The 72089-nt window shown below is 37.9% G+C and overlaps 6 protein-coding genes and 1 long non-coding RNA gene across 7 annotated transcripts in view; 4 read left to right on the top strand and 3 right to left on the bottom strand.

The window, feature by feature from the left end:
• Positions 1-7930: 7930 nt before the first annotated feature.
• Positions 7931-10416, bottom strand: LOC104611130 (small ribosomal subunit protein uS7-like). Its single transcript, XM_010278060.3, has 4 exons — positions 10259-10416; positions 8796-9067; positions 8505-8708; positions 7931-8223 (listed from the first exon to the last, which is right to left on the bottom strand). The coding sequence occupies exons 1-4, from the start codon at positions 10319-10321 to the stop codon at positions 8169-8171; spliced, it is 594 nt and encodes a 197-aa protein (XP_010276362.1). The 5' UTR covers positions 10322-10416; the 3' UTR covers positions 7931-8168.
• Positions 10417-17123: 6707 nt separating this feature from the next.
• Positions 17124-23247, top strand: HEXO2 (beta-hexosaminidase 2). The gene is made up of 2 exons (XM_010278058.3): positions 17124-17976; positions 22102-23247. The coding sequence occupies exons 1-2, from the start codon at positions 17124-17126 to the stop codon at positions 23067-23069; spliced, it is 1821 nt and encodes a 606-aa protein (XP_010276360.2). The 3' UTR covers positions 23070-23247.
• Positions 23248-24306: 1059 nt separating this feature from the next.
• On the top strand, positions 24307-34890 carry LOC148802628 (uncharacterized). Its single transcript, XR_016082601.1, has 2 exons — positions 24307-30781; positions 34222-34890. It is a non-coding gene; the product is annotated as an uncharacterized LOC148802628 (long non-coding RNA).
• Positions 34891-40728: 5838 nt separating this feature from the next.
• LOC104611127 (hypothetical protein At1g04090-like) lies at positions 40729-42845 on the top strand. The gene is made up of 2 exons (XM_010278057.3): positions 40729-40959; positions 41084-42845. Exons 1-2 carry the CDS (start codon positions 40866-40868, stop codon positions 42625-42627), a joined length of 1638 nt encoding a protein of 545 aa, XP_010276359.1. The 5' UTR covers positions 40729-40865; the 3' UTR covers positions 42628-42845.
• Positions 42846-48654: 5809 nt separating this feature from the next.
• On the top strand, positions 48655-50543 carry LOC104611126 (BURP domain-containing protein 6-like). Its single transcript, XM_010278056.3, has 3 exons — positions 48655-49014; positions 49176-49284; positions 49366-50543. Exons 1-3 carry the CDS (start codon positions 48976-48978, stop codon positions 50304-50306), a joined length of 1089 nt encoding a protein of 362 aa, XP_010276358.1. The 5' UTR covers positions 48655-48975; the 3' UTR covers positions 50307-50543.
• Positions 50544-54594: 4051 nt separating this feature from the next.
• Positions 54595-56889, bottom strand: SUB1 (calcium ion binding protein). The gene is made up of 2 exons (XM_010278055.3): positions 56701-56889; positions 54595-56585 (listed from the first exon to the last, which is right to left on the bottom strand). Exon 2 carries the CDS (start codon positions 56538-56540, stop codon positions 54879-54881), a length of 1662 nt encoding a protein of 553 aa, XP_010276357.1. The 5' UTR covers positions 56541-56585; positions 56701-56889; the 3' UTR covers positions 54595-54878.
• A 14580-nt stretch (positions 56890-71469) lies between these two features.
• Positions 71470-72089, bottom strand: part of LOC104611124 (G-type lectin S-receptor-like serine/threonine-protein kinase SD3-1) — a 3379-nt gene continuing 2759 nt past the window's right edge. Inside the window, exon 1 of the mRNA XM_010278054.3 lies at positions 71470-72089. This exon is cut by the window's right edge and continues 2759 nt beyond it. Within this exon, the coding sequence (XP_010276356.2) occupies positions 71949-72089 (141 nt within the window). The 3' untranslated portion in view covers positions 71470-71948.

Below are 72089 nucleotides of genomic sequence, written 5' to 3' on the forward strand. Positions count from 1 at the left end.
TATTTATGATTAACTGTGTATATCATTCATAAAATGTATATGAGATACATAGAATAAAAAAAGTGTGTTATAGTTCACACAATTTATCCACAGTTCAAAACAGTTGTGGACTATGGTGTAGTGTGAATTGATCCCTGCCACAAGGTGTGGTGTGAACCAGTCCACACCCACCAATTTATCATCCACACTTCAAAACATGCAATTAGTCTCTGTTGTTTTTTATCTCCTTCCCCTATTGTTGATGACCCAATAGCTGAGATTGTCACTTGGCGTTCCTTTGTATATGGAGGCTCGGGATCAAACCAGGTAACTACAGGTTCTTCGTGGTAAGGTCAATTGACCTCATATGCACTTTGCTTTGACTCCTTCCCTACCAAAAGAAGTCATTTCCCTACCTTTTCTAACATGTATGTTAAGTGTTTAATTACAAGGTTTTGGCTTTCAGAAGATTCCATTTCCTAATTAATTAAGAAAAGTTTTATTTCTTTATTTATTTTTTGCTTCATGGGGCTACGAACTTACCAATTGAGCAACCATCATTGGTAATGAAAGTTATTTTCATTTTTATTTTCCTTCCATTCCTTCAACTCCTTGACAAACTATAATAAAAATCTTTTTGTTTTAGATTTTCTTGTGATCTCCCTTCCCCTCCTCCCCCAACCAAATGCAGCACAAGTGTAATTGCATCAATGATAAGAAGACATGTAGCCTCCTTGCAGTAGAAACCTATCAATGGGGTGCATTAAAATACTTGTGAGTTGTAAGTGCCCACAACTTCTTCTTTTACAGAAAGAAAAAAAAAATTGAAAGAAACCATTTTTGAGTGTCTTCTCCTAAATTTGATATTCCATTTTGTCCTAGCACTGTAAATCCCTTCATGTACAAGGTATGTAGAGGAACCCTTTTCTCCTTTTATTCTTTGAAATTTTATATCCTAGATTAGAGTAAACTGTACACTATGGTTGACCTCTCTCTTTCTCTCTCTGTGTCAAACCAGTAAAATACATCCACCAAACATTCTAATTAGTAGAAATTGTAATTATTTTATTCAATGCGAATTAATTGCTTCTTGAAAAATCAAACAGTGGATAGGAAAAAAAAGGTAGAGTACAAAATCTTGTATTTTGTATTATTTTGTGCTTTATTGGAATTTATGTTTGTATCCATTATCGCTAAAAGTCTGTTTGGTAAGAAGATAAATTTTTCAGGACAAAACTAACCCAATTTTACAATTTATATAAACCATTTTACATTCTACGTATTTGCATTAACACTTATTTGCATCGTTTCCAAACACAACCTAAATAACAATGTTGAAAGGATGGACAAAAGCAAATAGCACGTGACACTCTCTCATTTATAACATCTTTCAATTTCAAATTAAATTGGGTACTCTTCCAATTTAAAAAATTCATCATCATCCTAGTCTCTGAGCTTATTATAATTGTATGGGATCAACTATGTAAATCCTGTTTTGCCACTCATTCTACCATATCCATTTTTTAAATCCTCCATTTAAAAAAAATATTATTCAAAATTTCTAGGCTAATGAGCTAAAGAAAGTTAACAGCCCTCCCGAATGAAGACCCCTAACCCTGAAGAGGGCAGGATTGGTCCCAGATCCCCACTAAAATCAGCAGGAGACTTTACCAGCAAGCCAGCCTATTTGACCAAGTGGTTTAGTGTTTGATCTTTGTTATCCCCATTATAATTTAATTAATATGGGTAACGAGGATTAAAGACCGGATCACATAATCAAATAGGCTCTAATGTCATCTCAAGAAACCATTCAGCCTAAAACCTTAAGCCATTAGGTGAAGTTTCAAACAGGTTTTTATTTCCTAACACACCCCTCATGCAAAAGCCCATCGGGTTTGAACTTTGAAGTGTGAATAAGCACAGGTCCACTCATACCTTGTGCTGAAATTTAATTAAGTATAATGGGAGCGATGAAGATGGAAGACTAGACCATTTGATCAAACAGTACCATCTCAATTAACCGTTCAAACCTAAAAGCTTAAAGAGTTAGGTGGGGTCTCCGAACAGGTTTTTATTCTCTTACAGTCACTGATGACTAATAAAATTAACAAACTTCAAATCTTCCAAACTAACTGCAAAATTTAAAACAACTTCCCATCTATCAAATGATGAATGATGGATCATTCCATTAGATAACTCTCATTTACTAGATAAATCTCACTAGTTCAACTTGTTGAATGATGTATCAAATCTTTTCCTCCTCCTCTTCTCTTTGCAGTGTTTGGTTGCACAAGGAGGACAAGAAATAATTTTCATGGAAAAATATCACTGAATAAGAAAACATTAATTCAAGTAGTGGCAGGTTAGGTAAGCAACCATCCAATCCCTAAACCCAATGCAAACAACAGATCAACGTTGGTTTGTTTATGCTTGGACGCATTAGTTAGTGGGTCATTGAAGCAACAAAACCATCTACCTCAATTGAATTTATGGTTAAAAATGTTAAGTCAATGACATAAACATGAAGTATGCATGTCTAGCTCCAGTTTGAAGGAAGGTCTGGAGCTGAGAAATTGCAAGTTGGAATGGAACCTACCATTCCATGGTCTAACCTACAAAAATCATTTTTCAGTTTTTTTCATGGTTTCAACAGTCAGGTTCCTATGGGCCCTCAAGACTTAAATATGCTTGCTGTTCAAAGTTCAATGACATAAAAAACAAGCATTTTCTACAGCCTACAGGCTTTTGTTTTTTGGGAATTTAACATAGGCACTAGTAGAAAATATACGACTAGTAAGTAATAACACACTTGATCATATGTCAACCATGTTATAATTGTGTTCTAATCTGGTAGATCCATACCCCAGAACTCTGATGAGCACTTGGCAGGGCGCATATAAGAACAGAGTTGAGAGGGGTGAAGTTGGATCCTGATCCTTCATCCTTCCAGCATCCAAGAGTATCAGTAATCAACACTACCTCTGTAAATTTTCCTGTAGCTGATTATGATAGCTAATAAAGGTCAGACCGTTCGGACTGGAAACCGTCCAAACCAATTCTCTTTCACCCTTAATTTGTTCTTTGGCTAAAAACTGTTGATTTGGTCAGCGATTCGCTGTGGTTGAACTATTCAACCCAGACCAGATGGTCAAACTGCTGACCCAGAAATCAGTGGCCAAAAGGTTTCAGTTCTGGGTTGATTTTTAAAATATTGACTAAAACTAGAGGAGTGCTCCACATATGGTACAAAATATAGACTCAGTTTGAAAAGAGTACAAATGCAAATATGTAGAATGCAAAGCCTTATATTTTGTATGTATTTGCACTGTACATATTTGCATTTGTACTCCTTCCAAACTAAGTAAGGACAAAATTGTAACATTTTAGGAGTATATTTCTTTTCAGCTCGCCTCCTTTTTGGGTTTTATGTGAAACCAAGAAAAATAAATGACCTTCACAGTTTGGATCCCCAAGGCGTGCTAAGTTGTACAATAACCAATGAGAATTTAACAAAATTCATGGGATGGTTTTGATTAGAGAGATTCTCAAAACGTAAGATCTTCCAATATCATAACCACCCACTATCACAGTCCTGATCTCCAATATCATAACCCCCCAGTCCGGCGTCCTTGTACTATGACCATGAGATAAAAACCCGCTTTCGTTAAAATCCGCAGTTACAATATTTTTTAATTCCCATATTACCTTTATAGACAATTGGGAGAAAAATACTGTTCATCTTCCTCAACCTCACGATACAACAGCGACAGGTAATCCACAATTTTCTCTCTCACCGATCTCTCTCTCCCCCCGATCTCTCTTCTTCCTCTTTCATTTCCCCTTACTTCATCTTGTTTTCCTTTTTCTTTTCGCTGGAATTGGGAGATAGACTGTGGTGTAGGTGATGGGGCAGCAGTGATTTGGTTTTGGGAGAGTACTTTCTAAACGAAATTGGTCTAAAAAAATTTCAAACAATAATTTACTTGTTTGATCTGAAATTTTCTCTAAACGAAAACAATATATTAATCACTATACAAGCTGCACATGCACCATATGTACGCATTCTATAAATTCAAACCTTCTTTTGCTCTGTGTTGTCATTTCTGGTTCTGAATCATCACCAAGTTTTGAAGATGACGTCTCTCTGCAGCAACACCTGTTCAGTACTCTCTCTTTCCATCTCTATCTCCTCTTAGTTTCATCTTCTCTCCCATCTCTCACCCTCTTCTCTTCTGTTCATTGCAATCCGCATGATAAAAGGTCCTTCTGAGGATCAAGAAATCTATAAACAATTCCAACGCCCTTGTCTCCTGGGATCCCGAAATCGATTCCTGTGATTGGGACTACGTCATCTGCAACCCTCAAACCTACCGAGTTACCCAACTCGCCTTCTTCCGAGCCTACATCCCCAGTCAAATTCCATCCGCCATCAGTGACCTTCCCTATCTTGAAACCCTCTCCTTCGATGAAGTCACCCAGCTCAACGGTTCCATCCCCTACTCCATCACCAAACTTCGGAACCTCAATTTGTTTCGTCTCAACCGGATTCCGTTCTCCGGCCCCATCCCTTAATTCCTCGGCCAACTCAAGAACCTGGACTACCTTGATTTGGGTTACAACCATTTCTTTGGTCCAATCCCAGCTTCCCTCGGTGATCTCCCAAAACTAGAAAATCTTTACCTCAACCGAAAAAACCTCACAGGAAAAATACCAGATTATGTAGAATCTGCTACATTTGGGTTTTGGAGAGGAAGAAATGTGGATTACCGCCGCTGCTGTTTGTGGATCTGAGGTAGGGGAAGATGAACTGTGTTTTTTGGAAGGGTAGTGTGGGGATTAAAAAATATTGCAAGATTTTTATCTCATGACAGGGGGTTTTGTCGCAAAACAAAGTACAGGGGGTTTTTGTAATTTACCCAAGAAAAACCCTAGATGCTATGTTATACACAAATCTCACTTTTGAAAGTCTAAGCAATCCAATGTTCAAGGTAACAATATGATATGCGTCATATCGTGTTTAAGGGTAGGGCTAAGGTTTAAAATTTTGATATGATATGCTCAATACGGGATGTATTATATCGTATCTTTTAAAAACCGATATAGGATATGCATGGAAATCGGACATCTCATCTTTTTTTCATGCGTATCGGGGGTGTATCATGGGTGTATCGAGGCATATTTGGGCGTATCGGGGGTGTATCAGGGCGTATCGGTAGCATATCAACGAAAAAAATATGACCAAAAACTAAAAAAAAATTAAAGGGGGAAAGCAAGTTTCTTTTCCCCGAAAAAAGCCTTCTTTCACCCCCAAATGATTCTAAAACTCCAAACTTCATTCTTAGAGTGATAAATTTGCAAAATTTTGCAAGAAACAAAGTGTGAATCGTTATTTTTTTTAAAGATTTTTCAAATTTTGAAAAAATATGGCAAAAATAGGTAAAATTTTCAATCTTTTATAATATCTTGTGATTTTGTTTTTCTTAAATGTTTAAATTTGTATTGATTTACATTTTTTACATTCAAAATCACAATTTTTTTGTACTATCAGTAGATTTATGGAAATTTCATGAAGATATTTGGGGAAAATATAAATTAACAAAAAAATTAAAAATATAAGTTTTTTCTTTGCCTATAAAGACTAAATATATTTTAGATCTATGGATTTATCTATCATATCCATAGAGCAATTGAAATTTCTTCTTTAATATATGTTTTTTATTTTTTATATTTTTAGAATTTAAAAAATTAATAATATTTAATTATATTTTATCATTTAATCATAACAATTGAATATAATTATACAGATGATCTATTATATCCATAGACCAATTGAAATCTCTTATTTTAGTAATTATTTTTTATTTTTTTTAGAATTAAAAAATAAATAAATAAATAACTATATTTTATCATTGATCACAATGATTGAATATATTATAATTCTATAGATGATCTATTATCCACAATTGAAATTTTTTAATAACTATTTTTTGAATATATCATATAATGTTTATTTATTTTTTATAATTTTTGAAAATGAATAATAAATAATAATTATTTAAATAACAAATAATTATTGATTATACTTTCACATAGAAGTTGTGCCAATGCATGTTTTATGGTTGGATAAGAGAATTGGGTTTTTCTCATCCCATAAAACATTAAAAATTAAGAATTATAATTTATAAATTATAGTTAAGCATAGGATTTGTAATGAAATTATAATTAGCTATAATATATTTCTTCATAAAACCATTAAAATATATTAATTTAATGTATATACACCTAATTGAGGTCTTATATTTAGTGTTATTGATGTATTTTTATAATTTATTAAAGTATTTATATTATTTCCAAGCGTATCTATGTATATCTTAGCTTTTCTCCGATACATATGCGTATCCAAAGCGTATCCTGATACATATCTTAAAATTGTCTTTCCGATACACTTGGCGTTTCCGATACTTTGAATCTTGCCCTTATCTAAGAGTCACCAATATGGATACATTTATATGATGATACCGGGGGATTTGAATATTTTAAAGCATTAAAGCACGATGTGGTAAGACCGCAAAAATGCCAGACTAAAAAGTTAAAAGAAAAATAATAATGATAATTTGGATAAAACTGAAACTTCCATATACACACAACTTGTGTATTGAGTAGCGATACTTTAAACCATGGACCAATCAAAACCACCCTCGAGAATTTTGATGACATCTCATTTGTTATTGCGCAACTTAACACAAAGCCTGAGTAGGATATTTGGACTCTAAAACTTGCCACCTGGATGTTGCATGTAAAATTGCTGTGAAAAATGAAAGTTCTCAAAAAAGCATGAAGTTGGTCCTCACCTTGCAAAGCTTGATATTTCTCTTTACCATAGATACATGGTCCAACCCATTCTGACAAAAAAATTAAAAATTAAAAAACAGTCAAAATCATTCGAACGGTTTGAATAATTAGTCAACCGATTCAGTGGTTTACTGACCAAAATCAACAGTTTTAGAGGAAAACGGAACCGATCACCTCTGACCATCCAGTCCGATCAAATTTTGAAAACCATGCTTTCAACATTGAGGCTTATAATAATTAGAAAGGCTGAAATCAACCCATAATACTGAAGCTACAAAGACTTTTAAGCTGGAAAGTGTGGATCGTGATTAACCATATAAGCTTGAACCCATGACTACTCGTTGCAAGGGATGCCTTAAGACCAACACGAGTACGAGTAAATACGTAGATGATGAGATTAATTAAGAATGACAATAGATAAACTGGTTTTGTATTGACAAGATAGTAACATATCTTTTATTAAATCAACCAACTAGGAGCAGAAACATCGATTAAAAGCATTACTATAAGTTGGTTGCTGCAATTTGTTTTGTATCATTTGATACAATACAAACTATTATCATTACACTTGTGAAAACAAAATTTATGTGCACTCCCCCCCCCAAGTTAGATATCCCTGATGTTTTCCAAACGTATTCCGACAACTCTCTAGAATGGTGACTTTCATTCTTGGTCTGTTATGGCACCACCGATGATTCAGGAGCAGCTGAATCAAGGTAAAGCCTCCATTTTCCTCATCAGAGGTTAGGGATGAAGGAATTCCAAATTTTCCATACAAGTTAAGACAAAGCACACCGCATACCAAATACAAGTAAACAAGTACCTACATAGGCAGGGAAATGAACACAATTGATTCACCGAAGAAAAACTTGAGCAGGGAAAAGAATGGGCTTTAGCTGTTGGTTCTCCGTTTTCGGCTAGCTGCAGTATACAAAAGAAAGCAGGAGGAGGCATCGCTTAGGTCGACATTTGGAACTTTGGATGGTCTTGAAACAAATAGCCTTATCAATATAATTGATTCGCCGGAAATCAATTACAGCTTTCTAGTAGTTGTAGCAGTTGATAATAGAGAGAAAGAAAACAAAGGGAAAAGACAACATTTTACCAAAGGGGGATAAAACTAATTGTTAAATGTTCAATAATTTCTACCAAAAAAAACAAAGGGAAAGGACAACATTTTACCAAAGAAAAATAATTAACAAAACTGGAAATGGTCCATTGTCTTGTATACTGAGCAAACTTGACCTTTGAAAGCTAAAAGGAAAGATGTGAGGAAAACAAACGAAAGGCAACTCTCTTCCATATAGGTCCTTGTTAACGCCCATTGAACTTCTCTCCTAACGGTTGGCCTTGGCAACACGTTCAATCTCATCTTTCTTCTTGATGGCATAGCTGCAAAACAGAGGCAAAACAAAGGTAAACAAAAAGAGCAAAAACGAACAAGATACTTCTGGCCTGTCTGCTTAATGTCAATATGAAAAAAGGGGGGAAAAGAAATACAATTACAAAGGAAAGAAGGAAATTAGCAAACAAGTCCTTAAATCATAAATGTCAATACCCACATAACACCGTGTAATTTGAGCAAAATCCACCGTTTCTTTTTTGTCCTAGGATTTCACAGTATGGTTAAGGTAAGGTTCGGGGTGCAAACAGGGCTTAAAAAAGATCAATACCTGTTGGATGACCCCTTGGCAGCATTTATAAGTTCATCTGCCAAGCATTCAGCTATGGTCTTGATGTTCCTGAAAGCACTCTCTCGGGCACCAGTTGTAAGAAGGTATATTGCTTGGTTAACACGCCTCAAAGGAGAGATATCAACAGCTTGACGCCTCACAACACCAGCAGAACCAATACGAGTTGCATCTTCTCTTGGCCCACTATATTATTAACCGAAAGAAAAGCAATGAGATGTAACAAAAAAAAAATTATATTAATAGAAACAAAGAGATTTCTTGCTTGTGTACCTGTTGATTATAGCATCAACAATCACTTGAATAGGGTTTTGATCTGTGAGGAGATGGATTATTTCCATAGCATGCTTGACGATGCGGACAGCCATGAGCTTCTTCCCATTGTTCCGCCCGTGCATCATCAGGGAATTGGTCAATCTCTCTACAATGGGGCACTGAGCTTTCCTGAACCTCTTGACAGAGTACCTCCCTGCTGTGTGTGGGACATAAGTTGCATGCTTGTTGGGAGATATACCAATGTAATCCACCAAAGATATGTCACCAACCTGCATGAAACCACAAGTTTATAATTGTTGCAAAGAATTTTTTCAAAACAAATTGTTGTAACAATTGAAAAGAATACTTGCGACAACTGAAGGTGTAGATCACAATATGTCATCGCAAATATGACAATATTCTCTATATTGAACAGTAAAAGAATATGCCAAGTATACTATAGTATGATACACAACAAAACCACACTGCATGGACCAGCCAAGAATGCATATTTCCAATCAAAGATTCATTGTAGGAATTGTGTTTGATCATTACCAAACTAGGAAACTTGTAGTAAAATCGTGAGTAGGGTAAGTACGATAGAAACAAAGATATATTTTCATTGGAGTATATTCTCAGACACAAGGATCGCCTACCCCATATACACGCAAATCCCTTCAGTCTACACAGAAAATGCATCCCCTCAAAATACTCCAACAAAGAAACTTCACTGAAGGATCAAAGTGGAAACATTGACATACCATCTGTCTTCTTGAAAGAAGATAACTTCCAATTAAATCATGGAAAAGGAAGAACCAATGGGTCATCAAAAGCAAATAGCCATCCAGAGCCTACTTCTACTTCTGACAACATTATCACCAAGCTATGTAAAACCCTTCTCCAACTTCCCACAAAACTAAAAACAAATTAGTACCAGCCCTAGACTACGCATCACAAGATCGTCTTTTATCTAATCCAATTTATTGACTCTATTACAACATGACCGGGTTAAAAAAAAATAACAAAATCGTTTGTTCTTTCCTGAAAACAAAAAAATATGCAAACATTTTTGGATTGTTTATGACGACATTAAAAGCTGAACTCCTTACACATGCATAATAATTACTACATAATTTCTAAAGAACTCTGAACTCAAGAATACTATCTAATGAAACATATGCATTATCATCATCAATAACTGCAATTGGAGAAAAAGGGGAAATAGATATTGAAAATATTAAACTAGTTTTATGATAAACAAATCTATAAACTTGCGAGACGGTCTTCCGGGAATAAACCCAATTTCCCCCAACGACTACAACTCCTGATCCAGCCGAATCTTAGCGTTGACAGAGTAGGCATCGCTTATAGACATTAGGTCGTCCACGACAACAGATCAACGATTGAAATAATGAAAAGGCAAGCGACATTGATGGCAATCCCAACAACAGTAGTAGTAACTTGAGGATAAAAGAACAGACCTGAACATCATCGAAGGACCATCTGTTGAAGAGTTTCACCTCTGGTTGAGCGACGATCGCCATGGCTGCAGAGTGCAGATGCGGAGCTTCTCTCGAGTCTTGAGTTCTCTAAAACCCTAAAAGCGCCCGCTTAGAGAGTAGAGACGATGGAAAACGGAAGCTCGACTTTTATATTGTGAGGGACAAACTAATATCGCGATGTCGCCAGCCCTCTGATGATGTACTCCTAACGATCCAGAAATCGCGAGCCCTCTGATGATTAAATCTGCTATCGTAAATCGTTCTAAAATAAGTCTCATCCGAGGGATCAAGCCGTTCAAATCTGATGGTCTATTTGATGCGATATAGCTATGATGTACACGATATGCTTAACCGAAACCCTAGTCTCTTAGGAGTAATGACTATCCGACTATGAGAACATCGCGAGGCTGGGATGGGCTGGGCCGGGCCGGGCCTAGTATTTTTTGCTTTGCAGTTACCCTGCATTGAATGAATTAGTGGCAGGCCCATTATTATGTACAAGTGGTGTTGGCGTGGATGCGTATGTGTCTGTGTTGATGGCTAATATGTACTTTAGTAGTGCAGGAAAAGTGTAGATTTTGCTTTGTTTTTACGGGTTTTATTTTACTTTGTTTCAAGTTTTACTTCAATTGCAGTTCAAACAAACAACACGAAAATACGAAATGGTGAAACCTAAAACAATAGTTTGCACTCACATGCTTTTGCACCAGCGCAAATCAAATTGCAGTCGCAACAAACCAAGTTCAGTTTATAAATTTTAGGCTAAGTTTGGGTGTGCTTAAAGACAAGTGCTTATTGGGTCGGGATCACACTAATAAACTCTTATTAACGTTTGGGAAATAAGCCTGATATAAGTGGTTATTATGAGAATAAGCACTTGTTTTAGAATCTAAAATTTGGACTTATTTTAAGTGTTTATTTCCTTTTTTGGCTTATCTTGGCCTGCCACATCATTTTAAAAGGCCTATACTACCTCTGTTTAAAATAAATGTTTTTAACCAAACGTTCATAAGTACTTATTAGAACAAACATTTATTTTTCAAATAAGCACTTCCAAGTTGGCCTTAGGGCTGTAAAATGGTATCCCTTGATCCAAATTCAAAATCCAATTAAAATGAACCATATTTGACCCATTTATAGTTGGATTAAATATTGGTTCACCCTAATTATGGAGTGATGAGCTCAGATTTGGAATGGGTTATTTTCAAGTTATTTATTCATGATATATAATATTTTAATCATCTTTAGTTAATAGATTGATGAAATTTAATATCCAAAATCTTTTTGTTTCGGTATTAGGGGTGCACGTTGGGTGGGCTAGGTGGCTCAACCTAGGCCCAACTCTAAGAATTGGGTCTAAGGTAGGGGTGTAATTGAGTTGAGTTGAACCAGGTAGTAGGGTGCTCAAGCTCAAGCTCCACTCAAAAACTTAGAACTCGAAACTCGATTTGAGCTCAATTGAGTTTCAAGTTTCTAGCTCGAACTCGATTTGAGTTAATACTTGTGAGCTACTTGATCTCGACTCAACTTGAATCAATTATTAAAAATAAATAAACTAATATTAAACATATTAAAAATAAAAATATATTATAAAAATCCATTATAAATTTATTTATTTATAGGATAAATTGTTGAAACCTCCCCTGAAGTTTGGTATTTGTAATAACCTCCCCTAGACCCCCTTTGTCAAAATCCTCTAACATAAAGCATGAAATGTCTAAAACACCCACATAGTTACTATTGAGGCTGGTTTCTATAAAAAACAATACAAACTTTATGAACAACAAAAAAGGAAAATTCAAGTGTTTAAAGTTGAAGCTTTACCTTTGAGGAATTGATATGAAAGGCAAATTTGGAAAATATTGGATAATAGATTGGAATGGTTTGGGGTAACGATTGATATGAAGAGAAAAGAATGGAAAATAAACACTTTGGTCACAAGTAAATTACATGGGTATTTTGGAGGTGATTGCAACTGTATTAAAAAGTTCAAGGAGGTGATTGCAATTACCAAACTTCAGGGGAAGTTTCAACAATTTACCCTTATTTATATTATAATAAGTGTTTATTATATTATAAATGCAAAAGTATTAAAAATAGTATTTTATTGTGAATTCAATTAGGCTTGTAAACCACTTGAACTGGGTATTGTAAATCTCAAACTCGGCTCAACCAACTACTCAACTTAAACTTGATTATTTTGAGTCGAGTTCAAATATTTAGCTAGGTGAGCCCAAGTAGCTCCTCCTGAGTATGGCTTGGCTCACTTACACTCCTCACCTAATGCCCCAAACTGTCCAACTTGAGCTTAACCTGCATTAAAATTTGATGCACTTGGGTTAAACTTGGCTTAATTCATTAACCTACACTAAAAATTAATATTAATGTATGTTTAAATGTACGGCAGGGTTTGGGCCACCTAAGGAGGTCATGGGCTTGACAATGGATGAAGACGAAGCTGGGTAGATTACTAAAATCTTTGAATATTTTATTATTTAATCATTTAATTACTAAATGACAAAGCAATATGTCATTAAGTTTAACACCTTTAGCCATTATCAAGCAGCTCCTTAGTTATTGCTTATTTATATCCGCACAGCCAGTCACCGAAGTGCAAGCAGTCAGCCGTTGGAGTTGAGGTCGAGTGCAAGTAGTCACCGAGGTCACCTGTAGTCTCCTTTTTTCAGTCACCGTCTGTTCGATCGTCGGAGATACCAGGTTTGTATTCTTCAAGCATTCTGAGTTTTTTTTTTTTTTTTTGTTCTTTTTTGTTTTGATCGAATAGTGTGATGTTTGTTCTGTTTTGGTGGAGATACCAGTCTCGGTTTTGAACAGAGGATGTGAAACTGTTAAAACTTTCATACCCCAAATGCTCATCCAAACAGTGGGTCTGGTCTTCTCCCAGGTTAAAACCTGATTCAGATTCCTCTACATAAATCCCATGTGCACAGATAGGAAGGATAACTATTCTTCTCATCCTTCCATATACTCCTGATTAATTAAGCAATGGACCTTACCCAAGAAAGAAATGATGGCAGAGAAGAAGCAACAAATTAATGGTTTCATGACTTTGATTTCAATGCTAGTATATACGAATTAATTCAAGTTTGGGCGTTTAGTTTAGTTGGTTGCTTTAACTTCAGAAAGCAACAACCTGTTTGAGAGCTAGCTCTCTCCATCCTAACAGCTTACTTGAGTCAAAAGTCAAAACCCACTTATCTTCCTCTATAAAAGACTGAAATCCAATGAGAGAATGCCAAATAGAAGCTACCATAATTCATAAAGCTGGGTCTGAAAATAATACTGAAATTTAATTACCTGTGATAAAGTTAATAAAAATTCAAGGTTTATATTTTTACATTTTTCTTGAATTTATATTTATATTTATATTTATATTTATATTTAGATTTATGTTGATGTTTATATATACTTTATATAAATATAAATATATATTTATATATGTACATATATTCTTTTTTTCCATGCAATTCATTCAATTTTGCTGATTTTCATACTTTGTTCTATATGTTTACATTTGTCTAGAATTTATATTTATATTTATATTTATGTTTATGTTTATGTTTATGTTTATGTTTATGTTTGTGTTTATGCTTATATAATATAAATATATATTTATACTTATATATATAGTCTGTTTTTTCCATGCAATTCATTCAATTTTGCTGATTTTCATGATTTGTTCTATATTTTTACATTTGTCTAGAATTTATATTTATATTTATGTTTATATATTTGTATAAATATAAATATTTATATATATATTCTGTTTTTTTCATGAAATTTCATTCAATTTTGCTGATTTTCATACTTTGTTCTATATTTTTACATTTGTCTATAATTTATATTTATATTAATGTATGAGTTTTTTGGTTTTTTTCCATGTAATTTTTTACATAGTAGAAGCACTATATAATAGGTAACAGTGCAGAAAACGTTTCGTGGAACATTGGTACCAAACAGAAAAGTGGTTGTTGCTCCTGGAAATATCCTACCTAGTAACAACGGTTCCAAACAAAAAAAAAAGCATTGTTTTATGAGAAAACGGTACTCCAAGCCACACTTAAGCAGCACTGCTACAACTGTAGCATCAATGCCAAACATATACTTAGTAAATTTCTAAAACTAAAGGGGTTTTAGTAAATGACCTAATAAAAATGTTATACACTATGATGATACATAGTAAATATTATGATACTTTTGTAACAAAGCTGACCATAAGATAATTGCTTATGCTTGCCCTATTTCTCATGGTCATGTTGTTCATGGTGGGTTTCACATTCATAAATGTTAGGATTAAATACTTAAAAGTACCCCTAGTTTTTTTTTTTTTTTGAAATCGACTAATTATACACCTAGAGTTTGAAAAATTATTTAAATTACCCCCAAGTTTTTGCCAATAGGACATCACCGGCAAGTATGGATGGAGATATTGAAATGTTTATTTTACCCTTTATTATTCTTCAAATTTTCAAGACATCTTTCACATAATAAAATTCCCCTCCCCACCTTTCTTCTCATGTATATATGCCAAGAGACAACCTCCACTCACGAGCTTAATGCATGGGAAGGATTTTTTTTTTTTTCCATTCAAAAACGGCCTAAATCCAAATCCAATGCCAATCTTTGAAGTCAATTTTCTAATAAGAGAAGGCCTCTTGAGTTTTCTAATTAGAGTTCAGATCTACGCCCCACAACTTCCCACAACACATTCCCGCCATGTATTGAGAACATCTCCCGATGATGTCATTATCGGGAGATATTCCCAATACACGACAGGGATGTGCTGTGGGATATTGTGGGGCGTCCCCCTGTGGGGCGCAGATGTGAACTCTTCTAATTAATCATTTTTCTATTACAAACAACCAATGCAAACCACAATGTTATCAAATAGTTTCCATAGATTGCAAGGTGCCAATTGGCTGGTTGGCAAGGCCTCTCGACGGTTGTAGCATAAACTTGGGATTGAATCCAACCTACACTAAGGTTGTGGGGGTTATGGGTTTGGGGGATTTACTACCCCTCGGTCGTATCTAGGGGTGGATTCGAGCCAAGTTGAGCTGAATAGTACCAAGCTCGAGCTCGAGCTCGGTTCGAGCCAGAACCTTGAGCTCGAGCTTGGCTCGAGTAAAAAATTCATAAGCTTGAGCTCGATTTTGAGAAAAAAATATTTTATAAAAAAAATTATATATAATTTTTTATTTGATATTAAAAAAATTAAAATAATTTTATTATATATATATTCGAGTTGACTCGTGAGCCCTCTAGTAGGCTCGAGTTTGGCTCATTTAATAATCGAGCCAATGAATTGGGCTCGAGCTCAGTTGAAGCCGAACCGAGCCGAGCTTCTCACGAGTTGAGCTCGAGTAGCTCATGAAAAACTCAGCTCGTTGCCACCCCTAGTTGTCATGAAGCAAAAAAATAAGCACTTATTCAAGAAGTCATAATTTTGAGTTTATTTTTAAGGTAATTTACTAAAACACCCCTTATAGTTCATGAATTTACTAAAACCTATCCTATAGTTTGTATTATACTAAAACATCCCATAAGTTTGCAACCAATTTAACCCACATTCCATTAGATGGAAGTGAAAAATGACACTTTTGGCCTGAACATCCCTCAAACAAACGTAATCTATAGAAAACTAATATGGGAAAGTTGTTATTGTCTCTAGTAAAATGTGGGCAACAAATCTATTAGAGGTGTAAATCAGGTTGTGCCGCCTATGGCCCGACACGACCCGGGCCTGGAATTTTAGGTCCATGGGCCGGCATGGCACAACACAACGGAGCGGGCTGTGCCGCCCACGGCCCGCAGGCTGGCACGGCCCAGCCCAGCCCGCAACTTGGCCTAGCACAGTATGTGGCACGGCTCGACACGACCCATATATATATTTTATATATTATAATATGTAATAGTATATAGTATATAATATATTAATAAAATATATATTTTTTAATTTTATTATACTAATTTATTTAATTATTACATATATAAGCAATTTTATACACAAAAGTCATATAAAATTAAAATTTTAAGTTTTTTTGTCAATTTTTTTAAATAAATAGTTTTGGCTCGGTACACGGCCTGACCTGGCCCAAGGCTCGACCCACGGGCCCACATAGTCCCAGGCCGTGGGCCATGCCAGGCCAACCCCCAAAATTTTCACCAAGAAGGGTGGAATGACTTGTGATGGCCCGTAGGCCAGCACAGCACGGCCTGCACAAAGTGCGACCCCCTGCAGGCCCGACACAACCCACTTTACACCTCTAAAATCTTTTCGATAAAATTTGTTGTCTTCATGAAAAAAGAAGACATGGATTGCTAAGAACCCTAGATGCTACTGTCCTCTCTTCATTTTACAGAACCAAACACTTTTTGATAGATCTGAAAATCAAACCTTATTTATTTGTAAACGCTTGATATGAAGTTTTAGAGGTACTTTTAGAATAAAAAAACATGGGCTCATGGTCTTAAAACATTTTTCACTCTATTTGTATGGTCAAATTACCATTTTTAGACAAAAATACTAATAATTCTTAACATAAAGTCGACTAAGTAAATTGGTTGAAAACTACAAGGGTGTTTTAGTAAAATGCAAATATAAGGAATGTTTTCACTTTTCATAAATCCATGATAGCATTGGGTGTTTTTTTGTAAACAATTATTATTTTTAAGTGAATAAGTGGTTATTTCTTTTGGGACCACCATCTACTCTTATTATTACGATAAACACTTATTTATCAAATAATCACTCACACACATGGAACCTAATCGATGATAATGGAAAGCTCTTTTTGGGCCTTAAAAAATAAAATATACTTTTATGACTTGCATAAGCAAGTATGATACTGTAACTATGGCCAGTGTGTCTGTATCTATCAGAAAAAGTGGCTCTGTGCAGCTTCAGTCCATGTCTTCTCTGCATTTCATCCTGCTCATCCCTCTATTCTGTTTCATCTCTAACATCTCTTCCGTCCAATCCCGAATCAACGTATGGCCAAAACCCCGTAACCTCTCCTGGCTCCACCCACAAGCAACCCTCCTCTCTCCAAGTTTCAGAATCATTTCTCCCAAACATCGATATCTCACCCCCGCCGTTGACCGTTATCGCCATCTCGTCCTCTCTGAACGCCACCGCTCGATCGTCTCCCCCGTCGTTAACCTCACGTTCACTCATCCCTTACAGGCCGTCAAACTCACCGTCACGGACCTGAAAACCCCTCTCCAACATGGCGTAGACGAATCCTACACCCTCACCATCCCCACCGTCGGAGCGGCCAATCTGACGGCGCGGACGGTGTGGGGAGCCATGAGGGGCCTCGAGACGTTCTCGCAACTCGTTTGGGGTGACCCGCCCTGTGTCCCGACGGGTTTGTCCATTTACGACTCGCCGATCTTTGGGCACAGAGGGGTGATGCTTGATACCTCCAGGAACTATTACGGAGTGGAACATATACTGAGGACTATTAGAGCAATGAGTGCCAACAAACTTAATGTATTCCATTGGCACATCACGGATTCACACTCCTTCCCTTTGGTGTTGCCATCGGAGCCGGAGCTCGCCCGGAAAGGGTCGTATGGACCGGACATGCAGTACTCACCGGCGGACGTTAAGCGGATTGTTGAGTACGGTTTCAGGCATGGTGTTAGGGTTTTGCCGGAAATCGATGCCCCTGGTGAGTTTAATCTATCTTCTGATTCTTTTGTCGCTTGTTCAATTTTCTAGTTTTGTTTTTTGCTTCCTATTGGGCCACTACACAGTTGGCGATGGTTTATCTTGATATCAGTAGTTGGATGCATGTTCCACGTTCATTGGTTTATTAATCCCTAGAACATCTTTCTGGTCCCAAACAACCAATCCCCATAAGTATGAAATGCGGTCAAATGAAGTATTAAAAAAATCCAACTGGTTTCGACTGTCAGAGTTTAACCTCACCGTCGGCGGGGGCAGTGGCCTTAGGAGATGGATATATCTCAACTTAAACTCATTCAATGGTGGATTCTTGGATCCTGATAATGTTTGGGCACCTCAAATGTCTATGCATATGATAGGGATCGACAGGTGTCTACAAAGAGACAGAAATGGAAAAAAGATAAATAGTTGGCCACTAACCTATTTGACCAGGTAAACTGGCCATGGCTAAGACATTAGTTCTCATATATATATATATATTTTGCATTTTAACTATTTCCATCTTTAACAACAATAATTCTATTTTTTTTTTCAAACATATATTTTTTTAATATGAAGATTATGCAATGCTTTTTTTTTTTTGGATCATTAACCTCAAAATTTTATTAATAATAGCAAATATTAGTAAGTATAACAGATTAACAGATAAAAGTACATATCATGGCCCCTTGGAGATAAAACCTCTTATTCTCTCCCCCAAAATGCCCCAACTCCCTTACAATTGTGCCCAAAACAAAAAATCTCTCACCACCCCCTGCTTGACTAAGGCATCAGCTACAGAATTCGCACTCCACTTAACCCACCCTAGCCTTACTTTCATGTCTCTAGTTAACCACCTGAGTCTCTTCCTTTCATTATTATACATTCACATTTTCATTCCCTCATCTTGTAACTAGTTGATCACCAATTTTGAATCTTCCTCAACAAATAGCTTGCTAATGATCAATGTTCTTGCTCTTTGTATGCCTTCCATTACTGCCAGCACTTATGCTTTCAATAAGTCTCCTTCCCCAGCCGGCCCAGAATATAGAGCAATGGTTTTGCCCTCCTCATCTCTAAATACACCTCTAATACCAGAAGGTCATGGATTTCCCAAGCTACTACCATCAAAATTGAGTTTAGTAAATCCTCTATCCAGTAGGAACCAATGGTGATTAATGACAGTCTTATGAACAGAAGAATCCACACCTGCCTTCCAGTTCCTTAGCAAATCAGTTGCTGAAACACATGAGAAACCTTCCAAGGACTTTAACCAATGCACCACTTCTTAATCGTTTCAATTACATCTTCTTTATTTCTTTCTTTTCCCAAGAAAACCCTTGAATTCCTCTCCTCCCAAATCGTCCGAAATATAGAAGTTCTTAGACATCTCCACATTATTCTCCCCCTCTTTTTTGGCCATAACAAAGTAGTTGTATCAAACATGCTTTATACATTCACCGTAGGATTCCGCCTGCACCCAAACAAAGAGAAGCACCATTCTCAAATAAAAGTAATAAAGGAACAAGAAATAAATAAGGGGTAGCAACTCTCACCATCAGCCTTACATAACACACATCAATGAGGGGATAAACACCAACTTGGCTGCGAGCTGAGCTTCAGTCAGTGCAAGACCCTTTTGAACACCCTTTACAGCCTTGTATTGAGAATATGTCCATACTTATGTGATTTATTTCATGAGGAGATATTCCCAATGCAAAGTTGGGAGAGGCTGTTCGAATGGTGTAAGCACTAACTTGCATTGACTGAAGTGGATCTCCTTGGCTGCTTTCTTTGAAGTAGGTCAAGGGTGTTGGTCTTTCCATGTACAACTTTCCAACAAAACACAGCAACCCTTGGTGGAATAGGTTTGCACCGCACCTCTTTCACTGGAAAAGAATGCATAGTATTAGAGGAAGGCTGTAACAAGGTTTTGAAGAAGAAGCACAAGAGAAGGAACCAGAAGATGTACAAGTCAAAATTCGATTATCAGGTATAGATGGCTCAAGGAACACTCCCTCCAACAAATGCAACAAGTTAAGCACACTTGGGAACTTCAAATCTCTGATACCCCTTCTGAAACTCAAATTCCAGTTGACCCCATTGTTTGAAGATGACTGGACAAGGAACTTGGATATTGGCTCTTTTTTGAAACTTGATAATGCATATAGAGAGAGGGAAATTGGTCCTTTAGGGGGGAAGTCCCCAACCAGACATGTTCCTAGAATTTTATGCTATTACCATCACAAAGATTGTACTTGATAAAAGGGAGGAACATAGGTAAGATTCCATCCATTGTCCAAGAGCCCATGAATGCTCACTATAAACTTTGTCCACAATTTATCCCTATCTTGAGGCAATCTTCATAGCCACTTCTCTAATAGAGCTATGTTCCTTGTCTGTATATTCCTAAACTTGGCCCCCTTCATTTTTATTTCTACACACAACCTCCCAACTTATTATGTGATCTCTCCTTTCCTTCTTCGGCTCCCACAAAAAATCCCTCATCTTTTCTATATTTTTGCAAATTTCCTATAAATTTTATATTTTTTGTATATTTTTATTTTTGTTATTTAAATTACATTACATCATAAAGTTGACTTGTTTGATTGGGATGGAAATGCAATTCTAAACAATTTTTTGAACATTGGTTTTTATCCCATAATCAAATCAACTGGTGAGATTGCTTGGCCTATCATTGATCATGATTCTAGGTCCATTTACCACCAAACATATTTGCTTGCAAAAAATCATTTTGACCCGATTAGCAACATGGTGACCTAGCTAATTGTACCATTGAACCATTTGGCCCAGTTAGCGGGTTCACTGGTTAGACATTAGTTCTCTTTTTTTTCCCCCTAATTTTTGTATTCCATTTCCATCGCTAGTGGAAATAATTCTTTTTATCACACATATATCATATATTTTTTTTAATGTAACGAATATTTAATATTATAGATGCATCCCAATTTTTTTCTATAAATTTCTATATTTTCTAGAATTTCATGCATATTAGTTTATCACATTATGCCACTATGGGTTGATTTTAGAAAACTGCTAACCCACCACCTAGATGGAAAAAATGGTTCATTTTTATGCTTTTCAGTTGATTTTCAATTTTTTATTCCATTTCCATCATAAAAAAAAAGTAAAACTTAGTTTCACATCGTGGTTGACCCATTTGACTTGGAAGATTGGACCCTTGATCCACCACCTACATAAGAAATTGGTTTAAAGTTTTAGATTTTGTATTTCATTTACATCACTAATAAAAATAATTCTTGTTTATCACACTTATTTTTGTTTAATATGATTAATATATAATATTAGAGATGCCCCTGGGGTTATTTTATATTTTCTGGTATTTCAATCATTTGTATTTTTCTATTTTAAAAATTTTATTTTTTAACTATGGCATCATTGGTTGACCCATTTGACGTAAATGGTTGAACCACTGAACCACCACCTAGATAGTAAAATGTCTTCATTTTTGGCCGGTTTTAGATTTTATATTCCATTTACATCACTAACAAAAATACTTTTCATTTATCATACTTATTTTTGTTTAATATGGTGAATATATTATATTATAGATGTACCCAGAATTTTCTACAAATTTCCTTTGTTTTCTGTACTTCTTTATATTTTATATCTATTTAAAAAATATTATTTAATTGTGGCATCATGGGGTGATCAATTTGAACCAAATGGTTGAACTACTTACCCATCACCTAGACAAAAAAAGGTTTCATTTTTGGGTTGATTTTAGAATTATAGGTTTAGTTTTCATATTATTAAAATTAGCGAATGATTTTAAATAGTGGAATTTAATGATAGGGAAACAAAAGTATCATAGATGTGGGATTGAAGGAGAATTGAATGAACTGAATTGTAGTATTAAAATTATGTTATTTTCCCTCACAATAGAAAGGGACCAAATTCAAGAAGAGGGGTATTATAGTAAAAAAGTCCAGAAATCTAAGACCTCATTTGTACTTTCTATAGTAGTATAGATATAGATATATATGTTCTGGTTATAACTCATAACATGTTTTTCTTCAACCAGTGAAACTGACTTTTTTTTCCCTCGTGGAAGTGTTGGGATATGCTAAGGAATTATGAATTGCAGGGCACACTGGATCATGGGTTGAAGCTTACCCAGAAATTGTCACATGTGCGAATATGTTCTGGTGGCCGGATGGGACAGACTGGGCTGACAGGTTTGCATCGGAGCCAGGAACGGGTCACTTGAACCCCTTGAATCCCAAGACCTATGAAGTTCTCCATAATGTCATTCATGATGTTGCCTCATTATTTCCAGAACCTTTTTACCATGCGGGTGCTGATGAAATCATCCCTGGTTGTTGGAGGGCTGATAAGAAAATCCAAGCCTTCCTTTCTAATGGTGGGACTCTTAGTCAGCTTCTAGAAACATTCATTAATTCCACTTTTCCTTTCATTGTTTCCCTCAATCGTACAGTTGTGTATTGGGAGGATGTCCTATTAGATGATAATGTTAAGGTGAACCCCTCAATTCTCTCCCCAGAGAAGACTATTTTGCACACATGGAACAATGGCCCCAACAATACCAAGCGTATTGTGTCTGCTGGATATCGGGTGGTTGTGTCATCATCAGATTTCTATTACTTAGATTGTGGGCATGGTAATTTTCTTGGGAATGACAGTCGATTTGACCGGCAGATAAGTGATGAGCCGGGAAAACCATTTAATTATGATGGTGGTGAAGGTGGCTCATGGTGTGGACCATTCAAGACATGGCAAAGGATTTATGATTATGATATAACATATGGGCTGACTGAGGAAGAGGCAAGGCTAGTTTTAGGAGGTGAGGTGGCACTTTGGTCGGAACAAGCAGATCCAACAGTATTGGATGCTCGGATATGGCCTAGGGCTTCGGCAATGGCAGAGACTTTATGGTCAGGGAATCGGGATGAGACAGGGAAGAAGCGATATGCAGAGGCCACTGATAGATTGAATGAGTGGCGTTATAGAATGGTTTCTAGGGGAATTGGAGCTGAACCAATGCAACCCCTTTGGTGTGTTACACACCCAGGCATGTGCAACATGGTTCAATGACTTTATCAACAACAATTCAACAGAAAGATATCTTTTTTGTATGAATAGGGAATTAGCGATAATGGAAAATAAACTAAGATATCTTCTTTTGAATGGGGATAATGGAAAATAAACTGAGTTGTAATAGCTGTTACTTGTTTGAGTTCAATGAATTCTGCAAAAGGCTGGCCTTCGCTTATTTGTTCTGTTACACTATAAAACTGAGCTTGCTTTCCCTCAAGAATTTGTTACTTTCCATCAGGCTTCAGGTAATGTAGGTTCTGGTTCATCATTGCTTACTTTTTTTGTCAGTAAGATGAGGAGTGAATTCATTAAATATTTAAATAGAGAAAAAGCATTACAAGACAGAATGTGGCCCCTGGTGGGCTAACCTACCCATCAAGCCTATCCATCATTACATTAAATAACTATGCAGATTAAACTGTATTGATCAGCCCCCAGAACAGAACAGTTCTATTGACCCTCATTGAGGCTAGACCATCAGCCAGAGCACTAGCAGATTACACTGTATTGATCTTAGTCTCCATACTCCTTTCTTATTTCCATTCAACCGGTCTATGACCACCTTGAAGTCACTTTCTATTAATGTATTCCTGAAATTTGTTGCTTTAGTCAGCTTTAGTCCAGTTAGGATTGCCTTCATCTCTGCTGTCATTGAGTCTCTCACTTCTATTTGACCTGAGTATACTGCAAGGATGATCCTAGCTTCATTTCTGAACACTCCCCCAACACCCAAAGGGCCCGGGTTGCCTCTATTGCATCCATTCGAATTCAACTTATCCAATTTTGCTGTGGCAGTTTCAAGATGCAAGTCTGAGCTGTCCTTGATGCAGAAGAATAGGCTGCAATTTGCTGCCAGTTTCTGAGGATATCATCCACTGAAAAGTCATTAAAAATTCTTAGGGTTTTAACCCAATGGACACTTTCACCTACATGTTTTCAGTGATTGTGTCAGGTCCGCTCTGCTTGTCATTTGAAAATTCTGTTATTTCTCTCCAACCATAAGCACCGAATGGTGGCACAGCCCTTAAGCATCTCCATAAAACTATACCTCTCTTCTTTGGGGGTTCAAAAACACTTGGGTTAAAAAGTTCTGCTAGCCGCGGAGGAGGATTCCACCTGCAGCCAAACAAAGAAAAGAGAGACTTCCAAATACTAGAAGCAAATTTGCAGGAGATTAGCAAGTTATGGGCCAATTCTCCATCTTCTAAGCAAAAGCCACAAACATGAGGTGAGAGGCAACACCATGGCTTCTTTTCTGCAGCATATCATGAGTATTTATTTTTCCATAGAAGGCTTCCTAAGAGAAAGCTCTAATTTGGGGGGAACAGGACCCATCTAAATGGATTTAACAGCCCCATTACCCTGAAACGGGTTCTGGTAAGAAGCGTAGGTGTAGGAGCCATAGGAATTTAAAAACCAAACTCTATAATCAGAGCCAGAATTGGAAATAAAAACCCCTTTCAGCAAATCCAACAATGAGGGGACCTCTTACAGTTCAGAATCCCTTAACCCTCTTCTCAAACCTAATTCCCAATCCACCCCTTGTGCAGAAAATGAAGAACAACGGGTTATGGTTTTATTCTTGTACACAGCCCTCTACAAGCATCATACCTTATATATTGTAGGAATAAAGGATTGCAAAGATGGCTTTCCAAGAGTGGCTTTAGCATGCAGGGTAGTATCCCCAACCATTTGTAGTGGTTCCATGTATGCTCTTGATTACCTCGTGCCAGAGTCTGTTTGAGTCCTCAGGAAACTTCCATAACCATTTCCTAAGAGAAATGTTTTGAACTTAATCCTCCCTAAACCTAAACGTAAACCTCCTTCCTCCTTGCTCCTACCAACCACATCCCAGTTGACAATTTCATCATTGCTTACTTGCATACTTTGTTTTGACAATCACAACTGATCATCAGACTGTAAAAGAGAATGTACTCTTTCCAATTTAGAGGCAATCATGCAAATAGCTATTTTTTTGATCTACTATTTCCAGCTCGTTGCTTTGACACCCCATGAATTCTAACAAAGACCCCGCACTACAAAGGTTTTTTTGATCTACTATTTTTCCTCTCTACTTTTTCTTTCTTTCTTTCTTTTTCTTGTTCTTTTTTATTTTATGTGGAGGACCACTTAATGGAATGATAAGAAAACATGGTGGATTGTTAGTCCAATGGATGGTTATAAACTTATAATATAATTGTGGAGAATATTTGGTAGTGGTGTACTATCCATGAAGTTTGTTTGTTTGAATCTGTTGCGCACTTGCCCCAATCACTTGATGCTTGTTATTTTCTTTTCTAGTGGTTAAAAGAAGATAAAAATATGCATCTATCTGGCTGTTAAACCATGTAAACTGGCCCAAGATGGTTTGAGTTTCAGAAGAATGTTAGACTTGAAATCATCTCTTCTAATGAAGCTCTTATGGAGACTTACTGAAGGTGAAAAGCAGGGATTTCCACTTAAGAAATAATCTAATGCTGCTATAGTGTCTTGTTTAAGAAATAATTTCTATTGGCAGTAATATCCATCCAAAACTTTTAAATTTTAGGTAACCTGTGTTGGTATCAAACTTTTCCTGAAACAATAATCTTTTAGCTTGTCTCTTCTGTCTAAAAGTTCCAGTCATTCTTCTCATTTTCATCAGCAAACATACATTCCAACACCTTATTACATGGTCCAGCCACTCTTATTGCTAGAACAGATAGTGAACTCTGTTCTGTCTAAAACTCTGTTCTAGCACTTTTTGTATGTTTTTAGGACCTCTCCAGCATTTTTATCTTTCTTGCTAGAACAGATGGTGAACTCTCCAAGTACCCTTCAAGAAGAACCATTAAAGACAACCCACTTAAAAATCACTTCATCTCATCTTTTTTCCCCATTTTTGAAACTTAAAAATGTCCAGCCACTCTTATTATTTTGACATGTTGATAAAAATGTGAGCATGATCCTGAATTAGATAGCCAAGTTGTCTTACTCATGTTAAAATTCTGTAGCCAATCTGTATACATTAATACTATGCTTAATGTGGAACAATACATTCTCTTCCAGTATTTATTTATATGCCTCCCATCCTGTTTATATGGCAACAAACCATTGAAAATTCTTTTGACAGTGAAGAACTACAGTATACTGAAATTTGCGGCATGTCTATGACCATAAGGGAGAGTGGTATTCTCCTTTTGGTTGAGCAACCTGATATTGTTTTCCATTTTTATCCTCTATTGTTTAAATTTCTCATTTTACTCTTATAAGATAATGGGATGTGGACATATAGGCAGGTTAAACAGTCTCAGATGGCACTTATAATGATAGAGACAACTTCATTCGTTTTCTTGAATTGTCTGTTTGCCTGTCCATAGATGGTGTTTTAGGTCTTAATCACTGCACTGAAGTCCACCCCCTTATATCCTATTAATTTGTGGATGTTCTTTTCCTAGCTCTATAGAGCTTGAGAACCCAGAAACAGGAGATTAGATATTCTGCAATGCAAGGTGCCATTTTGTTTAAATAGCTGACAGCAGGAACAACTCTTTGTTCTATCTAGAACTGTCTTGTATTACATTTACTAGAAACCTTAACTCTTGCTTCTTGGTTTCATATCTGTTTTTTTTGGCTCTGAATTATGGGTGCGTGTAATTCCGGTTTCATATCTGGTTTTTACATGGTCCAACCTCCAGTCCAATCCAATATGTTCTAAGTTGGACAGGTTTATCTTTTCGACAGACTGGGAAGAACATTGGGGGAATCTAACTTCTAGGACATTCTCTATACTTACTTTAGATCATTGGCCCAAGGAAGATTTGCGAAGTGAGGGACCCACCCCATTCAGGTTTGAGAACATGTGGCTGCTCCACTCGGGTTTTACCAAGAAAATTAGAGAGTGGTGGGAGCAATGCAATCCCTCAGTGCTTTAGGAAGGTATGAGATTCCGTAAGAAGCTCCAATACTTGAAGTTGAAGATTAAAGAGTGGAACATGTTGGAGTTTGGAAGACTAGAAGAAAGAAAACAAGCCCTAGTTGAAAAGATTGAGGAGTTGGACTTGAAGGAAGAAAGAGGCTCCTTTGGAGAAGTAGACAAGGAGCAAAGATGGGGTTTGAGGAAACAAATGGAGGATATTTTGCATAAGGAGGAAATAAGTTGGAAACAAAAATCTCGATGTAAATGATTAAAGGAGGGGGATAGGAATACTAGATTCTTCCACATGGTGGCAAATGGCAGAAGAAGAAAGAATTTCATATCAAGACTGGAGGTTGAGGGGACAACAATATCACATCCAGTAGAGATAGCAGATGAGGCATTTGTAGACCATTTCAGATCTATCTTTAGAAGGCCTTTTAATGAGAGGGTGTGGTTAGAGGGATTAGAGTGGACAAACATAGGGGCAGAGAATAAGGAGTGGTTAGAAAGGGAGTTTGAGGTGGAGGAAATAAAGGAAGCTGTTTTCTCTATGGATACGATGAAAGCTCCAGGTCCAGATGGGTTCACAGTGGCTTTCTATCAGAATTGTTGGGAAATCTTAGAACATGATCTAAAGCAAGTGTTTCATGAATTTCACGGGGGTAGGGGGGAGTAGTTAATCCGGGGTTGAACTCAACCTTCATTGCTTTGGTCCCAAAGAAGAGAGATGCATTACACCCGAAAGACTTTAGACCAATAAGCCTGGTTAATAGTCTGTACAAGGTAATTGCGAAAGTGTTGTCTCTCAGGATTAAGCAAGTTCTCCCTACTATTGTTGCCCCAAATCAAGGAGCCTTTGTGAAGGGAAGACAAATTTCTTATCAAATCCTAGTTGCAAATGAGTGTGTGGAGAACTTCAAAAAGACCAAAAAGGAAAGGAGTGGTTTTCAAATTGGACCTAGAAAAGGCATATGACTTGGTTGATTGGTCTTTCTTGATAGAAGTGTTGGTTAACTTTGGATTTGGGGACAAATGGTGTAAATGGGTTTTGGGATGCATTAGGAGTTGTCACTACTCAGTGTTGGTAAATGGTACAATGGTGGATTTCTTCCCAGCTTTGAGAGGAATAAGACAAGGAGACCCACTCTCCCCCCTTTTGTTCATCTTGATTGCAGATGTTTTAGGAAAACTGATTCATAGAGCTGACTCAGTAAGTTTAATAAGGGGTTGGAGGGTAGGAAGGGAGGAGATACCACCTACACACTTGCAATTTGCAGATGACACAATACTTTTTTGTGAAGGTGGGAACAGGAGTTGAATTAGGAACTTGAAATTGGTAATATAATTGTTTGAGCAAGTGCCAAATCTTAAGATAAACTTGGAGAAAAGTTGTATAATGGGAGTGAATGTGGAGGGAAAGGAGATTAGGGAGTATGCAGATACTCTAGGGTGTACAATCTTGGAGTGGCCTGTACAGTACTTAGGCCTTCCCCTAGGAGATAACCCCAGGAAAGGAAGCTTATGGATTTTGGTAGTGGAAGGATTTGAGAAAAGACTTGCTTATTGGAAGTCTCTTTGGGAGGCAAGATCACAGGACCACATTGATTAGGTCTACCCTAGCTAATCTACTTGTCTATTTTCTGTCAGTTTTCAAGATCCCAATAGAGGTCTCTAACAAACTGGAAAAAGCTGATGAGGGACTTTTTGTGGGAGCCGGGAGAGGAAAAGAGGGATCATAGGGTGGGGTGGGAAGTGGTTACTAGAAGCAAGAAGCAAGGATGTCTTGGAATTGGAAACATAAGAAAAAGAAATATGGCTTTATTGGGGAAGTGGTTATGGAGGTTCCCTTTAGAGAAGGATAAGTTGCGGGCTAAGATAGTGGTTAGCATTCATGGTCGGGAGGACAATGGGTGGGACCCTGAAATTCTGGCAAGGACTACAAGTGCTTCTCCGTGGAAAGCCATCCACATGACCTTCTACCAGTTTTCTCCCCTTGGGTCAGGTATGATTTGAACTCAAGAAACCTCATTAAATTTTGGGAACAAACTTGGGGTGGGGGACTCTCCCTTAATGTACCAATTCCCTTCTTTGTATGCTCTCTCTGACCTGAAAAATGAGACCATTTCTTCCTTCCTAGTTCCTTCTAATTCTGCCTCAGGGTTTGAGTGGAATTTGGGACTGAGAAGGTCTGTCAGGGATACAGATTTGGGTAACATTTCAAACCTTTTGGCCATTCTTGAAAATGTTTTCTTGGACCCTTCAAAGGAAGACAACAGATTTTGGACTCCTCACACTCGGGCTCTTTCTCTTGTACATCTCTGTTCAAAACTTCAACTCAACAACCTGCTCTTCCTGGTTTTTCTTTCCCTGTTAAGAGGTCTGGTGCAAGCCCATTCCTCCTCGGGTTGGGAGTTTTTGTTGGGAAACTTTCCTGGAAAGAATCAACACAAGTGAAATGCCTGGTTACCACCTTTTGGTATCTTGCCACTATGCTAAGACTGTACGGGAGTGGGTTTTCTCACTTTTTGGGTGTACCTGGAACCCCCCCAATGAATGTACAAAGTTTGTTTAACCCTTCTTCTTCAGCTGGCCAATGAAAAAAGGTAGAATCATGTGGAGGTGTTTGAGGGCTGTGGTGTGGTGGACCTTATGGGAAGAAAGAAACTCAAGAAAAAGGGTTGACCCTTCTTCTTCAGCTGGTCAATGAAAAGAGGTAGAATCATGTGGAGGTGTTTGAGGGCTGTGGTGTGTTGGACCTTATGGGAAGAAAGAAACTCAAGAATTTTTTCAGATCAGGAAAAAACATTGAGAACCTAATAGAGTTGATTCACATTATGGTGGCACATTGGCTGAAATCTCTGGAATTATTCAGACTTCACCGTGGGTGACCTGTTGAGAAGTTGGAAAGAGATAGCATAGCAAGCTCTGCGCAGGTTAAAAGGGACACAAGTCCCTCTTGGATACCTCCCCCCTCGGGCTTCCTAAAACTGAATTTTGATGGCAGCAGCCTTGGGAACCCAGGTTTGTCAGGTATTGAGGGAGTATTCAGGAATGAAGAGGGGATTGTTTCAGCTATATACTCTGGCCCTATTGGAGAGGGTGACTCTCTAAGGGCTGAGATCTTGGTGGCATTGGAGGGAGTTAAAAGAGCCAGGGAGCTGAACATTAGGAGACTGATAATTGAAGAGGACTCAGAGGTAGTGGTAAGCTGGCTTAAGGAAGATCTGCTAATTCATTTGCGGATGGGTTAGCAAAGCAAGGGGTGATTAGGGATTCTTTGTTTTGGGCTCATTTCTAATCCTGCAATTTTGTTTTGTTGATTAAAGGGAGTTAAGATAGCTTACCTCCCTCTGTTTGTATGTATACTTCTTCTTTAATATTAATGAAATTCATTGTTATTGATAAAAAAATAATCATCGACAAGTATTCTGTTTATTTGGCTTCTCTCTGCTCGACTGAAATATTCAATTTCAGTTATAATTTAACTTGGAAACAATTAAATTTCTGCTTATTTTGTGTTTATTCATGGATACCTGGTTGAATACAAGATTACTATTTATTCTTAGTATCTGCAAAGGTATAGCTATGTCCATACAAATATCTCTTGCTACAAGCATGTCATCATTGCTTGTAATGAGCATTTCCAGGTTTAAAACCAATGAAAGGAAGCTCAGATGAAATAATAGGAAGCTTTAGTCATCATAGCTCAAGAGCTCTCAAGACCCCCACAAAGTGTGCTGGTTCTATAGCACATACACCAAAGTGATCAAAGAGTGACACATGGAGGCCAGAGATCAAAGAAACTGTAATGGTAAGATATTTCTCCTATGGCATTCCTCACTTTTTTTTGCCCTTTTACTAAAAACAAGATTTTCACAGTTTGATTTGTTGCTTCTCTATCTCAAGATTTAAGTAAATTTTTGTTTTTTTTTTTCTTTTTTGACAATTACCAATTAATTAAGCCTTCCTAGTGAAGGTGGTTAATAAATACACAAACAATTTATATACTTCTAGTGCTATTTCTTTTAGTTAAGGACATCTCAGAAGGTCCCACCATCCATCTCAAACTCAGATATTTATCAGGGATTAAAGTTGGCTCAGATTGAGGCCTGGCCTGAGAAGTCCACAGGGAGTACGCCCATGTTAAATTGTTTTGACAATCCTAACCTTGTCTAATCAGACTCCCAATCTCTGCAGTGGCAAGTGAACCCTATGCTTCCTGTGCCAAGACCAACCACCATTCTGGACATCACAAGTCCTGTGCTTTGGGTGTTGTTACAGGTTCTATTTCAGAATGTTGTTATACAAAGAATGCATTTCCTCTTACCAATAAAAGGAGAATAGTGACTTGGTGCCAAATCATGTGTGGCAAAGGATCAAATTCATTTTTATCCCCTCTGGGGAGAAAAAAGATAAGATGATTTGGAGGCTCAATACAAAAGGTAATTACAGTACAAAATCAGCATACTATGCCAAGGCCAACTCAAACCTCAATTCAGGGGAAACTTTTAAGTGGAATTCCAAAGTTTGGAATCTTAACTGTCCTCCTAAACTGAGAGTGTTCATTTTCTTCTTCTAAATAATAGTCTGCCTTTAAAGGTTCTATTAAGGAATAGGGGTATGAATATTGATGGTTCTTGCAATTGATGTGGAGAAGTAGAGGGTAGTACTCATATTTTTAAGTTTTGCAACTATGCAAAACAAATTGGATGGCAGTCGCACCAAATATTGAGGGTCCTGATGAGCGTGACCAAATCAATGAGGGAGTGGGAAAGAATTTCAGAAAATAATAACACAGAATGTGAGAACAAAATGGAGAAAATTTTGTATATTTATGGTTTCCTTGGAAGAGCAGAAATCAAAAATTTTTGATGACACTGATGTACCTTCCCCTTTAATCCTTGAGCGGGCTGAATACCTTTCCAGAGAATATTAAAGTTTTGAATAATGACAATTTGAATGAAAAGAACAAAGCGTGGAGTGGTGGGAAAGAATATTGAGGGTCCTGATGAGCGTGACCAATCAATGAGGGAGTGGTGGGAAAGAATTTCAGAAAATAATAACACAGAATGTGAGAACAAAATGGAGAAAATTTTGTATATTTATGGTTTCCTTGGAAGAGCAGAAATCAAAAATTTTTGATGACACTGATGTACCTTCCCCTTTAATCCTTGAGCGGGCCGAATACCTTTCCAGAGAATATTAAAGTTTTGAATAATGACAATTTGAATGAAAAGAACAAAGCGTGGAGACCTATTGTTTGGAAAAGTCCTAACAACAATACTATAAAAATTAATTTCGATGCATTGTGCATCAGTGGAGGAAATTGCTCAGTAGCAACTATTGCTAGAAACAGCTTTGGTGAAGTTATTGATATTAAAGCTTATTATTTAGGTCATGCTTCAATCAACATGGCTGAAGGGGCTTCTTTGGAAGCTCACTCAACTTTAGGGAGTACCCCATAATCATTGAAGGTGATTCAAAGCTCGTCATCTCCTGCCTTCAGAATGCAATGGATCCTCCATGAAATATAAAAAGCATGATTGAAGACTGTTTGGAGTTGAAGGCTCATTTCGAGAAGGGTGTTGTCTATCGGCATGTATACCGCGAAGTGGATCAAGGCTGCAGATTGTTAGCTCATAAAGCTCTTTCTAGTAGCCTAGGGTATCTGAATTTAAATCTCCAGGACCTCCCTTGATCCTTGGCGTGTATATTTGTGATAGTGATTTCTGGGGACGTGCTACGTAACCCCTTCTGCTTTATCAAAAAAAAAAAAGGAATATATTTTGTGGTCATATAAAGAATGTTGGAGGTTTCCTTGCATGTGTCTTGGGGCCATTACCCAATGTTAGTCTCAGCTGTCCAGGGTTTTGGGAGAGGTGGACTGGATATGGACCTAAGCTTTAGCCTTTTTTTTATTGATAAAAAAAATCTCTGGTATTTTTCACACATATCAACAAATTGGATGCTATCAGATTTTTTTTGTTCATGTATGAATTTATCATTTATGTTTCTAATCATTTCCGAAGTATCAACTTTAGAAAAGCATGGTGTCAGTTCAGAGTTCATTGTCGTCTTGAGCTATGATTGGTGATATTTTAGGGTGCCTTTTTATTTTTTTCTGGTTCAGTAGTGAGTAGTTGAAGTTACTGAACTAAATTTCTTATTCCTGAAGCGCATTTAGTCAACAATTCTTTTTATATCAATCTAGATGAAAATTTTCTAAATCTATGGTGGAGTTCGAAATATTGTTCAGGATGCATGGAGGAATGAGGTGGAAGATACATGTGAGGTTTCTTCCTACGTTGATTTGTTCTTAGCAGGAGATTTTTTTTTTTAATCAGCAGAAAAGGAATTTTATTAATGAACGATTTGGAATTACAAGGTCTGCGTGTGAGTTTTACTCCAAATCAGATTTGCCCAAAACATTTGCTGTCTCACAGCCCCTTTTTTGGCCAGAGAATCTGCCATTCAATTTGCTGTTCTTACCTACTTAAAGGAAACATTCAGTTCCCTTGTTAGGCTTACAATCTCCCTGAATTTATACCTGAATACCCAAGGAATCTGGGAGCTATTTCTAATCCATGAGATGACTACTTGGGAATCCCTTTCCACCTCTAGATTGTGGAAGCCCAGTTGTTTCGCAAGCCTTAACCCCTATAGTAGACTAACCAGTTCTGCTCTCAATGCATTGCTATGCTCCCAAGGGTTCTTAGCAGGAGAATTATACAAAATATTGCAAGACTTTGTCAAGGGGATGTAGAAGCTTGACGACTCCCCCACCGGGGGGGGGGGGGGGGGGGGCTATGCTCATTGCAGAACCACATAGCTTATTTTCCAATGAGGAGTCATGGTTTCCAAACTATGGAAAGGATGCACATTTCTGTTTGCTTTAATGGACAATTATTATTTTAACTTCTATCATAATCCCTTTTATGAGTTCATTATAGTTACATTGAGGCACTTGTATTGTATCTTCTTATGCAAAGGTAATGATTTCTTTGCCTGAGGAATATGGTGACAATTTCTATAACATATACTTATTTTGTATTTGCATTTGTTATAATTAGTGTATTTGGTATGCATAGTGGCGCTTTGCCTAAACATCTGCATGTCATGAATTTCATATACTGCAATTTGTCTCTTGATATAAAGCAGTGTGACATAAACTCCTTGCATATTGTTCACTTATATTCACAAATTTCAAGCAGGAAGTTGAGGAGCATCCCTGATATCTTCTCGGCCTTGTAGGTCTTCAGGCAGCAATTAATCAGTCATGAGCCTATGATGCTTCATATTAAGAACTAAAAGCAACGTTGGTATGGAAGACCTTTTGGTAGACCATGTGAGAGACTCCTAAGGTGAAATCATTTTGATGGTTTCTGGACTGCATGCTTTCGAATCCAGAAGCAAATTGACTGATGGAGAAAAGAGGAGGTTGTACAGTTGTATCTGTGTTTCCAAACACCAAACGTAAGCTTCAGTCCACAAGATCAAGATCATGGGATTTTCTGGGAATGCTTCAAACAGTAAAGAGGAACAATGAAATTGAGAGTAGGTGCAAGGTCCTACCATATTGGAGTCAAAATTCCCAACCAATCTCTAGCAGATATCGATGGGCATGGAACACATCTACTGTTGCAGGTTCACCAGCCAACCCTGCCGGCCTCTGTCGATGGGCAAGGAGCATACACAAGCTCAACTTGGTGTAATAGCAATGGTGTCATTGTATTCCCTCATAGCCAGGTGGACTCCATTAAAATGGAGTATCACCAGTGGCACATTCCCCTCTCTCTCTCTCTCTCTCCTCCCCCAACTTCCCCTCACTCTTTCTTTTTTACTCTTCCTCCTCTTCTTGGTTTTAGAACCACAAGTGCACCAGGACATCAGGATCGTGAATGACACAACCTAATTTGCTCATAGGGCCTCTTAATATGAAGATGAATATTAGGTGGGATAAATTGAAATTTTAAAATAAATTTATGGGCGTGTGAAATGACCCAAACATAGCTATATCAAACCACAGGGTGTATTTAAATAATTAACACCCGAAAAAGAATACATGTAAGAACAACTTGATTAGTTAAAAATAAATTAAAATTTTGAGAATAAAATGATTTAGTAAAATAAGGAATAAGATGAAGCTTTAGGTAGGTATTCTTCTCTAATCAAGAGCACATATGCAAACAGAGTTTTTCCTTTTTGTCAACTTCGTCATCTATGGGTTTATTATGTAGAATTACAAATCATAGAAATGATGTTATTTTGGGCTTATAAGAAAAAAAAAACATATTTCTAGCTCCTGTCAAAATTGAGAAAATGGCTTTATCATAGAATATACCATCATGATTGGCCAGTAACACCAAAATAACGAACCATTTGCGGCATCATTTGGATAAGATTTGGCTTTTGAACTTTTCAAAGTCCAAAGTAGGAAGCTAGATTTTAGCTTTCTACTTTGGACTTTTGGCTATGGAACCTGTTTGGTAAAATTTTCTTCCGAAGCATGTTTTTTGAAGTAAAAGCCCAAAATGGGTGTTGGGTAACCCCAGATTACTTTTCGACTTCTATATACATGTGGCACCACTATATTGGGCATAATTAAATTGTAGTATTTCGACCTATCAATCCCTATTGATTATCATAAAAGACTTCATATTTTCCCTTACAACACTCTCATTCTAGATATAATAGGTTCAGCCGTTCAGCATGGCAATAAATAATATAACAGTCCCATTCAAATAAAATATAGCAGACCCTTAAACTTCTGTAGGTTTAGCATGGACAAAGGAAAAATAGTTCCTATCAATCAAGAAATAACAATATATAACAGTTTCATTCAAGTCAAAGGTTTAATAGGTCCAAGTCAAGCTATATTAGGTTCAGCATGGGGGAGATGAATTCGGATTAGCTGAATGCATTGGCTGTTCAGTAGGCTGTGGAACCAATGATGAGGTTCCACGCCACTAATAAATTCATGGGCCCTGCTGTGAAAGGTGCGGGCCCTGTGTATTTAAATACTGGTGTGGAACCTTATCATTGGTACCACAACCTGCTGAACACATTGGCTGTTCAGCCAATTGAGATACATTTTTATCTATATGTACACTACTATTAAAAGTGTGTGGATTGGGTTTGGACCCTCCTCCCTGTATTTGAACTTTGAAGGTGGAGCGTGTCAGGTTGGTGGACTGAGTCAGAACCCATATTTAATTTTCTATTATTATTCTTCGTATATAAGCAATAAATAGGTAAAATAACAAGAACAAACATAAAAAAAATTCCAATTATATTTATTTGATTAAATATAAAAACCTCATAAGCTATCAAATATTCTTAACATAAAATTCAACCTAATTCATAAGCTCATATTCCTTCCAACAATATGTGGGTTAGGGAGGATCAGATTTAGCCTAATACCGTATTCTACTAATACTCGCATAGATTGTAAAATCCCAAAACCTGTCCTTACCCCAAAAACCCACCCTGTCAGGGTGGGCACCCACTGGATAGGATAGAAATTATCACCCCTAGTTTTTCCATCTGAAGAGGACACCACTACCAGTTCACCACTCGAAAAAAAATTGGGACATAATTCTTATTCTTCTTTGGGTAATTTGGGTCAATGAATTCCTGCGTTCGGAAGAGCTGCTTCTATGTTATATATGGACAGAGATACAGAGTTGGATCAGTTTATTAAACTTTCCAATGCAACAGTTCTGCTGATTTATTAATTGTTGGCTAAGCATCCATCCACACAATTCACCACTCCATCCACGCTTCAGTAGTTGATTTATAAAACACTTTTGTGAAAAGAAACTTATCCCTTGTCATTTACTAAACCGGTTGCTTCCAAGTAACTGCATGTCTATGTCTTAGCAATGGCACGCTAGAAGCAATTATAGACATGCATTCCACTCGGTGTTTGACATGGAATGAGAAACGCCATTACAAGCATTCTTTCTTAAAAAATGACAAAGAAATCCAAAGGGTAAATTGCTTATACCTCCCAGGAGTTTTCTTTTCATAGATTAGTTATGTACCAATTTTCGGGGTTAGTGATAATTGTTTCCCTTTGAGAGTTTGGTAATTTTAATGGTTTAAAAGCAAAAAATATAGCTCGTAGGGAAATTCTATGATACTGAAAAGGATTTGACAATTTTGATGAAAACCCACCTCATTGGTTACATTGTTTTTTCTCCATATCATGTCTTTCCTGCATCATAGTCAAACCCATAATTCGTGGTTTATCCACTAACAAATTGTCACATCAAAGAATAAAAGAAAGGAGTTTTGAACTTTTGATTGATGAAACTCTTGATAAACAATTTTATTCTTATCAAAAGTTTGGAGAGTTGAGATATCTATCCAACAAAAATTGTTCCAACACAATTCCAACATGGTTTATGCCTGCATATCTTATCATAAGATTGTGACCCACTATCAAGGATTTAAGTATTGATATGATATGTTCGATTGGGGCGTATTGTATCGTGTCAGTCGTACGTATTGATACGATATGACACCGCATTGGTGTGTATCGCATTGTATTAACCGGTATGGGCCGATACAAACGGATACACACACAACTCCAATACTAAAAATGCAACTAACATAATTCAAACCCAAGTTTAAACACTAAGTACTTAGCATCTTAAGCCACTAAGCTACCATTTAATTTATGATTATAAGTGAAATATAATTAATTTTCTTATCTTAATTGTAAACATGTAGTCTAAAGAAATACCATATTAAATATTAATATGTTCAACAATTTTAAGTTAAAATTAAATAGAATAATATTAAAAATTAATATTTATAGTTATAAATAAAATAAAAATTTTACCAATTTTATATTTGTATCAAAAATTGGTTTTCCACTTTCAATAAATTTATACAAATAAAAATATTAATAATAGAATAATTATTTTAGTACTTAAAATTCATACCTTTGTACATGAATATATATATATATATATATATATATATATATATATATATATATATATATATATATATATATATATATAAATTTACACTAGATAATAACATATTTATTATTTATAAAAATCAAAACTTTTGTTTACAAGATATTCAAGCATACAATATTATATTGAATCTATCAAAGACACTAATTTAAATTTATATAAAAATGATTTCTTATTTCAGAAAATTTATTGAAATAAAAATATTAATAATAGAATACTTATTTTAGTAATTAAAAATTATGAATTTGTGTATGATATGTATTTTAAAAATTTTAATATATAGATATGAAATATTTTAAGTTAAGATTATATATTTTATAAATTATCAGTTGATATTTTAATTTACATTTTATAATAAAATTTATTATTTACAAAAAGAAATACATTTTTTATCAAACATTTCAAAATTTAATATTTAGTTAAATTTTTCATTAATTTTAAAAAGTAAAAATAGTAAAATAAAAAATAATTGATATAGTAATTAAAATATAATAATTGTATATGTTTTGTTTATTGGACTTAAATAAAATATTATATAATAATGGTTTTATGCATGTGTTAATTTGTAAATATGTATATAGTATGAGTCTTGGACTCTTGATTGATGGGTTATTAACAAAATTGTATGATATCTATTCATTCCATTATATTAATTGTAATGTATTTCTTTATATATCTCGTTAAAATATACACTTCTTATGTATTTATACCTTATTTGTGGTTATTTTGACCTTAAAGTTAGTATAATTGATGTATTTATGAAATTTTGTATGTATTTTTCTAGCGTATCCATGTTTTTTCATATCTTTCGTCCGTATCCATACATTTTCAAAGCATATTCGTATCCGTATCCAAGTTGTCTGATACAATACTTAAATCCTTACCCACCATAAGACTTAATGCCCATCGCGTATGAGATGTGAAGATACATCTCAAAATCTTGTTCTATTTTTTTTTTCCTATACCTGTTTTCAAGTCAAAAAGTCATTTTAGCAAGTACAAATAAGGGCATTTATGTTGATATAATAAGGAGTCTCACTATCAATATTGTACCTGAAAGTGGTAAGCAATCAAGGGTTTCTGATTGGTTAAAGTTTTCGAGATATATACTACACCTCTTGAGTACTACAGAAATTGCCAACTTGCAATAAGGTACTAGAAAGGGTAAATTGAACCTTTGAAAAGTTTTAAATGTCAAGTAAGCATTTTCCAACACTACACCTGAGAGTGGGGTGGGGTGTGAAAAAAGGATCCTAACCCCAAACAACAAGGGTTGAGTAAGTTTAGGGAGACCCAAGAGGAGGTATAAGTAATATACCTTCAAAAAAGGGTTGATGCACAATGGTCTATAAGCTATATTTGGTAAAAAAATCTGGAGTTGATTGTTGATTAGGGATGCACTTGAATCAAGCTTTAATTGAACACCTCCGGCTCAAATTTGATTAGGCAATGCTAATCGAGTTCAAATCTCAAGGTAAGTTTGATTAATTATTTGAACTCAAATTTGACCAATAAAATGTTTGGCTAAAAAACTGATAAATCTGGTACATATATTGGATCTGAACTAGAATTTACTGAATATTTAATCAAATTGCACTTGAACTTGAATTTGAATATAAGAGAGTATTTTGAGCTAAGACATTCCAAAATTCGGCTTGGCTTGGTTCAATTGCACCCCTACCAATCTACCATCAGTCAGTTGAAGGCTATCAACTTCAACAACTTTCAATGGCTTATTGGGAGTGCCTTATCAACAAACATAGCTTATGTAATATTCAATAAATTCTTGCCTTTTGGATTGATCAATACAAATTTGCGTGGAGAGATTCTTTTTCTACCCAATATGTTTTTAAAACGTTTTGAATTGATCAATACAAATTATTACCTCTACTTAAAACATTAGGTTGATTAAGTCAAACAGATGCATTTTACTCACTGAAATGAGACTAAATGTGAGAACATATGTAAGAGTCCTAAGACCATTACTTGCAATTTATTGTCGATCAGCTTGAAGCATGATCAAAACTCTGCTTTTGTATCGATCATGCTGAATTGTGGCATCAGCATTATTGTCTTATAAGGTGGGATCATCCATCATGGGTCCTCATCCTCTGAATGTGCACCACGTGGCAAGTTAGGGCCTCATGAGGACCACCACAATCCTGTTGTCCCGTGACCACACCACACTCAAACCGCCTCATACAAAGTATGTGATTGTTTGGGAAAGCAAGAATTCCAAATAGCTGTTGTGACTTCTCCAATACTGCCAATAACAACCCTTCCAAAAGCAAGCCTTTTTGATGGGCCGATTGGTAGTTAACCCTTTCCTCTCAAGTCACAACTACCTTGACGAATCCCACTAAGACCAACTATCTATATCATTCCTGGAGAATAATTGGACGATCAGGATCTCCTGATATGTCCAATATAGCCACTTCAGGGATATTGGGTATAAATAGTGTAGACTTTGGAAGAGCTTGTTTGTACTAAAAACAAAGCTATTCTTTGTTGATGATCACATTGTCTTATAATTAATCCTGTTAATTGATTGACTTGAAATTGGAAGAGAAGCTATTCAGCTATAATTGGTAGAGAGTTGAGACCCGAGAGAGAAAACCTTTTTGTTTAGAAGGTAAGTCGTTTGGAAAGCTCACACACTCAATAAAAAAGATTGATTTAGATTCCTTGCACGACACACTAATAGCTTTTAATTCTATACTACACCACTCAAACTCAAAGCCCTTGTTTATTAACTTGTCTTCTTCATATACACAGTCATCAACCCACAAGAGAATATGCTTAATATTCTTCTCTTTGTGCTCTTCTTTGCTCCATATCTGTAATATAACCCAACCGATCGAGCTTTCTCTGGTCTTCTTTCAAGTTCAAAAGCTCTCAATCAATACCATGGGGAATTGTCTAATTACTTCCCTTTCTGCTGCTAGGGACCCCATTGAAACAATATTCAAGCTTCCCTCTCCACTACCATCTTGGCCACGAGGTAATTAATTAATTAATTAACCAGTTGTTTCTGTAGGAATGTGCTTACTTTGGTCTCTGTTTAGCGTTTTTCGGATGTTCTTGATCATCAAATCCATTGAACTTTTCTGGGTTTTGAATTACAGGGGACGGATTTGCAACTGGAATCATAAGTCTAGGAGGGGTAGAGGTTTGCCTGGTCTCTACTTTCACCAAGGTTTGGGCTGTCCATGAAGGGGGCCCAGGGAACCTTGGAGCCACCTTCTTCGAACCTTCGCCAATACCTGCAGGGTTCTTCATGCTCGGATGCTACAGCCAACCCAATAACGTGCCTCTTTTCGGGTGGGCCTTGGCTGGAAAAGATGACGGAGGGGACCCCTCAACAGAAGCTCTCCAGACACCTTTGGATTACACTCTTGTCTGGAACAGTGAATCCCTGCAAATTAAGAAAGATGGCAATGGCTACATTTGGTTACCCACCCCGCCGGATGGCTACAAAGCTGTTGGTTACGTCGTCACAACCTCGCCGGAGAAGCCACCCCTAGACAAAGTGCGGTGTGTTCGTTCTGACCTCACCGATCAATGCGAACGTGAGACGTGGATATGGGGATCAAATGGGTTGAACGTCTATAGTTTGAGACCCACCCTTAGAGGAGCCCAGGCTCCTGGTGTTTGTGTGGGGACGTTTGTAGCAGAAGCGCAGGGTGCGGCTTCTCCTTCATCGTTAGCTTGTTTGAAGAACAACAAATCTAGTTTATCTTCCATGCCTAATCTAAACCAGATTGAGGCATTACTACAAGCTTACTCCCCATGGATTTACTTCCATCCTGATGAATCATACCTCCCCTCCTCTGTGACTTGGTTCTTCAACAATGGAGCTCTACTTTACAAGAAGGGCGACGAATCCAATCCTGTGCCGATCGATCCAACTGGGTCCAATCTTCCCCTAGGCGGTTCAAATGATGGGTCTTACTGGTTGGATCTCCCCATCAATGAGACGGACAAAGGGAAGGTGAAGAAAGGTGAATTACAAAGCTCACAGGCCTACATACACGTAAAACCAATGTTAGGCGCTACGTTCACAGACGTAGGTATCTGGGTATTCTACCCATTCAACGGGCCGGCAAGAGCCAAGATAGAGTTCATAAATGTTTCACTGGGAAAAATCGGCGAACATGTTGGAGACTGGGAGCATTTGACACTGAGAATCAGCAATTTCACCGGGGAGCTCTGGAGGGTTTACTTCTCGCAGCACAGTAAGGGGACATGGATGAACGCCTCAGAGCTCGAGTTCCAAGGTGGGAACAAGTTGGTCGCCTATTCTTCCTTGCATGGCCATGCATTCTATCCGAAACCAGGACTGGTTCTGCAGGGAAGCAACGGGGTGGGAATAAGGAACGACACCGCCAAGAGTAAGGCTCTGATGGACACAGGAGTGAAGCCTGTGATTGTCTCGGCCGAGCACTTGGGCACAGTCGTCGAACCTCCATGGCTGAACTATGCCAGAGAATGGGGTCCAAAGATTAGTTATGATACCGCGGCGGAGATAAAGAAAGTGGAGAAGCTGCTTCCCGGAAAGCTTAAGGCTGCATTTAAGAATCTTGTGAAAAGCCTTCCGAGTGAAGTGTTGGGAGAAGAAGGGCCTACCGGCCCCAAGATGAAGAACAATTGGAGCGGGGACGAAGCCTGAAACTTTGGTTTTCGTCATTTCATGGTTTGTTAATTTTGGTGGGTGACGACGTAGTTGTAATATTATTGTATTGTTTCATTTAATGCAACAAAATGGGTTTAAGTCAACTAATTTTAGGGTCATTTACTACAATACCCTCTAAAATAGTACAAAATGTTTAAGAATATGGATTCATGGTTGTTTATTTCAAAATTACCAAATAAATAATTGCTTCTGTCTTATTTATTTTTATTTTTATTTTTTGATTAAATTTATTCAAATAAACATTATTAAAGTTAAAACTGTTATTTTCCACTGTAGGTGTTTTAATAAAATGCAAAATATATAGTAGGTTTTAATAAATTTATGAAACTATAGAGATGATTTAGTAAATTACCCTTCTTTTAATTCTCTTATGGCTTAGTTTGAAAAAAATACAAATACAAATATGGAGAGTGCAAAACCTTATATTTTGTATTATTTTTTATTTACATATTTATATTTCTACTTTCTCCAAACTTAGCTTTAGGATCAAATATAAACTCTTAGGTTCTGTTTGTTTGCTGTGTTAATCCAAGCCTAGTTAGGTCAGGCCCAGATATCCAATCCAATACCAAACCTTTTCAACCCAAGTCGTCCAAACCATGCAGAAGTTCGGGTTGGATATCCGGGTATAGATGAGACAGTTTAAGTTGCGCCCATTGGAGGTGAACTCCCTCCTGGAGCTTGGGAGTGGTCGACTAACATATTGAGGTAAACGACAAATGATTGTCTTACTTTATTTAAAAATGAAAGACAACTTCAAGTTTTGGATAAGTTATACACACTTTTTTTTTTTTTTTTCCTTCTAGTTCTTTCCTTAGTTTGAATAGATAAGGCTGTGTTTGGTTTGAAGGAAAAAATAGAGAAAAGTAGGAAAACTTTTATAAATCTTGTATATGTTTTTTTAACTTTTTCATACCTTTTCCTTCAAACCAAACATAGCCTTAAGGTGCAACTTTGATAGGTTTAGAGTGAATTTTTGTCAAAATTTTAATGGATTCCTAGAGGAGAGAATGTTAAATTCTAAATAATAATAACAATAACAACGACGATGATGATGGGAGAAACAAAAATAATTACAGATTTGGTGAGAGGGAGGGGGGAGAGGAGAGAGAAGTGGCGTTGTTTGAAGATATTTCCTCTAATTTTTTTATCCCATTGAAATTTTTATGCTTTTTAGGTTAATGCATATTTTAATATTCTAAAGTTTAGGCAAAATTATTTTTTTTTAACATCACTTTATCCTTTTTTATTAACATCTCAACTCAAACTAAGAGAAGGGGTCAATTTGTATAATTTATATGAAATGTGGAGGAAGGTTTGTTTTTTTGAGAGGGGACTTAGTTCTCAGGACAATTACTATTTTACCTCCTTTTTCCTTCCAGATATGGCTGTCATCTGGTTGGAATTTAAGAGGTCGTTTGGTAATGGTTAAAGTGAACGAACTTAATGAATTATTGCTCTGTATTTTCATTGATAAAATAATTAAATAATAAAGTATTCAAGAGTATAATAATCAGCATGACTTCTTTGCACCAAAAAAAAAAAAAAAACACTCCATGGAACAGATGATAATGTTTCAGGCCAGTAATACCTACACCTTTTATAGTGGGGGTTCACGAGGAACATTATCATTGGTTTCACAACCCGCTAAACAGCCATTGCCTTCAACTAATCTGAATTCGTTGAACATGGTTAGTTTTGTGTTCAAAATCAAAGATAATTGCCATGTTAGAAAAAAAAACAATACAATTTTGTTATGTAGCAGTTGTTTTTGTTTTTGAAAACAATCCCCTTATATTGGCATGTGTTCCTCATTATGACACTGGAAGTTAGAGGCCAAGGTTTCTCACTTGTCACCAAGGTTTAAAATTTCGACATGGTACACCAGATATAGAGCGTATCTTATCATATCTTTGAAAAACATGTACGGGATGTGCATGGAAATCGGGCATCTTGTATTTTTCATGCATATTAGACCCATATCGGGCCGTATCGATGAAAAAGAAAAGACAAACTAAAAAAAAATAAAGGAGGAAACAAGCTTCTTTTCCCTAAAATAAGCTTTATTTCACCCTCAAATGACTCTAAAACTCCAAATCTCATTCCTAGAGTGCTAGATTTACAAAATTTTGCAAGAAACAAGTGTGAATCGTTATTTTTTTTTAAGTTTTTTTCAGATTTTGAAAAAATATGGCAAAAATAGGTAAGTTTTTTTTTTAATTTTTTATAATATCTTGTGATTTCTTTTTTTCTTGAATGTTTAAATTTATGTTGATCTACATTTCTTACATTCAAAATCACATTTTTTTTTGTGTTATCAGTAGATTTATGAAAATTTCACGAAGATATTTGGGGAAAATATAAATTAACATAAAATTTGAAAATATAATTTTTCTCTGCTTATAAAGATTAAATATGTTTTAGATCTATGAATTTATCTATCATATCCACAGAGCAATTGAAATTTCTTTTTTAATATTTTTTTGATTTTTTTATATTTTTATAATTAAAAAAATAGATAATAATTAATTATATTTTACCATTTGATCACAACAATTGAATATATTATAATTATATGGATGATCTATCATATCCACAAACCAATTGAAATTTCTTCTTTAATAATTATTTTTTATTTTTATATTTTTAGAATTAAAAAAATAAAAAAATAAATATTTATATTTTATCATTTGATCACAATGATTGAATATATTATAATTCTATGGATCATATATCATATCCACAAAGCAATTGAAGTTTCTTCTTTAATAACTATTTTTTGAATATATTATATAATGTTTATTTATTTTTTATAATTTTTGGAAATAAATAATAAATAAAAATTATTTAAATAATAAATAATTATAAATTATATTTTCACTTAAAAGTTGTGTCAATGCATGTTTTATGGTTGAAAAACATTAAAACTTAAGAATTATAATTTATAAATTATAGTTAAGTATGGGATTTTTAATGAAATTATAAGTAACTACAATATATTTCTTCATAAAACCATTAAAACATATTAATTTATATACACCTCATTGAGGTCTTATATTTAGTGTTATTGACGCATTTTTATGATTTATTAAAGTATTTATAGTGTTTTCAAGCATATCTTAGTTTTTCTCCGATACGCATGTGTATCCAAGGTGTATCTTGATACATCTCTTAAAATTGCCTTTCCGATACACTTGGCGTTTTTTATACTTTGAACCTTGCTTGTCACTGTTCATTCATAGGCTCATAGGCTAATAGTTCTGAAAAAAAAAATTAAGAAGCTCGTTATTACACTATAGACAAAGAATTCAGATGTTATCAAACACCCCAAATTTTATATTTGAGAGTTCAAATCTGCTACCAATAAGATGCTCCCAACATGTTCCAACTGGCCACTATAATCGCACATTGGGAACATCTTCCCATGAATGACAAGGGAGATGTTCGCAATGGCCGGCTGCAATGGCTTGTTGGAATAGTGTTGGTAGCGTTTGGTTGGTAGGAGTTCCCTACCCAAAAATTGCATTGTGCTGGTGAGGACCAGCATTACTCGGCCATGATTCTAGGACCGATTCTAGTAAAAACCTGGAAATTTGTCAAAAACCATTGACCAAGTAAAAAACTGTCCAACCCAGTGATTGGGTCACAGATTGCACACCAAATATGTAAGCAAACTTTTGGGGGCCATAACTTTGCACTCTGATGTTCGATTGAGGTGATTTTTTTAGGTAACTTTTCGATATTTATGCATAACATGCCTAGGAGCTTTGCCCCACTAATTTCATGAAAACCCCCCTTTTTGACCTTACATTGCAATCTTTAATATTTGTTATAAATAAAATAAAAAACTGAATTAAAAACAAAAATTAAATATAAAATAATACATATATTGTCTGTAGAACATAGTTACACATTATTTATTGATAAAATAAGTGTTTACACGGGTACCCACCAATGCATGGACAAGGTATAAATACATCCTGGGAAGGATCTTATCCATTTCTTTACATTTAGTCTTGACCCAATTAAGGATATTTTTCCTAGCCTAAAAGATAAAAAGTTAAACAGAGAAGGGATTATAGTGATATAGGGCAGTAGTTTATCTTTCTGCTGGCGGCCAAATTGGCTGTAGTAGTGGTAGTCCTTCCATCAGTGGACAATGGCACTAACCCACTTTGCCGACACAAAAGCCTCAGTCTAGCCAAATATTGATGGATTGTCTGTCTAAAATCTAAATTGCCCTATAGTTACAATAATAGGAGTCATCTGGTAAGGAACTAAGGATGTCAAGATGACTATCAAACACCTGGCAGAGTAAGTGGCTACTCCAATATGTCTGCCACATTACTTTCTTCTAACTTGCTTGATCATTTAAACGAGTATTCAAGTTGTTGAGCTAGGGCTCTCAATTGATAGGATTGTTCCAATAATCATTAGTTAAACATCAACCATGATATGGGTTGATAGGAATTACCTGATCTTTATCTGAGGTACCCCAATAGAGTCATTGAGATCAGACAAGAACACAGTTATCCTGTATTTTTCTTGTTTTTTTCCCACCAATTCATTCTGGTCTTAATTGATTATTTCATGTATCTGACCTAGATCTTAAATTTCCTTGAATTGTTTTTTTCCATTAGGCGACATGCTTCTTATCTATTCTAGTGGAATCTGACCCCATGATAGCTGTGATGGAGACTATTCTTCAGTCAGAAAATAATGAAAGAGTTGCCCATGGGCCATGGGCCATGGCCCCATGCAGGTGGGGATGCTAATGGGTGTGTTGGACTTGGTTTGGGGCCAACCTAAGCTCAAATTTAACTTTGGAGGGGCCAATCCAGTTTCTTAGTAAAATTCACGACTGATCCCTTTTTAACAAAAAAAAAAAAAAAAAAACTGAAGAGTATAGCTGATTTGCCCCTTCAAAAAGAGTATAGCTGAGGTTAGGGGTGTCAACTGGACTGAATTTGGTCCAATGCGATCCAGTCCAATGTGAGTCCATTATAAATGGACCAGGTCCAATTCAATCCAATGAATGTTTTGCACCAATTTGGACCGGTCCAATTCAATATTTGGACTGTCCAATCTGTTCAAATTCATTTCGATTTAGATTGGTTTCAACCCAAATCCGGTCCATTGACACATATATTGTTATCTTATATCAATGGACCAGGTATTGGCTTAATCCAACCCAATCTAATATAAACTTGTTACAGACAGACCAGGTCCAATCCAATTTAATTAATATTTTGGATCATACTGGTCCAATCCAATTTAATTAATATTTTGGATCGGACTGGTCCAATCCAATATGTCTTGTTGATCCGTCCAATTTATCTAAATTGATTTTGGACTGAAAGGGGTCTAATCCAAAACCGGTCCATTGACACCCTTAGCTGAGGTTGTAGTTCACTGAGCGGAGATGAGCCAGTGGACTCACACCAAGCAAGAATAGCTTAAGCCAGGCCCTGCCTGGCCCAAAGTCCCATGAGCTAAGGCTGTAATCGGATTGGATTCAACAAAATCCGAATCCAACCGGATTATTGAAAATTTACATCCGATTAGAAAATTGATTGGACCTGGATTGAATTTAAATTTAATTTGATTTCACTTTAATTTTTTAAAATATAAAAAATAAAAAGTGAATTACATTCAACTTTTATATACAATAAATTAATATAAATATAACATAATGGATTTATTATATATAAATTTTATATATTTAAATCAATAATAAAATCTGAGTTTCATCCGATTACATAAATATATCATCCAAATATAAAATAATTGGGTTGAATATGAGATGGGGCCTCGGATTTTTAGGTATCAATGACAACCGAGGCCAGACAGGCTGCATGCTGCTACACATTGTCTCCATTCAGGCAGATTTTTGTGCTGTTCTCAAATACAAGTGTGAAATGAAACCGACAGTTTTATTTGATAGGGTTGCAACTTCGAGGTCACTGGACTATTATTGGGCGGCCATGGCCATGCCCTCATTCCAAGACAAGTACAGAGCTAATATATCTATATCCATTGATATTCTCAGTGGACTAGTACTAGTAGGGCTCCTGCTGGGGAAATTTTCTGTACTAATATTCCTCTCCGCGTCCTGGTGGGGCTGTGAGCCCCGTGAATGAATGCATCCACCACTTAGTGAGGCATCCATGGCGTCGGTACATACTGCCAATTGGGTGCTTAATACAATATAAATTAAGCTCTCTCCCCTTTCTCTGCTCGCAACTTACTCAGATCAGACGTAGCTCTGTGTTGATTTTCTTCTGGTTGTTTATCAATTTCCAAGCCAATTAGCCAAGCCCTTCAATGGGGTTTCCTTTTCTACCCATCATTGCTTTCCTTGTGGTGAGAATTCCGGTTGATTTTCTTCTTTGAAACCATCAGTTTGCATTGTCCATTGTTTCTTTACCCTTCTCTACTGAATTATACAGATGTGAGATGTGTAGTTTACTATTACCAAGTTTGTTATTGAATAGTAATTTTCTCTTCCAAATTTATGCGTGCAGCATGCTACAGTTGCAGTAAGCCATGCAGACCTGCTACCTTCAGAGGTTTACTGGAAATCAGTGTCCAATGCTCCCATGCCGAAATCAATCCGGGATCTTTTACGGCCTGGTTTGCCTCAAGAATTAAGGAAATTTACCAATTTGGTTTAGTAGTAGCTTCTTATTTTGAGCTTTGTTGTTGAATTTTCAGATGGAAATTTGAAGCCAACCAGCAGATCTAATGTAAATGCTGTACTGCAGCCAGATGACAACGTTGCATATGGGTTCAATGTAAACTATGGAAACTCTCATGGGTTCAACTTAAACTACAGAGATCTTCATGGATCAGGTGTTGGAATGGAGACTGTGTTTCACCCAGATGACAATGTTGCATATGGGTTCAATGTAAACTATGGAAACTCTCATGGATCCAACGTGAACTATGCAAAGTCTCTGGCCTCCAAGGACAAGTTCCATCTTGATCCCAACGTTGCTTATTACTTCTTGGACGAAAGCTTGCGCCAAGGCACAAAGATGAATCTGGATATCACTGGAACCAGAAACAGAGCAACCTTCTTACCACGCCAGGTTGCAGACTCCATACCCTTCTCATCAAACAAGTTACCTGAAATTTTACGTCGATTCAGAGTCAAGCAGCACTCGGTAGCAGCAGAGGCGATGGAGGAGACGATCAAGGTATGCGAGGCGCCTGCGCAAGATGGAGAGAACAAGCATTGTGCAACATCCTTAGAATCAATGATCGACTTCAGCACTTCAAAGCTGGGGAAAAGGATTTGGGCCAAGTCTGCAGAGGTTGATAATGGTGGGAAGAAGATCCTGAAACAGCAGTACATGATTGGCTCAGGCCTACAGAAAATGGTCGACAATCCAGTGGTGTGCCATAGTCTGAACTACCCATACTCTGTGTACTACTGCCATTTGATACAGAGAACGAGGTCATACTTGGTTCCATTGGTTGGTGCCAATGGGGTGAAAGCCAAGGCAATTGCTGTGTGTCACACAGATACGTCTAAATGGAATCCTCAGCACTTGGCCTTCCGATTACTCAAGGTTAAGCCCGGGACTGTGCCTATCTGCCACCTCCTTCGGGAGGATACTATTGCTTGGTTTCCAAGCCAGAAGCTGAAATAGAGCTTTCAACTTTTGTAGTATGTCTAAGCTCGCAGCCTTTAGTTTGGCTATTGCACTACTTTATATATAAAAGAGTGTGCCCGTTCTCCACACCACATTAGCTTATTTCCCTTATCAGACATATCCATTGCTAGCTGCTTTGCTTTAAGTAGTTTTCAGATTTTTACATGTAAAATATATTTAAAGATACGAGCATATAAATCTAAACAAAAATATGCCCATTATTTACTATTTAAATCCATTTGTTGAAGTGGATCGGTGATGATTGGAGTAGTCTTGGGATTTCTTAGTCTTTGCTAGACATTTCAGCAAGTTTTTAAAATCGAATCGGATAATGAACCGGTTAGGGGTCTGGGTTCCTGGGTTGAATGGTCTTACCATTCAAACTGAATGAATGGCCCGTTCTGACAAAAAATTAAAAAAATAAAAATGACCAAAACCACCTGGGTCAGCAATTTACTGACCAAATCAACGATTTTTGACAAAATAACGGTTCTAGGGTAAAATGGAACCAATCACCTAACCGTTTCCCGATTTTTCTAGTTCAACCATCTGGTCCAATCCGATTTTGAAAACCATGTATTTCAGTATTATTGTTTACATTTAAAACACTGTGGACGTGGATCCAGAACCAGCAAGTAATCCCATTTTGGACCGGTAATATCTTCTTATCCATATATTATTCTAGCAGATATATTCCGGATGTGTGGCTGGATGAACTGACCAATGGTATTGTTAGCAGATCCAAACTTGGCAATGGGTACTTACCTGAGACTAAGGTACCCCAGCCCTAGGCAGTATTATCGAGATATAAGACCTATATTTCTTTTACCAAAAAAGATTTTAATAATGTGTTTTCGAATTTCTGATTTGAAAAACATATTTGCAAAAATATCTATAATGGCGAGATAAAAGGGTAAAGATATAAGTTAACATATATGATGATTTGATTTAGCTTTTATAAACTGCATCAAGATCAAAGCAAATGTTCACTTTATATAATATGATCTCCTATCAGAACTTTGATGGATTTCAAAAACATCAATGGATTTTAAAACAAAATAGGGTTAGTGATGAGGGTGGATTTGGCCCTCCAATGACATTGTGACACATGGCATCCCAAAATAGCTGGGCAACACCCAAATGCCACCTAGGCAATGATTTAGAGTCCCAGATCGTATTTTTTTGTCTTCGTCCCGACCTGGCGACCTGCCTTTACCACCAACCTAGCGACTTCGACCACAACTTAGGCCGGCTAGGAGCACCTCGTCTATGGTCGACTTGTAGCACCTCGTCACTGGCCGATGTGACCTCGACGCGAGGAGCAACCTCCCTCGAGGGCTTGCCGACTTGATTGGGGTCCAGGAGGTGACCAACGAGTTGTGCTCACCAACAAATTCGGTATGCATATCCCGACACTCCCAAGTTTCTCGAAAGTTGGCCCACATACCGAGTGTTCCGGAGGATGGCCAACATGCGTGGCGGTTACCTCCGGGGATCTCGGACCGGTTAGGCAACTTCCTGAAAATCTTGGATGCATTGCGTGAAACCCATGCCAAACAAAGCCTATATAAAGGTACCAACCCCAATGACACGAAAAGGTACGCACGATTTATGCATTCTAGCTCTCCTTGTTCTCAAACTTTTAGCTCGCATATACTATTACTAACTTAAGCATCAGAGCAATCTCGCCGGGTTAGCCACCCCGGGTTCTTTGATACATCCCTTTCTTTGCAGTTCGAGTGACCTATTTGGCGACAGACGTCTGAGCTGCCCTATAGCTAAGAGCATCTAGATCACGCACCATCAGTTAGTACTGTAATCAAATTGGATTTGGATTGGATTTAGCTCTAAAAATTTGAAATCTGATATGTGGAACTCGGAAAAAAAAAAGGTTTTTAAAAAAATAACTACTTTTTAACCTATACATATATAATGAATTTATATAAACATAGAATATTAAACTCATGAGTTATAACTAAGGTTTTAAAAACTGACCTGGAAACGGAACCGTTCTGGCCACCGGTTTCCGAGTCAATGGTTCGATCGTCCAGGTCAAACAGTTCGAACGGTTTGAACATTTTACCCATTAGATTGGAATATTATGGTAAGATGCATACTATATAAGAGAAAATAAGGGTTAAAACTTTGAATGAGAGAGATTTGAGAAAATTGTTAGCTGAACCGAAAGAGTTTAGAAGAAGAAGAAGAAGAAGAAGAAGAAGAAGATGAGGAGGAGGAGGACGAGGACTTGCAAGTTGCTGGCTTGCAACGGTGACGGTGACTTACAGCGGCAACAATGATGATGACGACGATGGCAAACTACAATGGAAACAGCGGCTGCCATGGTGGCAGATCTGAGATTTCTCAGTTTCAAATCTTACTCTCTCTCACCGTCTCGCGCATATCTATCTCACACATCTCAGATCTCTCTCACCTTCTCACACGAGAAAGACAGATCTGCATAGATCTGAGATTTCTCTCAGTCTCAGATCTGAGATTTTTCAATTTTAAAACTTTACAAGTCGAACAGTTTAACAGTCAAACCGTCTGGGTCAACGTTTCATTGACTAATTCAACGACTTTTGACCAAATGCCAAGTTTGGGATAAAACGGAACCAGTCGCATGAATGGTCCGACCATCCAGGTCAACTACGGTTCAAAAACATTGGTTATAACCCCATCTCCCCATCCGACTAGAATTTTAATTAGATTGGAGGAGGCTAAATCCGCATCCAATACGCTTATTGATCGGATACAAGTTCTAACATCTATACAAGTTCAAGATAATTGAAACCAATGACAGTTTCAGACTTTCCGAATCCATTAACAGCCTCTAGAGAGTGTATTCATCAATACGTATGACTTTGTTTTCCAAAAAAAACCCGCCAAATCAACAAGATTTTCATACAGATTGGGGTTGGCAAATTACCACCTTAGATGTTTCTCATGGAAATAGCTTATAATACGGGGGACAGGTACAGGTTAACCAATTCATAGGAGCACCGGTGCAAGGAGCCATATCTGTGTATCATCAACCGCTATTAAGTCTTGATCATAACCTACTCTGATAAGAGGTGTTTCATGTTTGGTAATGGAGGAGGAATACGTATGGGGCCTCATCCTTATCATTCTTCTAAGGCTCAACAAATTTTAGACTCGTATGAGTGTGACTTCTCACCTATTCAGAGAGTGTAAACATTCTTATATCCCATTTAATAATGGAAGTAATGTATCAACATTCTAATAGACCCCCTTCAGTCGAGGTCGACGGAATTGAAAAACTGCAAGTTGTAACTGAAGAAGCTACCTGGTGACTTCATTTATTCAATATCTCAGAGCCTCAGAGTATAACCTGTAAAGTTGGGAATCACAAAATATTCCAAAACCTAATCTGTTTTTTCTTTCAGCAACCTCCGAAGGAGAATATTGTTCCTGTTGTAGTTCATTTATTCAATATCTCAAGAATATATATAGATGGTAAAGAACAATTGAAATTCAGACTTAGGACATTGTAGTACCTCTTTCTCGTATTTAAACAAGATGCTGAGAGTGGAAATTAATAGATGGTAAAGAATGGCCCAAATTACCAAAGCTTGGAGATTGTTTTTTATCTGATGTTAAGGGGTCAAGTTATATTACACCAAATTTCTGTGGTTGGGAATGTCAAGCTGGATTTTCAATATCAAATTATTTGAAGTAGCTACTTATTATCAAACTGCAACAAACTTGAGACAGTTTGCTAAGATCCATAGCTTCCTAATTGTCAGATATTCATGGGTTGGCACTGTATAAATTTACCCACCAAGTTAATGGTCTGTTCAGGACCCTCTAATAGTTCCTACTCTGGAATTGCATTCCTAATTGCAGTATGAACCCTTGTTGTAAGATGGATGTATTGCAAACAAAGCAGAAGGCATTCTAAGTGCAACAATCCTAGCTCAGTATCAATCTGTCCTTCGAAAATTTGGGGAATGACGGCCACAATGAGACAAAAACAATTCACCATTAACCTTAATTTTATCTCACCATGGTACCACAGGGGAGGGCCTACCATTTTTTTCTTCTAAAATGATGAAGATTAGGCTAGAAAAACTACTATTCTTTTACATGAACTTTCAACATCTGGATCTGCTGCATGTGATTCCATCAGTTCAGCTGCTTGAAAATGTGATCCATAACCTTTAATTATCATCAATACCTCCCCTTCTCTCGTCTTGCTTGTCTTGTTTGGTTTCTTTAAAATGGTTATGTAGGGTAAGACAAATACAGAAAGGGATTTGAGCCATTTTTAGTGTATCTCTACAAGATATAGTAGGATATAAATATAAGGAATCAATGACAAAAATTGTTGAATATATCATACAGAAATCAGCCTGATGTAGACAATGGGGTAAATGAATATAATAGAAGAACAACAAAACAACAGGCCTGAAAAGATCTTTGCAGTATTCTTACCTCAAAAAAAAAAAAAAAAGAATGAAAAGTAGATTATCAAGCAATTGACCAAGAAGTCTTGCAGCTATTCCATTCTCAACATCAACCTGGTAAAGGTTCTGCCTCCGCCTTGGGTCAGCATGTATTGATGCCATCCTTGCAATCCTTTGTCAAATTATAGAATGTCTCTACACGTGTCTTTGCCCTGTACAGGACCTCAGTGTCCACTGCCACTCTCATATACCCATCGAATTCAACAGGGCGTCCGTCATTCAAGAGCTTGGTCTCATTGTACCACTCACTGGTATTTCCCCATAACTCCTTGTAATCATCAAGCAAATGGACTTTGTATTGAGACCTTAACTTATCAAAATAGTTATAGAATGGTTCATTGGTAGCAATATACAGATTTCTCCAAGGCTGAATCATCCCTTTAAGCTTCTCTAAGAGGGCACCTGGAGATGTATCACCATCTAAATGTGGCCAGAGCTCCTTATTCTGTGCCTTTTCTCCTCGAACAACATGAACTGCATCAAAATCCCAGTCCATCCGCCCACTAATCTCAGAAACAATATTCATCAGTCTCTTTGACTTCCATATAGCATGCCAGGGTCTCTGCACATACTTTGCAGCCTGCCCTTCACAGACTCTGTACCAGTAATTCTCCGGCTCCGGTGCATCGAATTGCCGCCATATAATTGTGCTCTTATCCCTTTTAAGTTGCATTGATGTAACCTTGTAGCTTGCAACCTTCCTAATGGGGATCTTCTTCTTATGGGTCTTATCCCATTTCTTCCAATCCTTCAGAAACTCTCCTTCCTCCACAATTGAAGCCGTCTCCTTAAGATGCTCAAAATCAAAGTAGTACCGGAAATCCTTTCCTTCCTCATCCTTGTTACTCGGATTATAGGTTGCGGCCAAGCACATACTCAGATCCATAACAAATGTTCTGTTCAGAAACTGTGCCTCTCCAAGACCACACAAGAAACTCCAGAGGAAGTGATTCATTCCTTTACAGTAATCCCCCCCACGCGAATAGTACAGATACCTCCCCTTCCTGAAAGCAGCCTCCGATCCAACAGTAGGGATAGTGTCATTGATCTCATCATCGCGAATAGCCAAAGAAGCCTTGGGAGCTCCTGTGCTCTTTGTCGAATTCAATTTAGGCCTTGGCCGCCTAGCGTTTATCCCCGAATGCCAGCCATTGGCACCGGTAACTCTGTAGCTACAATTCTCTCCGATACCGATCCTAAACCTCCTGAAATCCCTGTACTTGCGCCAAGACTTCTCCTTCTTGTTCCGAAACTTCCAGGCCACATCACATTCATTCGGTTTCGATCCATTTACTGGCGTCTGATATTCCAAGAACACGATCGATTTGAAGATCTTAAGATTAAACTTCTCTATGGCAATCAGGACACGCGGATCAGAACAATTGACAGTCTTCAGAGATTCGTCGCAGCTTGGAAGAGAACTCAAGTTCACCATTTTCTCTTCAGATTTCTCAATTGAGGCTTCGGTGATCTGAACAACGGCGGATGGTGATACGACAGGGGCAATGCCGACATCCTCGCCGGTTGGGAGGACGGAACCGTCGATTTTGAAAGTAGCGTTCTCAACTTCTGTGAAAACCCTGGTAAGGGCTTTGGACGATTGAAGCCATGGATCGGGAGGTTGGTAGGTAATCGCAATTACAGTAAATATAAGGACGGAGAAGACGAAGACGGAGAAGCAGACATTGCTGATGAGTTTGATAAGGTTCTGCCCTATTGGCTCTGTCGGGCTCGCTTCTTTCATTTATTGGGTTTCTGAGAACCCTAATTCCAGAATCTCGGAAGAGATCTTAAGTCGAAGTAGAAGAAAATTAATTCAAGTGAAAGGAGTTCAAGAAAAATCAATGAAACAAAAATAGAACACGAAAAAAAAAGTAGAAATTTCTAAGAATGGTTTTCCTTACCTTCGATCTGTCGATGCAATCGATTATGAAGAGAGAGAGAGAGCTCCGAGTTACTACTCCGTGGTTCTCTTTATCTTTTTGAAAAGAATAAAAAAGGCAGTAGAGCAGGGACGAGAGGGTGAGAGTACAGTTGGATTTTTGCTAAATGTTTTGACTTTGAGAGAGAGAGAGAGAGAGAGAGGAGGAGAGTGAAGCAATGTTTCATTGAGCCCATAAATTTTGAAAAAATTACGGATGAAGAAAGTGATACTTTTAGCCCATGAATTTTGAACAAAATTACGAAAGAGTTGAAGACCATGGTTACTTCTAATTAGCCCACTGAATTTTAAACAAAATTACGGAAGCCTTTCCACAACGTCCATGGTCCATCTCCATCCACGTTGTCTGTTGGACAGTGCGGTCAGAAATAGGGGTACAAGTTGGGCGGGCTGGGCCAACCCAAAGAATTAGGCCTAAGGTACGAGCCCAGCCTGAGCCTGAGAGCAAGTTCCAATTGTTGAAGCTATTCAAGGAATAGGCTTGGGCCTGGCCAAAAAATAAAAAAGCCTAAGATTTTGGGCCAGTCCGAGGCCCTAAAATCCAAACCCAGTCCATTTAAAATTGCGAGCTGCGTTAGTTCCAGATCGAATTAGGTCCACTCAAGTTGCACCCCTGATTGCAAATCGAAGCTCATTACTGACTTATTGAGAATTAACCTGCTCAGGTGCAACTCAATAATCATATTTGAATCTTACGCGGAGGACCCACCAACTAGTAGGCCCTAAGAGAACCCTTGACACATCCCGATGATCTCCACCGTCCAATATATATCAGTAAAAATTAATTTATGGTTCGAATAACATGGACCCATTTTTATAAAACGGAAATAAAAATATTAAAGTTCGATTATGATATTAAAAAAGACATGATACTGGAAAAACTTGTAATCAATGAATGGGTAATTGTCAATATAATTTTTTTATTTTATTATTTAATGAGTTAATATCACATAGAAATTAGCCAAATGCAATAGCCGTTCAGCAGGTTGTGAAACCAATAATAATGCTCCACACTAATTATAAAACACTTTGCCCACAATTGTAAATCCCTTGTATTTTATCACTTATCATTAGTTTTATAGCCCACTACACAACTAATACGTCCAATATGGGCACTCTTGTTGTTGGCTATCTGTGTCGTCTTCTCGTTTTACTTTGTCCTTGTTCTGACTTATTTCTTTGTGTATTATAGAGATGAACGGTGGCATCAAGGAACATCTCATGTAGATGACGAAGTCTACCAAGAGGGGCCATCGAAGAGGTCCACCCCAAAGAAACCGCCTTGGTCAAAGGCCCCTCAAGCTTTGAGGGGGAAGAAACTGGTAGTGAAGGACCACCAAGCCGAGGGCACTGCTGGGGTTCTCGGCAGTCGAGGCCCCATTCTTTTGACTGCTGCGACGACATGCCGTTGGCGGCTCGTAGAGTCTTTTGCCCGACTGGAGTGTCAGGGAGAGTGGCACCCTTAGCACCCTAGGGGTTGGCCAAGCCCTAGTGACCGGAATGCTCCTGACAGGGGATAGGTAGTCCTGGACCCAGGTGACCGTCCAAGGGGTTCAAGATACTTTGCTGGATCGGCTAGCAGAGGTGAGGTTTCTTCTCTTTATACTTAGTCATTTTTTCTTCACTTTTCTTTCTTATTTGCCGATGGTTTGCTCCTTGTAGACGTCTTCCACCGCTGTCGACCTGTGCAACAAAGTCGAGGTCCTTTTTCAGCAACTCAAGACCTCTCAGGAGGAGAACAACCAGCTAAAGCGTTAGTTGGCCGAGGCATAGACCGGCCGAGAGGCATCTGTTCTGGCATCTTGTGAGGAGCATGGCCGTTGAAAGGAGCTGGAGGTTGAAGTCTCGATGAAGAGGGAGCAGCTGGGGCTACTCAAGCTTCCCTGAAAGAGGCCGAGAAGAAGATAAAGGAGGCCAAGTAGAAAGCACAAAAGGCCTCGGCTTGGGCCGTTGAAGAGTACAAGACCACTGACGCCTATAAAGATGAGATGACCCAATTTGGTGTCACTTCTTATTTGGAGGGCATCGAAGACGCAAAGGCTCAGGTGTTGGTGCTTCAACCAGATTTTGACGTCAGCCTGTTGGGGATCCAATCTTCAAGTGATCTGACTATTGAGGCGATAGGACCAGCCGAGGCGATGCAGCCCTCCGAGGGCCAAGTCGGCAACGAGCAGTCTACACAACCTGAGGTAGCCAACAAATGCGTGGAAGTCGAGGCTTGAAGTTGCTTCGTGCAGGGATAGGACCTCCTCTGAATAGTTTTTGTCTATCCTCCTCGTACAACTCTAGTTTTCTTTTTTGCTTTTGCTAACTTTTTGTAAGGGGCTTGACCTCCCCCATTCGAGGCCAATTTTTTGTAAAACGCAAAGTGCAAAGAAATGAATGAAGATAGACTAAGTTTTTTTGCAAATCTTATGCCTTTTCTCTCTCTTTTCTTTCTTTATCTTTATCTTTTTTTCTTGTTAAGGTAGTTAGACCGAGGCCGAGCTTCGTCACCGAGGATTCGGGGCCCCTTCCTCAACTAGAAGAAAAGGGAGGTGATAGCTTTAGCCTGCCTGGCTTTGTTCCTTAGGGACTTAGAGAATGGACTCATGCGTAGCCGAAGCCCAGTGAATGGTGCATGGCCAAGGTCACGGAGTGCCTTTGCCTTAGCGAAGTAGTGTTACCCGTTTAGTGTGTTTATTCATCTTAGTTTGCATTGGGTAGTAGGCTGATATAGTGGCCGAAGTCCCGAAAGTTCTTTGCCTTAGCCAAAAGGCGAGTAGGTGTATGACTCTTCAAGAGTCGTGTTCCATGGCCATTGTTTAGTCTGGGCGTATAAACGTAGTAAAGGTTGTGTGCCATGGCTAGTCGTGCGGCCGAGGGGTCCTGGCGGCTATATGAAGTAAGAATGTTTATACTAAAAATTTGAGTTGAGGTGGGGGGAACTTTGAACACTTCATTGATAAAGTATTTACTAATGAGGTTACATCATTGGTAGTACATTTGGAGGTTCTCGAAGTTCCAAGTACGAGGTACCAATCTTCCACTCAAGTACTCTACCCGAAAGGTGTTGTGGCCGACCACCTGCCTAATTGTGTAGGACCCTTCCCAGTTGGGGTCATGTTTTTCGACTAGGCTCGGGCACCATGACTTTTCTAAGGACGAGGTCACCCTCTTTGAAGTGATTCTCTCTCACCCGGAAGTCGTAGTATCTGGCAACCCTTTGTTTCTCATCTCTTCATCATTCTCGACCTCATTGCATGCCTCGGTCCGAAGTGTTGGTTGGCCAATTTTTGCTGGGATGACGACCTTGGTCCCATATGTCAAGTTGAAAGGGATCTCACCTGTGGCGGTCCAAGGTGTCTATAGGCCCAAAGGATGCTATACAACTCATATGCCCAAAGTCCCTTGGCTCTGTCCAACCTTGTCTTCAATCCCTCCAGGATGGTTCTGTTAGTGACTTCGTCTAGGCCGTTGGTCTAGGGGTAACCGACTGAGGTGTACTGTTGCTTTATCCCAAGACTTGCACACCATTCTCTAAACCTTGCGTCGTTTAACTATTTTCCGTTGCCAATGATGAGCATGTGGGGGATGCCAAAACAGCAAACAATGTTTTTCCAGAAGAAGTTTTGGATTGTCTTAGCCATGATGGTTGCCAAGGGCTCGGCTTTGACCCACTTGGTGAAGTAGTCTACCACGACGACAAGGTATTTCTTGTTCCCGATGGCTTGAGGGAATGGTCCGAGGAGGTCCATTCCCCGCTTTGTAAAGGGCCATGGACCGCTGAGGGCCAAGAGGGTTATGGTTGGCTGATGGGAGATGTTGGAGTGTCTCTAGCATCAGTCACATTCTGCACTAACTCGGCGGCGTCCTTCTGTATGGTCGGCCAGAAATATCCTGCCTTAGTGCCTTTTGTGCTAAGGCTCTACCTCCGAGGTGGTTGCCGCAGATGCTTTCGTGAATCCCTTTGAGCACATACTCACCCTCCTCTCGGTGGAGGCATTTGAGGTACGACAAGGTGAAAGATCTTCTATACAGTTTGCCTTCAAGTAGGGCGTAGTGGGTTGCCTACCGTCGGACTTTCCTTGCTTCATTCTTGTCGGAGGGGAGTTTCTCATGCTGCAGATAGGCGAGGATGGGGTCCATCCAACAAAATTCAGCTTGGACGGGACACACCTACTTCTCTTCAATGTTGGGTCATGCAAGTTTCTCAATATGTACAGAGCGACCGAGGGCCAAACTTGAGCTACTTGCCAGTTTAGATAGGGCATCAACTCTCATGTTCTCGGCTCGAGGAACCTGCTATAGGGTGAGGTGCTGGAAGTGGTTGGCTAGATCTCGGAGTTTATCTAAGTACTTAGCCATATTTGTTTCTTTGGCTTCATGCTCCCTGTTCACGACTAGTTGTGAGTCGCTGAAAACCTCAATGTTCTTGGTTCCGAGGTTTTTGGTGAGTTGTAGTTCGATGAGCAAGGCCTTGTACTCAGCTATATTGTTGGAGGCAGGGAAGCCGAACCATAGTGCATATTCCACCTCGTTGTCATCAAGGGTGAGAAGTATGAGGCTTGCTCTGCTCCCTTTGGCATTGGAAGACCCATCTACAAACAGTCTCTAGGTAGGCCGAGACCCCTCATCTACTTTGGGTGCCTGGCCGAGGGCTCTACTGAAGGTTCACTCCACCAGGAAGTCTACTAGTGCTTGTGCTTTATTTGCGGGCCTCGGTTGGTAGTGAAGGTCAAATTCAGACAATTCGATGGCCCATTTGGTTAGCTGACTTGAGGTCTCTGGCTTAGAGAGTACAGACTTGAGGGGTTAGCTGGTTAATACTGTGATGCTGTGAGCCTGGAAGTAGGGCGTGAGTTTCCTGGCTGAGACCACCAATGCAAAGGCTAGCTTCTCCACCTCGGGGTACCTACTCTCAATGTCGTAGAGGACCTTACTGACATATTAGATTGGCCTCTGTACTCCTTCGTCTTCTCATACCAGAACAAAACTGATGGCCTCGTCCCCGACCGAGAGGTACAATAGCAAGGTTTCTCTCGGGAGGGGTCATGTAAGCAGATAGGGCAAGACGAGGTAGGACTTCAATTCATCAAAGGCTTTCTGGCATTCTTCGTGATGCATCTTGATCTGGTTGTATCCAGAGAAGGCATCCATGAAGCTTAATAGCTCATACCCTATGGTGGCGTCGATGAGGTGGTCGATCCTCAGCAAAGGAAAGTTGTCTTTGGGGCAAGCTTTGTTGAGATCTGTAAAGTCAATACAGATTTGCCACTTCCCGTTAAACTTCTTAACCATGACCATGTTAGACAACCATTTATGGTAATCTACCTCTTGGATGAAGCCGGTGTCAAGTAGCTCATCTGCCACATCTCCGATGGCTTTCCAACACTTTGGTCCAAAGTTCCTATTCTTTTGTCGAATTGGCCAACAACTCGGGTCCACGCTTAGCATGTGAGTAATGATCGAGGGGTCAATTCCTAGCATGCCAGTGGCAGACCAAGCAAAGACGTTGACATTAGTTTTGGGGAAGCTTACTAGTTCAGGAAGTGTGTCTAGAGGAAGGCGGGACTTGACACACATCGTCTTCTCAGGCTCGGCCTTGTCTAGGGGAACCGAGACGAGGTCCTCGGTTGGTTGGCCTCGGCTCGCTGGTTCATCCCTAAGGTCAAGCCTCTCTAACGGCAAAGCGTCTTTATTCTTGCCTTTTAGTGCTACCACATAGCAATGTTTGGCTGCCTACTGGTTCCCCCTAACAACTTCGACGCCATGCTCGGTTGGGAACTTCATGGTGAGGTGGTAGGATGAGATGGCCGCCTTGAGTACATGAAGGGTCGGCCTTCCAATGATGGCATTGTATGGGGAAGCCTATCTTCATGACCAAGAGTTTAGTCATCCTGGTGCCTACCGTGGCTTTGTCCCTACTGTCACTAGTAGGGTGATTTTTCCTTCTGGCTTGACGACGGTCCTATAGAAGCCGACCAATGGCACGTCAACCGACTGCAGCCGATCCAATGTCAACTTCATCTTCTTGAAGGTGTCATAGAAGAGGATGTCTATTGAAGAGCCGTTGTCTACAAGTATCCTCTTCACCATGTAGTTGACAATGGTCATAGACACCACCAACGTGTCATCGTGGGGCACCAAGACCCCTTGCATGTCATCGTTCGAGAAGGAGATGACGTCGTTTAGCTTCGGCTTCTTGGGTGCCAAGCCCTGGATGTTGAGTTGTTTGGCATATGTCTTCTAGGCCGAGGCTGACGCTCCACCCGAGGCCGTACCCTCGGTGATGACGTCGATGATTCCTGCCAAGGAGTGATGGGCTTGGGCCCTGACTTGCTGCTGCTACTGTTGTGAGGACTAGACGCTGACGACGCCCCAACATACTCTTTCGAATACCCACGATAGATGAGGGACACAATCTCATTTTTGAGCTCATAGAAATCCTCTGTGTCATGGCCGGTGCCGTGGTGGTACTTACAATATTTTTTTGGGATTACCCCTCTTGGGGTTCCTCTTCATCTTGGTTGGCCACTTCGGGTGGAGTTGAGTGGCGTGTATTTGCTGAAGGAAGGGGCCGGTGGCTTCTTGTCATTGTCTTTGTTGGTGTGGTCGTGGCTGCGACTGCCTCTTCCCTTTGTCTTCTTCTCGGAGGCTCCTCGGTTAGGGTCGGCCCTGGTCTCATTGGCCTTAGCCTCTTCGGAAACAATGTATTTTTGCGCATTTTTTAAGAATTATGGCTTGTTTTTGGGCAGGGTCTTGGAGATCGACCATTTTAGAGGTCCTGGCTAGAGGCCATTGATTGCGGCATGCATGGCGACGGAGGGGTCAAGGTCCCTGACTTCGAGCTCTTCCTTCTTGAATCGGTTGATATAAGCTCAGAGGCTCTCTCCCCACTTTTGCTTGATCGACATAAGGGACACGACGGTCTTCTGGCACCATCGGCTATTGATGAAGTGTGATAGGAAGAGGTTAGAAAATTGCTCCTAGGAGTTGATGGACCGTGGAGGGAGCATGGAGAACCATCTGCGTGTTGCTCCCTTGAAAACGACTTGGAAAGCTCAGCACATTAGGGCATCGAAATACCTGTAAAGGAGCATAAGTGCCCGAAAGCTCTCCAAGTGGTCGTCTGGATCAATGGTCCCATCATACGTTTCCAGTGTGGGAGCCTTGAAATGAGGTGGGAGAGGCTCCGAGGTAATGGAGTCAATGAAGGCATCCATTCGGGTGGACGAGGGGTTCTGACTGGTGAAGACATCACCTCAGCCCTCCTTCACCTGTCAGATCTAGTCTTGAATGGCGTCGATCTGTGCCTGTAGGTTGCCAAGACATTGGTCAACGGGGGCTTGGGCCTTGTTCTGTTTCTCTCTAACATGGAATGGGTCTACCCTGTTTCCTGAATTGTCGGACGTCGGCACGTCTTGGGCTTTTCGGGCTCGGCGATCGTTGAGGAGATCGCAGAGGTTCGATACTGGTGGGAGAGAGGCGTGGCGTCGACCTCCATCCCTCGGAGGAGGGCTATAGTGGCCAGAGCGCCTACCTTTGTCTCGGTTTCTCTCTACACGGTGGCAGCGGTCGCGGTCTCAACGATTGTCATGGGACCCAACTATATCATCTCCCCTTCGATTGGGAGCCAAGAGGTCTTCGATGAAGGCTTACTCGCCCGTCAGCTGCTACTATTGGACGTTAAGGGGTCGGCCTTTCCGGGGCTGATGGGGTGTTGGACCAGTAGGGCGTGAGCGGGAGCGCCCACTATATTGCCCCTGGCTCCCAACGGGGGCGGCCACCATGTAGGCGGCCTCCTGTCGGGTGCCCAACCTCGCCCAACCTTTGTGTTGGGTTATCTAGCATGTCGAGGACCATAGAAGTTGCATCAGTGGGTGTATCGGGGGTCTGACCGATTTAGGGAGTGGAGGAGCCCTAAACCGCCCCCCTGAACCGATTTTAGAAAAAAAAAAGTAAAAAAATAGTATCGATATTTTGAACCTTGTTTGAAAGCACTTTTATTAAATTATTTTTATAAAAACATTTTTATGAAAGTACTTTTAAAGTGCTTTCGTAAAAATGCTTTCATAAAATTACTTTTATAAAATTAACTAGGAATAATTTTATAAGTGGTATTTTAAAATTCAACTAGGAATAATTTTGGAAGAAAATATTTAATAAGTGATTATTATATAAACACTTAAAGAAAAGCTGAAATTTTAGGCTTAAAAAATAAATCCTTATTTTTAAAATAAGCACTTATTTCGGGCTTATTTCTCAAATACCAATAAGTGCTTAATGACCCAAATAGGCACTTATTTTAAATAATCACTTATTTTTAAACACCCCCAAACATGGCCTAAGAGTCTAGAACATGTTGATATCATACAATAACTTTTACTAGTAATAAATCAAACAATGTTTAAGCTTCCAATCTACTAATAATAATTCATTATAAGACACACCAAATTGTTATTAGATCAACGAGTTTAATAAATCAATGATAAATCTCCATTACAATTTCTTCCTACAATAAAAATCACTTATAAAATATAATTTTTTATATTTTTCATTTTTTTTGAAAAATTCATAAATCTAACAAATTTGAACTACCGGTGTAATTAGATATATGTTGATGGTCTCAATCACCAAGACAGCCTGTGAAAACTATAAAAAAAAAAAAAATTGGGTGAAAATTGAATAGTAATTGGTTGACCTTTGTTGTCAGTCATGAGTGCTGCTACCACAGGTCTTTTCAACGACATTGTGCCATGCCATGCGCAACATCTTTAGGTACGAATATGATACACCCTACATGCAATATACCGTATGGATATTTTGAACCTTGGGTTTGATACCGAAAGACCCACGTTTAAGAGTTTGACAAACCAAATGTATCCTTGGCATTATACCTGTTCATGGGTCAGATAGTCCGATGGGCCAGCCCCGCCTGGTTAGATATTTTTCGGGTTTGAACAAAATTTCAAGCCTTTAGGCCTGGGCTCGAGCTTTCTCAAATAAATCCAGTCTATGTCTGAATTCGGTCTGATACTATTACATATAATAGAAATATACGTTATTTATATATAATAAATATATATAATATGTATTTATTTATTAAATTATTATCAAATATTATTTTACTATTCAAAAATATGAATTAATGCATTAATTTATTAAATTATTACCAAATTAATATAATATTAGTTTATTAAATTACACGAAAAAAGGCATTTTATATGCAAATTGGACTTTGAGCCTTATATAAGGAACAGACTCGGGCTCAAGATCTAGGCCTAAAATTCGGGCCAGGATCAGGCCCGGGCCTAGACATTTTTTGTTGATAAAAAGGCAAAGCCCGGCCCATCCACATGAACAGGTCTACATGGCACAAATCCTTCTATGTAGGGGATCCGATTGGTTTATGAAATATATCAAGGAAAAAGAGAAGCCCTATTTTCAACCCAAACGCTATGACTGTTTGGTTTGGTGGAAAATAAGATAGAAACAGAAACCCAAGTAATTGGTTCCCTCAACTTTCTGTTTCTCTTATTTTCTACCTAACGGATCGGCCTGACCTGATCAATGATAAGATCCAATTATCTCTTACAAGCATAGCTAAACCATGAGAAATATATAAAACCAGTCCCTACCCTATTACATCTCCTAGTAAATCCCCAAATCCTCCCAATGATAAAAAGAAAAGGCCAAAACCTAGAAGTAAAGGAGTCAATTGAACCAGATTTGGTCCAATCTGATCCGGTCCAATAGGAGTCTATTACAAATGGACCAGGTCCAGTCCACCCCAATGAATACTTTGGACCATTTTGGACCGGTCCAATTCAATGTTTGGACTGTCCAATCTGATCAAATTGGTTTTAATTTTAGCTTTATTACAATGGTCCACTGGATATCGGTTCAATCTGACCCATTCCAATATAAATACATTAGAGATGGACCAGGTCCAATCCAATCCAATAAATATTTTGGATCATTAAATCTAGACTGATCCAATTCATTATGTCTTTTGGTCCGTCCAATCCATCCAAGTTGATTTTGATATGGACGGGGTCCAACCCAAAACCAGCCCATTAACACCCCTACCTACAAGCTATGAATCTTAATTAAATAAGGGCAGTTTGGGGGTTTTATTTGGAAACAATATCACATGATAGTTACCAACAGTTAAAAAGAAAAGGTGAATCCTAGGTGTGTCAGAATAAAGGAAAGGATGACAAGTAATGTCAGAAAAGCTGGAGGAAGCATGTAGCAATAAGCATAAGTGCTGAAGCTAGAGGGAAGGATTTTACTTTTATATCTGATTGAGAAACCCCTGTTTTTAGAGTTATCTGGTGTGCTGTTGCCTCCTCTCTAGGTGCATAAGAGAGTAAATTTTAACGTGAAAGCAAAGGTTCTGTTTGAAGGATGAGAAAGGATGTTGGCATGTGACTTTCGGTGCTGTTTGGGTGAGAATGACGCCATAAACGTAATTCATTCCATCACATCTAATATAATAACCACAAAGAGCAAGATGAGATGGTGAGCCTATGGATGATGTAACTAAACAAAAGGACAAACTGAGGATTCAGCCATGGATCCCATCATCATAGGCGCTTGAACAATCCCAACCACCTTCAATGTGATCAGCACTAAACATTTTCTTTCTAAATTTATATTCACACAAGTTCATTTGGGGGCTGTGTATAGTTTTAACTGCAAAAAGGGAGTGGAAAGCTATGTATGGATCCTTAATAGAAACTGCAGGAGTATGTTAACTGCAATGACCATCTCATATGAGGGCATATGAGACCCTTAAATTGCAACAGAGCAGCTATTGCCTATTGCAGTTCACCATGTCAGACCAACACCAGGGATAAAACATGATAAATGTTTTACAATCTTCCAACAGCATGAAGCTTGTTATGAAAAGCAAGGAAGACACAGATACTAATGTATTATGGTATATAATATAATCATCATTATGTAAGCCTTATCCCAATTATATGCGATTTGCTACATGCATCCTGTTTTTCCATTCTGTTCTGTTTAGTGCCATATCTATTGTTAAGTTTTGAGTGCTTAAATCATTACTACAACTAATTAGATAAATATGAAGGCCCATATAAATGCATAGACAACAGAACAAAAACATTGGCTGGTTTCATGAATACATGTTTATACATGTCTTTCTACATGTTCATGTAGACACGAATGGGTTGTGTTATCTGTCCATTAATAGTTCCTTGGGGGGTGTTGAGGGAAGGACTTACTGAACTTAGCTGTTAATCAACTTGACCACCAAAATACTTTCTAACCATTTTCTCAAGGAAATGACAAGGGCATCTAAATTTTCAGGAAAAAACAAGTTTTTCACCAATTGGAGAACCCAGAATCAAATCTATTAGCTCCCAAATGAAAAAAGTCAAAAAATGTTTACTGGAAGCAGTGTAACATTTTTCTGAAAGTTATGAATTTTATACATGAAGAATTTAATGTAGCCATTACAATCACTAGATAGGTGAGAAGTTCAAAAAGCAGTAATTAATAGAGTTTTCTTTTCCGAATTCTCCAGAGATTTTTAATTGATGAGGTAATTTTCCTACATAATATTTTTTTAGCAATGGTAAATTTCTTACATGATATTGTCATAGGCATACTTTGTACTTTTGACTGCATGAGTACACTAGTCACTAGTGTTCAGCATTGATGGGCAGGGCCACATGAATGAAATAGCAAAAAAGATCCAGAAATAGAATTGTCAACTCAAGGTCAAGGTCATCTATAAGCCTCAGAAAAGTACAACCTTGATGGGTATATTGGCTGTAAATGATGATTCAGGGCCCAAACCACCACTTGTTGCCTAAAAGAAACAAAGAATTAACAGAATTTGCATAAAGAACTACACCAAAATAGGTGAATGGATTAGAAATATGCTGGAATTAGCTTCAGAGACTGCAAATTTGTAATCATTTTCCGGATTTTGTCAGGAGTTTAAACTTTCTATATAGGAAGATAAGTTTGCTGCACTTACCTGGACTTGCAGGGAAAGCAGTGTGGATATATTTATATTATTTACTTTGAAAATGGTTTCAAATTGTATGTCAAGAAGAAATCCTTGGACCGGACCTCGTTTGCTCCATGTAATTTGTAATAGTGAGACCCATACCATAAAATATTTGAGAACAAATAAAATAAATGAAAGCCACATGATTGCAAAGCCTCCACTCCATGCATACAAAAAACCCTTCAGAACTTTAAGATTGGGTGAAAAAAGTGAAGAGGGTTTATGTTTGAAGTTTGAACCATTGCCTCTGGGGCCGCCCACAAGGGTTTGGGACATGAAAATTGATGATTAACTTAGATCATGGAGAAGACAAAGACACAAAAGTTGGGTGATTTCTAAAATGACTGAAAATTAACATCATGACTCCACAAGTATAAAAGACTAGAAGGATTTTTATTCTTCTTTTTCTTCTTCAATGGATAAGGTGGTAGAAATGTCACAAATGAAAACAAGTTTCTATTCTGTTATTTAAACAATAAGTCAAACAACTTTACTAGTCTTAAGAACCAAATGGAAACAACTGCAAATGCCAATTACTCCATAATTAATAAAAAAAAAAAGAGAACAGAAGTCCAAATAAATGGTTGACAATGAAAACCAAGAAAGAAATTTAAGTCTCATAGTGTTGTTCACCATAAAATACTGATAACCATGCTATGAAAGTTGGAGTTATATCCCTTATCAAAGAAGTTGGAATTATATCTTCACTGAGAATTAAAATGGCAAGAATTACCTCCAAATGGAGAAGACAAAAGATCTGAATCTTGGATAAGGTTTTGTCCAATATGAAACATCTAGTGTGGAACAACTAGATCTATCCAAATGGCAAAATTACTTGGAAAGGTCCATATCAATCCAGTTTACTGGGATTAACAAGAATATGTAAAACAAGAATCAATCACAGATGAGAAACATTACTTGACAATTCCTGGACCACCAAGATTAAACACAATGGAAAACTAGAATCTAAAAAAAAAAAAGAAAAAGAATAGAAATGAAAAACACCACAAATTAACTTGATATAAATCTAACGAATTTACCTCCATTGTCATTCCCACTTCTGTATCAACGTTAGTTTGAAAGAAATATACATCTTAGCTGTATAAGCTTAACATGTTCAGAGCAACAATGCCAACAACACCCCACCAACTCCTGGTCATTGAAGTGAAATTGTTTTTTCCTTATTGATCAATTTTGAGGTGATACTGTTTCAACAACTCAAATAACTAATCAAAGTGCTTATCCAGAAATTCTTATGTGGATTGGGCACTTGGAACTACTAGCATTATTCTATGATGTACATAGGGAACATCAGCAGGGTTCATGAGATTTTCAATGAAAATTTCCTACCTGAAATTCATATATTAATAATTCTCAGACGAGGCTTCAAATTTCATTGCAGTAGTTAGTGTTTTGTTAGCGCATTCCTGGGTTCCTGCAGCAAACTTGCAGAGTTCCTTCCAGTAAGTTAAGGTATTTTAGCACATTTATGCTGGATAAGGTGTTAATTTTGAACTCTTACGCCTTCATATAAAGCACCCATAAAGACAAACATTTGTAAAGCTTTCATGAAAGCATTTTCTCATAGCAATTCTACAAGCTAGTCCAGATATCATCATAAACAGCCTTAACCCAACTATACAGGGTTGGCTACATGAATCCTATTTCGCCATTCCATTCTGTTTAATGTCATATCCATTGTTAAATTATGAGCGCTTAAATCATTTTTTACTACTTCAATCCATGTCCTTTTTGGTCTACCCCCAGCCCTTCTAGACCATTCAATTTGCAACAGTCACTTCTTATGGGTGCATTCAATGGACTTCTATGCACGAGACTAAACCATCGTAGTCTACATTTTCTCATTTTATCACCTATTGGAGTTTCTTCTAGGTTCCTTCAAATGGCTTCATTTCTGATCTATCCTTTCTAGATTTTCCACTCATCCATCTCAATATAAACATTTCTGCCACACTCATTTTCTGGACATGTTATTTCTTGACTGCCCAACACTATGTTCCGTATAACATAGTTGCCCTTACAACTATTTTATTTAGGCCTCATTCATTTTTCAGAAAGTTGTTTACCTGGGTAAATGCATTTACCTAGCAAAGTGTTACATAGGTAACATTTCCCGGGGTAAAGGCATTTACCTGTGTTCTTTTGTTGGGAAATTTTAGCTGGGTAAATGAGACAATTTCCCAAAAGAGCCCTAACTTTTGTGTGCTGGCAGGGGCATCTTAGTCCCACAATAGTTTGGCCAATTTTCCTCCTCCATAGGTAAGTGATTTACCCACAATAGTTTGGTCAATTTCCACATTGACCAACTCCATTGGTATCGCTCATCACATTAGGCTCCGGATGCACCCCCTCCCATTATTATTAAATTTACATATCCTTTCCTACAAGCTAGTCCAGTCTTTGCCAGAAAAAGAAATACTAAAATTCACCTCAAATACACTGTGCAGTCAATCAACATCTGATACTTGATGCCTCAAAACTTAATTATCAATACATAGACTAGCTTGGCTACTTTCTGTCAGGCACCAACTGGAGCAAGCAGACAAGCACTCAATGAATTGATTACAATTTCATAATAAAACAGATTTAACAACCTGATATTATTTTAATACTTCAATCTCAGGAAAGAAATTGACCATAAAATAGCAATTAGTATAGAATTTACTGATGATAAACTCAACCACTTTACACAATTGATTTCTGGATATTAGCAATTTAGCATATCAGTGAATCAATATTACAATCAGCAGAGAATTTGAGCCTATCATTTTAAAGTACGATGGTTATGCTCAAATTACCAAATACCTAATTGGAACTTGAAGAAATATTGTTAACCAAGAACTTGTAAGTGTAAATTACAATCAAAGCACAACAATATAATACAGGTTGAAAGACTACGTTCTATAAAGGAGTTGGAAACATACAGTTGGTCTCAGTGTCATTGTTTCTTAAACAATGGAGAGATCAATAGGTCCTTGGGGCTTGATTGCAGAAAACATTGAACCCCAAATTCAAAAAAAAAATGTGCAACTTTGGTGTTAATCAGTTTAGACAACCCAACAGTAAAGGCTGATACAGGTATGCCTTCAGTCAATTCAACCTAACCAGTCACTGGAATTCAGAAACCCAGGAAAATAACTCCTTTCTTGAACTTTGAGTCAGGAAGCAACCTCAATCTCAGTTATGTCAACCTCATCCATCTCATTCTCCTTTCCAAAAGCAGGAGTTGGAGGTATATCTACTGAAAGGGTGCCTTCTAATACTTTAGCAACTTCCCCAAAGGAAGGTCTAAGGAATGG

This window comes from Nelumbo nucifera, chromosome 2 (assembly GCF_055504915.1).
Source record: "Nelumbo nucifera cultivar China Antique chromosome 2, China Antique-T2T, whole genome shotgun sequence".
NCBI lineage: Eukaryota > Viridiplantae > Streptophyta > Magnoliopsida > Proteales > Nelumbonaceae > Nelumbo > Nelumbo nucifera.

Excerpts from the sequence above, each read along its gene's own strand:
- LOC104611130 (XM_010278060.3), bottom strand. The coding sequence starts at position 10,321 with ATGGCGATCGTCGCTCAACCAGAGGTGAAACTCTTCAACAGATGGTCC. Across the intron at positions 8,709-8,795 it reads GTTGATGCTATAATCAACAG|TGGGCCAAGAGAAGATGCAA; the intron begins GTACACAAGCAA and ends TTAATAATATAG. Across the intron at positions 8,224-8,504 it reads GCCAAGGGGTCATCCAACAG|CTATGCCATCAAGAAGAAAG; the intron begins GTATTGATCTTT and ends TCTGTTTTGCAG.
- HEXO2 (XM_010278058.3), top strand. The coding sequence starts at position 17,124 with ATGACTTGCATAAGCAAGTATGATACTGTAACTATGGCCAGTGTGTCT. Across the intron at positions 17,977-22,101 it reads GCCGGAAATCGATGCCCCTG|GGCACACTGGATCATGGGTT; the intron begins GTGAGTTTAATC and ends TATGAATTGCAG.
- LOC104611127 (XM_010278057.3), top strand. The coding sequence starts at position 40,866 with ATGGGGAATTGTCTAATTACTTCCCTTTCTGCTGCTAGGGACCCCATT. Across the intron at positions 40,960-41,083 it reads ACTACCATCTTGGCCACGAG|GGGACGGATTTGCAACTGGA; the intron begins GTAATTAATTAA and ends TTTGAATTACAG.
- LOC104611126 (XM_010278056.3), top strand. The coding sequence starts at position 48,976 with ATGGGGTTTCCTTTTCTACCCATCATTGCTTTCCTTGTG. Across the intron at positions 49,015-49,175 it reads CCATCATTGCTTTCCTTGTG|CATGCTACAGTTGCAGTAAG; the intron begins GTGAGAATTCCG and ends TTATGCGTGCAG. Across the intron at positions 49,285-49,365 it reads CCGGGATCTTTTACGGCCTG|ATGGAAATTTGAAGCCAACC; the intron begins GTTTGCCTCAAG and ends TTGAATTTTCAG.
- SUB1 (XM_010278055.3), bottom strand. The coding sequence starts at position 56,540 with ATGAAAGAAGCGAGCCCGACAGAGCCAATAGGGCAGAACCTTATCAAA.